General features: G+C 40.8%; 1 protein-coding gene across 3 annotated transcripts; it reads left to right on the plus strand.

Annotated features, from left to right (window-relative positions):
• Positions 1–21,624: 21,624 nt before the first annotated feature.
• ghrhr (growth hormone releasing hormone receptor) lies at positions 21,625–41,654 on the plus strand. Of its 3 annotated transcripts, none has more exons than XM_003221877.4 (13): positions 21,625–21,992; positions 26,023–26,125; positions 27,566–27,673; positions 28,569–28,666; positions 29,126–29,223; positions 30,962–31,094; positions 32,487–32,640; positions 33,598–33,658; positions 34,496–34,565; positions 36,324–36,415; positions 36,779–36,908; positions 39,609–39,650; positions 41,045–41,654. In XM_003221877.4, exons 1-13 carry the CDS (start codon positions 21,888–21,890, stop codon positions 41,168–41,170), a joined length of 1,320 nt encoding a protein of 439 aa, XP_003221925.3. In that variant the 5' UTR covers positions 21,625–21,887; the 3' UTR covers positions 41,171–41,654. The 3 variants fall into 3 exon arrangements, with proteins under 3 accessions (XP_003221925.3, XP_016849710.1, XP_008110424.1); XM_016994221.2 differs by lacking the exon at positions 21,625–21,992 and adding an exon at positions 24,816–24,962; XM_008112217.2 differs by lacking the exon at positions 21,625–21,992 and adding an exon at positions 24,816–24,959.
• The last annotated feature ends 30,435 nt before the right edge of the window (positions 41,655–72,089 follow it).

Raw genomic sequence — 72,089 nt, forward strand, 5'->3', positions numbered from 1 at the left:
TTGAAATGAATTTCGTCAATAATAATAATTTGGGACTTCCAAATCCAGACTGACAAAGTTCTGGAACACAACACACCAGACATCACTTGTGATTTTGTGAAACGAAATCCAGCATATCTATCTTGTTTGGTGTCATATGACTGGAAAAGAAAACACACTGTTAAGGGAGAGGAAGAAGAGAGAAAAATATATCATATATTGTAAGCAATGGCCTCCAGACTCCGCTGCCCATCCTTGACCCCATTATAAGCTGAGGGAGACTTTTTCAGATTATCTTTGAGTATATACGGTAGGTAGGTAGATGGTTCAGGTAGGTAGGTAGGTGGATAGATAGATATAGATATAGATAGATCAACAGGTAGGTAGGTACAAGTAGGTGGGTGGGTGGATAGGTGAATAGTTGGATGGATGGGTAGATAGATTTCAGCTTTCAAAAAATGGTTGCAACATACAATCATTATTTCCATTCAAAGCAAAGAACATTGGGGAAAGGGACGAAGTTAACTTGCTGGACTTGGAAAAATGGTGGCAAATGTCAGCAGAGCCCAAAATTTGTTGCTATCATAGTTTTTGTTTTCCCATTTTGAGACTCAAGACAGTTGGCAGGATTCAAACAAATCAAACAATTCAAACAAACAAAGGGCCCGGGCTGTGGCGCAGGCGGGAGAGCAAGCCAGTGCAATTAACTGCAATGAATCACTCTGACCAGGAGGTCATGAGTTCGAGGCCCGCTGAGAGCCTATGTTTATTTGTCTTTGTTCTATGTTAAAAGGCATTGAATGTTTGCCTATATGTGTAATGTGAGCCGCCCTGAGTCCCCTTCGGGGTGAGAAGGGCGGAATATAAATGCTGTAAATAAATAATAAATGTCTTTCCCCTCTCTTCAAAATGACCTTTGACTTATATGTATGTCATCTCAAAATCCATAATTTTGGACCCCAAATGCCTGTACTTTCTGGGAATTTCCTGGAAATTGTCATCCAGAAGAGGAACTTTCCAGCACTCATTGAGAAGACTTTCTTTGTAGCTGGGATAATGGGATAATGGCATGAAAAGAGATGGAGATACTATTGTTGCTCTTGGCCCTGTAACCTCTCATCTGTCTTTGTCCTACAGAATGCAAAGAAGCAAGTGAGAAGAAATCCATTACTTGCCTGCAAACTGCATTTCAGATTCTTCCTGGAAGCATGAATCATCTTTGTTCTCTGCTTTTGTAACAATGAAAGCAGGAGCATTTATTTATTTCTTTATTTGTGAATGAAACTACATCCAACTATATGACAAGTGCCATCAAGTTGCTGAAAAATCAACCAATGGTATATATGAGAGGAAAACCTAGCTCCTGTTGAAAAAATAAATCCAAAATAGTCAAGCTAAGGAGAGTGGCAATGCTATACAGCTCCCCTCACCACTTATTTGACAAGTTAGGGATCTACTAAAATTTACAAATGTTGTACAAGTGCTTTCTTTGAAAGTGGGAGAAAAGGATGAAAAATAAAAAAGATATAATAAATTAATCCCAGTCACTTTCAGAGACTCCCAACTTAACCTTTGGAGGAGCTGTCTAGGGTCCTGAAAGCCACGGTCAAAATTGGTTCAGTACTTTGGATGTGTCCCTAAATAAATCCAGAACAGATTCACTACATAGGAACCTCCAACTCTTGAAAGTATCACATGCCTTGCAGAAAGGTCAGAATTCCATCAAAAGGTTCAGATGTGTCCTTCCCTACAAGTTTAGTAACTGGTAGACAATGTTATTTCACCATCTCACCCATCTGCACTGGCCAAATTTAATAGACACATTTTATTTCAGCACAAAAAGGACATGCTGCACCTCCTTGCCATATAGGTGTCAAAATGTAGAACTCTGATCAAAAAGATAGTGTAGTGCCTGCAAATTGCATTTCAGACTCTTCCTGGAAGCATGAATCATCTAGAGTTGTGTGTTTTCCAGGCTGTATGGCCATGTTCCAGAAGTATTCTCTCCTGATGTTTCACCCACATCTATGGTAGGCATCCTCAGAGGTACAACACATGAATCATCTAGTGCAATTGCTGACTATCTGTGTGAGCATAGGTGTCGCACCCCAGGGCTCCATGAACACCTTGAAAACCACAAGCTGTTTATTGAAGAATATATGCAAACACAAGCAAGAAAGTTCAAAGTTAATAGAGGAGATGAAAATATAGTTCAAAGTCAATAGAGTGGACGGACCACCCAGCAATATACTTATTTGTCCTTAAACAGAAGTCCAAGAAAGTCTATCATGAATATAATCCAAACGGGAACTGTGCTAAATCCCACAAGGCAGCAAATATAGTCCACACAAAGTTCACTCCCCAGCAAGAAACAGCAGGAAGCCACAAGGTACAAGAACAAGATTCAAGGTAATCCCAGAACTGTAATCCACACAGCATGGAGACAGCAAGGACCAACTGGAAATGAGGTACCACAAGGCAAGAAACACTTGAAATCCACAAGGCAAAATCTTGGCTGGAATATCATGGAAACAAGAGCACGGAGACAGAGATCTTTCTCACTTGAAAAACAAAGTTGACACCTCTGCAATACACAGGGAGCCAGGAATATTTAAGGAGAATCCAAGGCTATTTTCAAATGGAATCTGGGGAGTGCAGTTCTATTTCATGTGAAAGTTGCTCATTAGTGAGTCTGTGAATCAAACGCTGGCTTCTTCTCAGAGCCTCCCTTTCAGTTCGGCTTTGTGTAAACATTCTTCATCTATCAAAATCATCAATCTTTCTCTCTGGCCTCTCTGGCTAAACTATCATTGACTGGCCATCAAATTGTTCCTCCCCGGTTTCAGCGTCCTCTGCAGAAACCAGTTCAGGTGCCTGCAACTGCATTGCCGGCCTATAGTCAAAGTCTTGGATAGGGCCAATGTCTGATTCTGACTCCAAATCAGGCTGAGCTGCAATAATAGGCTTCCTCTAGAAAAGCATGATATGGGTTCTTGGTTTATATGTTGCAAAGGTTACCACCTGTTTTTCTACCCTTTGTCATGACAAATATTTGATAAGAATCAGGTGTTAACTCTGGGTGGTGTTTCTGCTTGGGTCAAATTCTTATCGTGATCTCTCTGGTTACTATCAACTTACATTTCCCTCTCATTGTGACAATCTTTGGCTTCAACCTGAACTGGCAGCCTGCCTCCGCATGTCAGGTTCAGCGAGTAGGAAGTATCTTTCGGCACTGTTTATAAAACACCAGCTCAGTCCTTGCATGAAACACTTTAATCCTACTGCGGTCAATCTCTGGCGATGAAACTACAATGGAGAAGACAATGGAGCTTGAGTTGCAGATGATGGGGAATGTGAAGATGAAGAAGAAAAGGAAGAAGAAGAGGGAGGAAGAGGAGGAGAGCAGCAAAAACAGCATGAAGAGAAGAAGAGGAAGGAGGAGAAGGAAGATGAGGAAGAAAATGAAGAAAAGGAGGAGGAAGAGAAAGAGGAGGATTCTGATCTTGGATTGATTTCGAGGCGGGGAGGCCAGTCTGTCTATAGTACATAGAGTTAGCTTGGTGTTGTGGTCTAAGTGTTGAACTGTGGACTTCATCACATTGCGCTGGAGAAAACGAGGGAAAACGGGGAAAAGGGTGGACTTTCATGAGGTTCTGTCTTTAAAGAAGACTAAGGTTTTATTCATTCCCATCACACAAGATTGCCTCCTCCAGCTTCTAATTCAACCATCCATTTAATTCCAATCACATGGCCAGGCAATGGCTCTTCTCATTTCAAGGATACCAGCACACATCCTTTAAGCCCTGCCTTCAAACTCCTTCAATTAAAGCAAAAGCACCATTCTTAAGGTGGCATGAGAATCGTTTGCACTCAAGTCCCTTCCACTGAAACAGAAGCACTTTTCTTAAAGTAGCACTTTCCCTGGGGTTGTTTGCATTGAGATTTCCTTCCATTGTCCTTCCAGGATGTCTATTATTTATCTTTTCTATTTATCTTTTAAATTAACCCTTTCCCCAAGCCTCTGCAATGGCGATCTGGGGAAATGGGTATTTCAGCTCCTGCCACACACAGCACCATCGTTTTATTTACAAGCGAGCAACAAAAGTGGGCAACAGGGATTAACATCACATGGGGAAATTGCCCCCTTTGCCCATCCTATGCAGGGAATTTAAAAATAAGTGCATTGCAACCAGCTTAAGAATAGTTGGAAAAACCAACACATTTGAAATGGCAAAATACCTAACCTCTACAGTTAAACCTTGCATTGTATGAAGGCCATAGATGGGAGTGAATTATTGGAGCCCCCGGTGGCACAACGGGTTAAACCCTTGTTCTGGCAGGACTGATGTCTTGAAGGTTGGGTTGCTGACTTGAAGGTTGCCAGTTCGAATCCAACTTGGGGAGAACATGGATGAGCTCCCTCTGTCAGACTCAGCTCCATGCAAGGGCATGAGAGAAGCCTCCCACAAGGATGGCAAAATATCAAAACATCTGGACGTCCCCTGGGCAACGTCCTTGCAGATGGCCAATTCTCTCTCACCAGAAGCAACTTGCAGTTTCTCAAGTTGCTCCTGACATGTTTATTGTTTCTTGCATGTGTGGAAACGCTGATTTTACTGTCCGTGATGAAGTCATATGACTCTGGAGACCAGGATTTGAATCCCCACTTGACCCTGGAAACCAACTGGATGACCTTGGAAAGTTGCACTCTCTTGACCTCAGAGGAAGGTAAAGGCAAATGCCCTCTGAACAAATCTTCTCAAGAAAAATCAATGATTGGTTCACCGTAGGAACTCCGTAAGTCAGAAACAACTTGGAGGCATGTAACTACAGCAACAAATAATTCATGAAATGGCATACACAGGAGGCAGCAATCCATAAGCTGTCCGTGTCGATAACAGAAGACTGAGCAACCGAGTTTACAAGGCAGCAGGGACAAATTAGATTAGACATGTGTGTTTGGGTGGGGGAATGGATGAGAAGGACATCATCATTTCCCTCAAACTCAAGGCATTAAACAATGGATGCAGGCTAGCAGGGAAGAAAACAAATCACTAGTCCCAGAGCAAAAATTGTGCAACTAGACAGACATCTGTTAAAGATTCATCTAATCGGCTCCGGCTGCAGGAAAAGGAGAGGCGAGATAATCCAGTTGGTGTTTTATCTCTGCCAAACAAGGCTGCTGGAGACTGGGAGGGACACTTTGTCAGAACGATGCCTGTAGAAATGATGCCCATGGTACTCCATAATGTACCGTGCAGTATATTTCGTTAGAGGGAACGGAGGTTTGTTGGAGAAAACCATCCCACTAAATTGCAATTGTGTTTGTTATGAATTAGCACAGTGGAGGGAGGCCTGCTGTCTGTGTATGTGCTTAGCATCACAAAGGGAGGAAAACACATTCCATTTTCAATCCTACAACATGAGGAGATCTCTGAAAAAGTATGCTGTGGTGGCATCTTTCATTATTCTTGCCCACTGCCCTGTACCTATGGGCAGCAAACATCTAAAATTAAGATATTATTTCAAGAGAAGAAGCTACAGGAAAGCCAATTTGATCCAGATTATGAGTCCCACCCAGAAGACAAAGAGATGCACAGATCCAAGGCCTCGGCCAATCCATAAAGTCCAGATACCCAAAACTAAAATGGAATGAGATATGGAGCCATTTAATGTAGTCAATTCAGAAATCAAGAACTCCATGAAACACAGGAATACTAAGAGCCTATTGAAGAAGGTGAACGTTTTTGAACCACAATGACCCGCTGCATCTGCTATGAAATTTATAGATGGCTGCCCTCAGACACCAGGTGTATGGTGAATTAGCATTTATTTTACCAATGGTTCCTATGAAGTTTTCTTTCTCTCTTTGCTGGAGTTCAAAGTAATCCTTCAATGTCCTTCCAAGGAGGGAAACCCCAAGTTGCTCCAGGCAGCAACTTTTTAGATTTGAGGAGCTGACTCTAATCAGAAAGTGCTCACAATCCAACACCCAACCCAAAGTCTGATTTCTTCAGCTTCCACTGGGAACATTTTGTTTCCCACACCCAGCTGCATTGGCTGCAGATAGCTCTGGTTTTGGGAGGCGGCAGAAGTGTTCTGATCAGAAATTCAAAGTATCTGAAAATGGGATCTTCTTCTAAGCAAACATGGTTGCAGATGAGACTGGAAGCCAAACTTTCCCAGCCCACTGTATCTCTAGGACCATGGCTCCCATGACCCAAGATAACGTTAAAAGTTTCCCCTGATATTAAGTCTAGTTGCGTCGGACGCTGCAGGTTGGTTCTCATCTCCATTTCTAAGCCAAAGAGCCGGCGTTGTCCATAGACACCTCCTAGGTCATGTGGCCAGCATGACTGCATGGAGCACCGTTAGTACCTATTGATCTACTCACACTTGCATGTTTTTGAACTGCTAGGTTGGCAGAAGCTGGGGCTAACAGCGGGAGCTCACTCTGCTCCCCAGATTCGAACTGCTGACCTTTTGGTCAGCAAGTTCAGCAGCTCAGCAGTTTAACCCACTGCAACATCGGACCCAGACAAAATGCTAATTGGGGATGTTGGGAGTTGTAATTCAGCCTAGTTGGGGCTGGTACCAGACTGAAGAAAGGCATACAAATACCCAGATTCATTGATATTACTTAGTTTTGAAAAATCTATTCACCTCTCTTCTTAACATCGTTCCCAAATATTGACAGGAATAATGGAACAATTTAAGACCTAACGGAACTTACTAGAGGCATGAGTCAGTTTTTGCTTTCTTTCTAAAAAAATCATGGACTCAAAAATGAACTGGAAAATATTACTGTGCTACTTTAAGCTTGAGGAATTATTTTATAATGAAATATATGATGCAACCACAATCCCCTAATTTCTTGAAAGAGTCATATTAATCTTACCCTGTCCAGGAACAAAGGTGCCTAAGAGCAAATTATGTTTTTCTATCCTGCGATAAATGAAATGGTATTCAATTCCAGGAATGTCTGGGTTTGTCACAAAATTCAACTTGGGCTTTCAAAAGCAGGCTTGTCATAAATACATCAATCTGTAATACAGTGGCTTGCATTTTATGAATCTAGACTGGGATCCTGTTCAGTATTTATGATGCCCTATATCAGACACACAATATGTGTGAATACTGCGATTCACACATACAGTTGTGGCACCATTGCGGTAATTGGAAACATCTCCCCATACAACCTTCATGAGTCAAAAGAGTTTCAGGCTGTTGGAAAGTGGGTCTCTGAATGATAATACATCCAGCCCCTTTCTACCGACAATGGCAATATGAAAGACAGTTATGAACTGGGAGAAATAGCTACAATGATAGAGCTATATGGCTGCATCTGTGTCTGCCCATACATGATCTTGGCCCAAGACTTGGGAATGTGCATTGTGATTGTGCTATATTGCCTTCTCAATCTTGGCATTAACAAACCATTATGCATGCAATAGAAATTGCAAAGTAGTTGTGACATAACCTTGAGGGTCCTTCTAGGGTTGGTTTTAGGGAGTCAGATTGGGAGATGCAGCTACAATGACAGAGCTACATAGCTGTTATTGTGCCTGCCGATGCTTGATCTTGGCCAAAGACTCATGCATTTACATCATGACTAGCTGTGCCCGGCCACGCATTGCTGTGGCGAAGTATGGTGGTATGGGAAATAAAGTATTAAGGAATTGGTGGTAGTTAAGGTAAAAGTAAAGGTTTTTCCTTGACATTAAGTCCAGTCGTGTCTGACTCTAGGGGTTGGTGCTCATCTTGAGTCTACACTGCCATATAATCCAGTTGAAATCAGATAATCTGTATTTTATAGGCAGTGTAGAAGAGGCCTGATTGAAGTGGCCCTGGGCTGAGTGGTTTGCTAGGAGACCAAGTAGGTGGAGCTTAGCCCTCTAACAGACAGCAGACCAAGTGGATGGAGCTTAGCCTTCTAACTGGCAGCAATTGGATAAAAGCAATTATTCCTCTCCCTCTAATTAGGACTTCGTTTTTCTTTTCTTTTTGTTGTGTGAACGTAGATGCATGGATGAGGGGTTGTGCTGCCAAGTTTAGTGTTTCTGGGATGTGTAGTTTTGTTGTTTTGTCCTAGGCCAAAATTTCATTACCCTTTTATATATATCATGATTGTGCTATATCATCTTCTGAGTCTTGACATTATGAAATCATTGTGCAGACAATAGAAATTACAAAGTAGTTGTACCATGACCTTTTGGGTTCTGGGGTGGGGAGTCGAATTGGGAGATGTAACAGAGCTACACTGTTGTAGTTTCGCCTGCTGATGCATGATCTTGGCCCAAGACTTGAGAACATGCATCATGACTGATTATGTCATATTGCTTTCTGAATGTTGACATGAAACCATAACAAAACCACTATGCATGGAATTACGAGGGTTGAATGACAAATAATGCCTCCACCTTCGTTACTTGGGTTTGGATGGAAATATTTTAATAAATGAAACGCAGAAATAATCCTTAGGATGTGCTCTTTAACTACCACTATTCACTTTTCCACAAAATCATCGGACAATTGGATACATTTCTGCCTATGATGAACAAGTTTTCTGAAGCCGTCACAGAAGAAGTTGACACTCTGTTTCCACAACCGGTGTCTCACAGTACCTGTCGTGCACAGATCTTCCGACAACCAAGCAAAGCAATAATGTGACCCACACGTTCTTGTGAAAAGCTAAATATGTTTAAAATTTCTCTCTGAGTGATACGACGATTGTCCTGAATTAATCTGTCAACCTTTTGCTTGTGAAACTCGGTTCTATGAATTAGTCTCCAGTGTTAATATTGTATGTTTTATGTTGATTTTAACTATTGTTTTTACTGTAATTGATGTTTTTATTGGATAACTGTTTTATTGCTGTGTTTTGATTGTTTTATCGGGCAAGGCCCCATGTAAGCCGCCCCGAGTCCCTTCGGGGAGATGGGGCGGGGTATAAAAATAAAGTTGTTATTATTATTATTATTATTATTATTATTATTATTATTATTATTATTGCTGTCACAGGACGTCCAACTCTTTGTTTGTCACACAAGTCAGACGTTCCCACCTCAACATCTTTAAACTTACTTGCCCAACAACGCACAGTACTCATATCAACACAATCCCCACAAACAGCTTGCATTCTCTGATGAATCTCCTTTGGGGTGACACCTTCTGCTGTCAAGAATTCAGTGACTGCACGTTGCTTAAGTCGCATTGACTGACCGTCCATGCAGGGTTCCATACTTCGCACTTTAACAACACAACCGTTCAATGCTAAGGCTTCCCCGTCTGCGTAGGGTTCCATACTTCACACTTTAACAACACAACCATTCAATGCTAAGGCTTCCCGCTAAATGGAACTGTAGAGGAGAGTCTACGGAAGAAGCCAGGACCTGCCGCAGACCAGGACTGCCATCTGTTGAGGAGTTACGAAGGTGGAGGCATTATTTTCATTCAAGCCTCGTACAACGTAAGGCAGGATTCAATGTCTCACAGATATGGTAGCCACCAACCATTATTGGAACCAGTCTTGGTCATGGAAGTTGAACTTCAAATGTAAACTTTCAACAGGGAAGTGGGCTGTGATTGTGCCAGATCTTGTCTTAGACAAACTATTAATTGGATGAATTTGTACCCGACAAACTCACGCACCATTCATCCACAGAATTGATCTTTTGATTACCGCTCCACGTATCTGACAAACTAAGTTGTGGGCTACAAAAGCTGGTGCTCTAAAAATAATGTGTTGGTTTGTCTAGAAGGCAGCACTGGGAGAGCTGCCGGGATCATTTTCGTTTTTCTCGGAACTATGAAGAATGAAGCTCCTGACTTGCAGAGACAGGGAAATTAGTGGGAAATTGGCACTACATTAGATTGACTTGGAAAAAAAAAGCTTTTTAGAAGTATGTTGATTACATTTGTAGAGAATCAAAGATGTTTATTGCACTCACATTAATTCTAACTTGGCATTTACATTGACATTATGTGACTGCACTAAAACCTTTTCAGAATGAACGTGAAGTAACATTATATTCCGGAGTTTACAGAAATACTGCAGAAAATGTAAGTAACATGTCAAACTCTTATTAATACAATGGAAGGTTGAAATACAGGATGTCTGGCCAACTAGATTCAGGAAGACTACTCCTTAGTTGAGATAAAAACTACAGTTGGCCTCCCATTTTGCAGAATATATGGGACCAAGACCTCATCAGTACAGAAAAAATCATGACTATTGTAAGCCCCACATCCTCAAACATGAACCAGCAGCCTTAGCTATCACTCCCTTGGATACATTTTAAACCACTTTCCCAATGAACCACCTCTTTCCCTTCCATCATTCTAGGTGACACATCAAAGGGGATGACACTAAAATAGACTCTGTATAAAAAAGAATAATCATCACCAAAATTCAATACCCCCTTTTCTTCTCATTGGGGCAAAATATCATTGAAATACATGGAAGTATAAACCAGTGGTTCCCAATCTTTTTTCGACCAGGGACCACTTTGACCAGGGACTGCTTGACCAGGGACCACTCTCCAACGTTAGTACCAAAAGGGTTACGAATCCATTTTTGGTCAATTTTAGATTCAGTTTGGTTATTTGGGGTGCTGATTCAGAAAATTGCATTGGATAGACCACATCAGCTCTAATTTCTGATACGGACCATATGCCATCCAATAGTCACCATCTGCTTGCCCACAGAAAACCATATTTAATGATCTAGAGCTGATGTGGTCTATCTAATGCAATTTTCTGAATCCTCACCTCAAATAGCTCCAAAAACAGGTCTAAAAACAAAGACACCAAGGCACCCATCTTCCAGGCACCACATGGAAAGGCTAAGCTCAGCAGGAGGGAAGAGGAGGAGAAGCAGCAGTCAGGAGGCTTGTTGTTGCACCTTTTGTAGGTAGTCAGCCTCTCTCCTCCCGACATCCCTGTTGCCTCAGCACTATAAGAGGGTTTTGCGAGATCAGTTACTTTTGTTGCAATGGTGTAGTAATGGTGAAGCCGTGGACCATATTTTTAGTTCTTGAGTCCACTGGTGGTCCATGGACCCCAGATTGGGAACCACTGATATAAATCATTAAAACACATGTATTAAAAGACATAGACAAAGACATACGATTAAAGCACAATGAGATCATTCCTATCAGTAAAATGCCAGTTTAAATTCCCTATTTAAAACTGAGTGGATAGTCCTGCATAGGTCTTTCATTCAGGTTCTAGTTCTGACAGTTCATTTAGCAGCCAAATAAAAATTGGACAAAAACATTTTCATAATCCTAGCTTATAAACACCATAGCATTATACCCGAAAGGATAAAATATATGCTAATTTACTTTTTTGAACCTTCTGATGCACATGCGATCTGCTCAGAGCTGTCGTTCTTACCCAATTACAAGGATGCTTCAAATCACATGGTTTTGTCTGGATGAGCTACAAGCACACACCATTGCTGTAGTTGTTGCTGTTTTTATAGTCATCACATTAATTGATATGAGGGAAATTACAAAATATGAGTAAAAATATTATGAAAGACTATAGTGTTGTGGAATTTTGTTTGGACGCTGGTGAAGAAAGCAGAATGACAGCAGAAGTTGTCTTCAAGATAGTTTACTTTTGGCCAAGAGCAGGTGACAATGTTAGCTAATGCCCAGAAAACGCAATGCCACACCTTGCCTGTAGTGGCTTTCCAATTTATACAATTTTACAGAAGCATGCGCAGAAGCTAACTGACAATGGAATTTACTGACTATTACAATCCTTTTGGACATGCGTAGTTGCCTTGAAACTTATATAACTCATTACTCATCACATCAGGTGAAGTGTCCATAGTTTGCTCCACGTATGCACTATCCTCAGGTGACATGTTCATAGTTCATCCCATGTATGCATCATCCAGCAGCCAAATCATTACTGTAGTTTGCATGACCTTATATTGTGAGCAAAGAGCAAATGTCAGGCAGAACATGTCCTGTCGACACTCTCATGGAAAAACAAGATCTTTGAGCAAGGGTCATCTAGGTAACGGACCTTTAGGATCTTTAAATAAAATATTCAAGAGCTGCTCCATTATGGTATGGGAAGAGGTCCATGGGATGCCACCATGAGTTACCTCACTAGGTGACACCAACCCTAATGATGCCGCTGGGATGTTGGATTGTTGGCTCAGTATTTCTGCCAAATTCTTGAAATATCAAGAACAGTATCAGTGGCCACAATAACAATGACACATGTCCAGCGAAGTTGAGAAAGAGGTTTTCCTTTCCTATATCTCTCTGCCCCATAATGCATGTCCTACATAGAACACAGAAACTGGCTGTGCCGATTGTCAACAGCAACCACATCTCATGGACCTTATCAATATGGAAATGGGTATCACTGACACTAAACTGGCCTATTTATAACATCTGTTCAGGAGGAACATTTTTGCATAGAAAAAAGCAAGCAGGAGGAGACGCCCTTGCCTTGCAGTCGCTTCAGAAACAAACATAATCAATGCACCACAACACACCTGGCCAGATGTATAGATTAAACAGCTCCAAAGCGAAGCTGTTGAAAATAAGCAAATAACCACTAACCAGGTAATTGGAACTCTTTTCATGGTTGGCAGGACAAATCTGTCCCGGTTCTGTGGCTGCATACAAAGCAGTTCCTTAAGATGATTTCTTGCAACTAGGAGATTTCAATCAAGGACTTAGACGCCCGTCTGAAAATGAAGATTGATGTTGCTCATTGGCAATGCAATTTGGTTAAATCTCTTGGACTCAGAGAAAAGAATTGTATGGTTCAGTTCATGGCAGATAATGATGGTCAATTAATCTAAGCGTCTTAGATACATTGGGAATTGGGAGCTTCTGTATCAATTGGGCTATGAATCAGTTCTAGGTTTAGTCTAAAGTAGCTAACCAAGGTCCTAAACCCAGATTACATTATTGTTTCAGCACCCTGGATAACTCTTTTAATGTGTTGTCAAAGGCTTTCATGGCTGGAATCACAGGGTTGTTCTGTGTTTTTTGGGCTGTATGGCCATGTTCCAGAAGTATTCTCTTCCACATCTATGGCAGGCATCTTCAGAGGTTGTGAGTTATGTGCCTCATGTACCTCACAACCTCTGAGGATGTTTGCCATAGATGTGGTTGAAACATCAGGAGTGAATACTTCTGGAATATGGCCATATAGCCCAGAAAACACACAACCCAACTATTTTAATATTTAATAGCTTGGATTCACTCCCCCAATGATATGGAAACCAATTGTTGCTCCTACTAAAACATTTATGTCTAGCTGGAATCGTTCCCCGTCCAACAAGGGATGTGATTCATTTTTATTTTTCTTCCCCAAGGAAACCACAAATAATTCTAGCAATGTTCTTACTAGGTAATAATCTTTGGAAACCGTTCAGTTTGAGGGATGCTTACAATACAAACACTCTTGTGGGGCACCTGTGTGTGTGTATGTGCATTCATGTTGCCCGTCAACTTAAGGGGACCCCCAGGGATTTTTTAAAGCAGGGAATGGTCAAATGTGGTTTTGCTAATATCTGAAATATAGCTAACATCGCACCACCTTGTTTTCCTTGGTGAATTCCCATCCAAATACTAACCAGTGCCAATACTGCTTAGCTTTCAAAATCAGTCAGGACCTGGTGCCTTTAGAGCACATGAACAAACATACAAATATGCATAATGTCCCATTCTGAAGCCTGTTTCTCCAAGAGGGAGGTTTGGCAGCAAATATATGTCCAGGTTCATTCTTCTCTAGACTGTGGAAAAGACATTCAGTTGGAAACCTCCAGTTACTTCCCAAATCCTACTGTTTAGTCTGTTAGACCCATTGGATCAATGAGATTTACCTTTATGTTGGTTGGCAGTTCGGCAATTGATTCAATGGTTCTGCTTAAGTTGGGGTGAACAAATAGAATTCAGGTTGGATTGTGGATTTCCCAATTTTGGATTATGAATAAATGTTATCAAGAACGACAATAATTTCAAGTTTGTAAAATGGGAGTAAAGGATCTGTAGAAACAAAATTGTTTTTGTGTTTACCTGCAAAAATTATTTGTAAACAGCTAAATTAGTTTTTGCCTTCCACAAATAGCACAAACTGGCCGTGCTCTCTGTGACACACACATCCCTATTCAAGCTGCCTTCAAGTCAAATGTAATTTATAGCTTTCTATTCAACATTTCTTCGAATCAGCTCCCTCTCGGGCTCTTCGAAATCCATTTGCCCATTTTGTACCTAATGAAAATAAAATCAGAGCCATCAGCTGCCCTTTTGGTGTACTGGGAATGGGGGACGAGGCCATAGCAAGTTGTACCTTCCTTCCCTGCGTGCCCAATAGATATGTCAAACTACAATTCCCATCTCACTGGATAGTCTGAATGAGGATAATGGGAGTTGTAGTCTGGTGCACATTGAGGACAAAATTGTGGAGGAGAAGAACCTTTCCTCTCCACATCGTAGTTTGCCAGTGATTTGCAATATTAGATCTACATTTAGAGAGAACTGTTGGATGGAATCCATGACTGGAGTTACAAATGCATAACCTGGGCTGTATCCATACTGCAGAAATACTTATTTTACTTACTTAAGCGATCCCTCGTTGTCCGAGTGTAGTGTCTTGGCAGTGGGTACGTAGGTGACTCTGGAGTCCTAGTCTTGACCAGCATGTTCTTCCACAGTGAGGACATCTGTTTCCATGTAGAAGGTGGTCCCAGGCAGGGTTGACTTGATGTGCCTTCCTCTTAGCACATTTCTCCCTTTCGCCCTCCATTCGTGCCTCTTCAAATTCCAAAGCACTGCTGGTCACAGCTGACCTCCAGTACTCAAGGGTAAGGCTTCACATTTCTCTATGTCACAGTTTTTGTGGTTAGCTTTAAACCCATTTTTAAATCTCTTTTCCTGTCCACCAATATTGCAGAAATATAGTGGTTTTCATGTCACATTAATTGCTATGGATTTCTTGTCCCCCTCGATGGATTGTCACCTTGCCGTGGTGAGGGGGCTTGCGTGTTCCGATGAACCTGTGGGCACTGGAGTGATGCACTCCCAGGAGTGGCCGCAGGGGAGGTTCCAGACCAAGCACAATCCGAAGACCCAAAGACCTCAACGGCGGAGCAGGCGGAGGATAACATGGTACATGTTACAACGGCTGTGAAGGCGGAAGAAGGCTGCAACAGACTGAGAAGCCACTGTCGTTGTGTTAACCACACCACTGCTGGAACCTCACTCTGTGAAGACTGTGTGTTGACCGGCCGTGCACCGACCTCCACACATTAAAAAAAATCACGCACAGGCGTCTTCCAACAAAAATAAAAACAAACCTACAAAAGTCCCATGGCGATCAGCGAGTGGCGACGGGGGCAGGACTGTGAAATCTGGAAGCCCCTAGTCACAGACTGGCACATGGGCGGTGGATATGGACTCAGTCGTTCTACCTCAAGGACCGAGGCAGTTGAGTAGTCCGGCAGCTGTATCCATGACTGAGCAGCCCTTTTTAGGATCCGCTCTGCTCACCCCACACGGGGAAGGGGCTAGAAAAGGTGCCCTAAACATAGTCTGCCTCTCCTACCCTGACTGGACTGCCGCGTCCAGAGGGGTCACCACTCTGCGGCCAAAAAAGAAAAATGAACTTTGGAACATGGAACGTACGGACATTGTTAGATAACACTGACAGCGAGCGCCCCGAACGCAGGACTGCTCTCATTGCAAGAGAGCTGGGACGCTTCAAGATCGACATAGCAGCCCTTCAGGAGACCCGGAGAGCAGGAGAGGGGCAGCTGAAGGAAGAAAAGGGAGGCTACACCTTCTTCTGGAAGGGACTACCTGAAGAAGAGCGAAGAAGAATACACGGAGTTGGCTTTGCTATCAGAAACGACCTGGTGAAGCACCTGACTGAAGCACCCACTGGCATCAACGAACGACTTTCAACCCTCCGAATTAACCTTGCCAAAAACCAACAGGCAACCATCATATGCGCCTATGCACCAACTCTAGATGCTGACGAAGACATCAAGGAAAAATTTTACTGTCAGCTGGATACCATCCTATCGGAGATACCTAAGGAGGACAAAATCATCCTCCTGGGGGACTTTAACGCAAGAGTCGGAAGGGACTCTGACCTGTGGCCAGGGATCATAGGAAAAGACGGGGTCGGAAACAGCAACTCGAATGGCATCTTGCTTCTCACCAAATGTGGAGAGCACAACCTTGTCATCACCAACACGCTCTTCCGCCAGAAAAACAAGCTCAAGACATCATGGAAGCACCCTCGGTCAAAGCATTGGCACCTCCTGGACTATGTTATCACACGTGCCAGAGACCGCCGCGATGTGCTTCTCACAAGAGCCATGACAGGTACTGATGACTGCTGGACAGACCACAGGCTAATCCGATCCACGATGGCTATCAAGATCGTCCCCAAACGCAGACTCCAAGGAAGGAAAACAAGGCGAAAAATGAACACCCAAGCCCTTCAGGTGCCCTCCAAACGAGCCCTTCTCCAAACAACACTCAAAGATCATCTACCCACAGAACACCCCGAAAATGTTGAGGAACATTGGAACAAACTGAAGACCTCCATCATCACAGCCTGCGAAGAAAGCATTGGATACCTAACTAAGAAACATCAAGACTGGTTTGATGATAACGACAAAGAGATCCAACAGCTGATTGATAACAAAAGGAAAGCCTTCCAAACATGGCAGAGAGACACCAACTGTGCTGCCAAGAAAAAGATCTATGCCAGTGCAAAAGCCGAGGTCCAAAGAAGGACCAGAGAACTCAAGAACATCTGGTGGACAAAGAAGGCTGAAGAAATCCAACACCTTGCAGATACCCATGACGCTCAGGGATTTTTCAAAGCCACAAAGATCATTTATGGACCAAGAAACCATGGCATACAGCCCCTACGCTCATCAGATGGAACCAAAATTCTGAAGGACAAAACATCAATTGCACTACGTTGGAAAGAGCACTACCAGAACCTGCTGAATCGCAGCTCCAATGTGGCCGAAGAGACCCTCTCACAAATCCCGCAACAACAAACCAGGGATGAGCTTGCAGCACTGCCTAGTTTGGAAGAAGTCAGCAATGCCATCAGCCAACAAAAAAACAACAAAGCTAGCGGACCTGATGGGATTCCCGCTGAAATCTTCAAAGAGGGTGGACCTGAGCTGATGCAACAACTCCACCAGCTTATTGAAAAGGTGTGGATGACCGAGAAAATCCCAGCAGACTTCAAGGATGCCACCATCATCACCCTTTTCAAGAAAGGGGACAGAACAGACTGCGGGAACTATCGTGGTATCTCCCTTCTAACCTCCGCCGGGAAAATCCTCGCAAGAATCCTTGCAAACCGCCTTCTCCCTGTCTCAGAAGACACCCTCCCAGAATCCCAGAATGGCTTCCGCCCCTCCAGAGGAACAGTGGACATGATCTTCACTGCTCGACAGCTCCAAGAAAAATGCAGGGAACAAAACCAACCTCTGTACATGGCATTCATTGACCTTGCAAAGGCATTCGACACAGTGAATCGCAGCGCTCTCTGGACCATCCTCCAAAAAATCGGGTGCCCTGACAAATTTGTGAACATCCTGCGGCTCCTCCATGATGACATGATGGCAACAGTCTTGGACAGCAACGGCTCCCAAAGTGACCCATTTAAGGTTGAATCAGGTGTCAAGCAGGGATGTGTTATTGCCCCCACCTTATTTTCCATCTTCATCGCTATGATACTTCACCTTGTTGATGGGAAGCTTCCCACCGGAGTGGAAATCATCTATCGGACAGATGGCAAGCTATTTAACCTCAGCAGACTGAGAGCCAAAACCAAGGTCACCACAACATCTGTTATAGAACTCCAATATGCTGATGACAACGTAGTCTGTGCGCGTTCAGAAGAAGACCTACAAGCCACTCTAAACACCTTCGCAGAAGCATACGAGAAGCTCGGCCTCTCACTGAACATCGAGAAAACCAAAGTGCTCTTCCAACAGGCACCAGCTAATCCCTCTGCAAAGCCAGGAATACAGCTTAACGGTGCAACATTAGAAAATGTTGACCATTTCCGCTACCTTGGTAGCCACCTCTCCACAAAAGTCAACATCGACACTGAAATACAACACCGCCTGAGCTCTGCGAGTGCAGCATTTTTCCGTATGAAGCAGAGAGTGTTCGATGACCGGGACATCCGTAGAGAGACCAAGGTGCTTGTTTATAAAGCCATTGTCCTCCCAACCCTGCTCTATGCCTGCGAAACGTGGACTGTGTACAGACGTCACACCAAACTCCTGGAGCGTTTCCATCAGCGTTGTCTCAGGAAAATCCTGCAAATCTCTTGGGAAGACAGGCGGACAAATGTCAGCGTGCTTGAGGAAGCAAAGACCACCAGCATTGAAGCGATGCTCTTACGCCATCAACTCCGTTGGACTGGCCACGTTGTCCGAATGCCCGATCACCGTCTCCCAAAGCAGCTCCTCTACTCTGAACTCAAGAATGGGAAACGGAATGTTGGAGGGCAGGAAAAGAGATTTAAAGATGGGCTCAAAGCCAACCTTAAAAACTGTGGCATAGACACTGAGAACTGGGAAGCCCTGGCCCTTGAGCGCTCTAATTGGAGGTCAGCTGTGACCAGCAGTGCTGCGGAGTTTGAAGAGGCACGAACGGAGGGCTTAAGGGAGAAACGTGCCAAGAGGAAGGAGCGTCAAGCTAACCCCGACCGGGACCGCCTTCCACCTGGAAACCGATGTCCTCACTGCGGGAGAATATGCGGGTCAAGAATCGGTCTCTTCAGTCACCTAAGAACACACGCCCAAGATACCAAGGTTGGAAGACCATCGTCCTCGAACGTCGAGGGATCGCCTAAGTAAGTAAGTAAGTAAGTAAGTAAGTATGGATTTCTTGTATTGTGAGATATTTGTTTCAGGTTATTTTTGAAGGTGTCTATCAACACCTACAAGTCACATTTTTTCTCAAAGAAAGATATAAATGCTTCCTATGTTCCCACCTAGAGGTCTAAATCTTGTTGGTTCCATAGGATGAATTCCAAAATAAAAGTTCCAAAGGATCCAGATTATGCCAATGGTGAACGATGGCCAGATTCAAGATGCAAGATTTCCCTACTTGAGCTTCTTTCTCTTTCAGTCAAACTTGGCCTGGGCAGCCCTTCAAACTGAGGACATCTTTAGAGAGACAATTGCTCCTTGGAAACCCATAAAAAGGCGAAACTGGGCTGGCCATGTGCCGGAGGGGCTTCTTCCTTGGCCAGCCAGCCACCCACTAAAGTACACAGAAATCTATAATACGTGTAGAGATACAGTTGTCCTATTACTAACTAATATGCAGAATAGAACAATGGTAACAGACAAATTATAATCTTTACAGGCGCATGAGTAATGCACAAATGAAAACTGTTTACAACACTACATCAAACATTATATTCATGCTTGTATGTTTTTTTTAGTAACAGACAAGTATGTTCAGTGACTGAGTACAACACTTTGAATTTCAGTATTGTCCCACGTAGAATAAAGTCTTAGAAATGCATGGTCAAAGGAATAAACAACTGATAATATCTTCTGTAAATTGTGGTTCACACTGTAGATAAATTCATCATTGTCCCATGCAAGTTAATGTCCCGGAGATGCGCAAAAGGAATGTAAAACATAAGGAATGTAGAACAACAAGGATTCCTGGGTATTTTATAATCCTTGTTTCTGGATCAAAATCCCTTCTTCAGGTAGCTTCTGAGGGTGCTTTCATGCGTTTGTAGTAGACTCTCCTGAAGCTTTTGTAAACTATATTTTAAAAAGACAACATAATAGATTTGCTGTTGTGTTGTACTCAGTCAATGAACATACTTATCTGTTACTGAAAAAACATACAAGCATGAATATAATGTTTGATGTAATGTTGTAAACAACTCAACCAGGCATTCCTCCCTCCTGTTTTCCCTTCTGCTCCGGGGTCCCTTGACACCCACTTTGGGGAAAGAGCGGGGCTTCTCCCTTGACTCCGGGCATCCTCCTTGGGGTCCTTTGGGGTAACAAACCCAGCCCTTTTGGGGGAGAAGCGGTGCCCACAATGGAAACCTGGAGCCACCTACGAAACTTCATAACTCTTCTGAAAAGTCATAGGTCAGTGTTTTTAAATCATAAGGTTTTTTTTTTACGAATCTTACGAAGTAGATACAACAAACAAGGCACAAACAAAGTTTTGCACAGCCCTAATTTCTACTTTTGTTCTTTTAATAACACTCTGCATTATATGGAACTGGCAACGAAGGTCCACATAGTGAAAGCAATGGTATTCCCCATAGTAACCTATGGATGCCAGAGCTGGACCATAAGGAAGGCTGAGAGAAGGAAGGGAGACGCTTTTGAACTTTGGTGCTGGAGGAAAATCCTGAGAGTGCCTTGAACTGCAAGAAGATCCAAGCAGTCCATCCTCCAGGAAATAATGCCCAGTGGCTGCTCACTGGAGGGAAGGATATTAGAGACAAAGTTGAAGTATTTTGGCCACATCATGAGGAGACAGGAAAGCTTGGAAAAGATCACGATGCCAGGCGAAAATGGAAGGAAAAAGGAAGAGAGGCTGACCAAGGGTGAGATGGATGGACGGTATCCTTGAAGTGACTGGCTTGACCTTGAAGGAATTGGGGGCGGTGACGGCCGACAGGGAGCTCTGGCGTGGAATGGTCCATGAGGTCACGAAGAGTCGAAAACGACTGAACGAGTAAAGAAGAAGAAGAAGATTATATGGCAATGTAGATGGGGACTGACCTATAGGATTTCAACCATGGAGTTGCACATAATGAGACTATTTGTCAGATCCTTCAGAGTTTTCCCTTTGAGTTTCAAAAATGTAGCCACGATAGCTTCCCCATTGTTTAATAGGACAGTAAACACACCCATTGACAGACCCAACATTGTTTTCCCAAAACTGATATTTAGCATAGCTGTAACACCAGGGTTGTGTAACATAGAGACTATAGCTAGATATACCGTGTTCCCCCAAAAATAAGACAGTGTCTTATATTATTTTTTACTCACAAAGATGCACTAGGTCTTGTTTTCAGGGGATGTCTTATTTTTCCATGAAGAAGAATTCACTTTTATTGTTGAACAAAAAAATGAACATTTATTCTATACTGTACAGTAGTTGTCATCACAAACCAACATAACTAAACCAGACAAACTGTGACTCCTGTCAAGAATTTCTTGTTACTACCATTATTTCCATGTACAACTGGTATGTACATTTACCAATCCTGCATGCTCTGGTGTTTTGTTTGGCGGGCGCCGGGCATGCTTCCAAACAATAACTTTGCTAGGTCTTACTTTTGGGGGAGGCCTTATATTTATCAATTCAGCAGAACCTCTACTAGGTCTTATTTTTTGGGGATGTCTTATTTTTGGGGAAACAGGGTATATATTTTCTAGTAGTATACTCTATGTAGTATACTCTATACTCAGCCCCAATTTCTTTGCAAGTGTTTTCCTTTTAAATACCCAAAGATGGATTGGGAATGAATCCCAAATATCTGAAGTTCAGCTCACTGTTTCACGCTGGCTCCCAGGTAGCCAGAACAAACAGCTGTCCCTCTTGACATATTCCCTGCGCATGCCCCTTGCAGGTTGCTTAGATTGAAATGAATGAGGTTAACTCAACCAGGTCCGCTCATCCCTCGTTTTTGCATTATTCCCTTTACCTTTCGGAGGCACTAACCGGCTCTCTTTTTTCTCAGCGACGGGCAAATTTCTCAGAACAACCAGCTCCGGCAGACAGGTGGAAGCCAAGTCAATAACTGCCTAGAGACCTGTTAATAGGATCCAGTCTCTTTCATCCTGATTCTGTACCATTTGTGAGCCCAACATCGAATGCTTTAGATCAGCAGCAATGAGGAAAGCAAACTGCAATTTCTCAAGGGGGATGCTTTTCAACTTCGGCAGCACGAACTTGTTGGAGTTCCAAGTCTTTTTTTTCTTGGTTTTGCCATCTCTGGTAAGTAAAGAGCTGGAAAAAATTAGTTGCCTTGATTGCTTTTGCAGGTTCACATTTTCTGAGAAATCAATGTGCCAATTTGTCAGAAAGTGCTCAGGTGGGATGCTGCAGGATTTCGTTTGACTGCCCAGTTGTGAATAGTTTTCATGAATGAGGTGTGCAATAAAGAATAAATGCCTGTTTCTGTTTCCAGAATTACTAGATATAAGGAAAAGTGGAAAAAAGTCTTATTTAAGACTCAGGTTTGGGAAATGTAGCGTATGGAGCACAAACTCAGTACGATTTGGTGACTAACTGCCTTGTGTCTTCTTTATGTAATCTTGCCTAGAAGAGAAAGCCCAGGGTGCAGGTACACTGGAGGATGAGTGTAGTTTGATACCACTTTAATTGCCGTGACTCAATGCTATGGAGTTGTAGTTTTACAAGGTCTTTAGCCTTTTCTGCCATAAAGGGCTGGGCTTTCAGCAAACACACTGTCAACATTGGTGGTCAAAGCTCAACATCAGCATGCAAGTTCAAATGTTTTCAACTAGTTAATATGTCATTTTGTCCAAACACTGCTATTCCTGTACGTTTTTGTGCAGAAGTCAAGTTTTAGGTTTGGTTTTACAATTGAAGTTATTAGAGAGAGAGATCTCAATATGTATCTATATTGCATATTTCGCTTTCTCATTGCAAACTTTTCCAAACTTCTCTGCCTGTTTGGTGAGTTTGCAGGGCTTTCCCCACATTTTTGGAGAATTCCATGTTCAGACTTTTTTTTTTTGCATAAATAACATAGGTGTAAAGACCCTGTATTTTACAGTTTTTGAGGTGTTTGTGTAAAACGAATCAAGAATTAAAAACTGACAATAGCAATGGTCCTTTTGCTCTAAATCTATGTATATGTATGTATATGTATATATATATATAGAGAGAGAGCTTCTAGTGGCACAACGGGTTACACAGCTGAGTTGCTGAACTTGCTGACTAAAAGGTTGGTGGTTTGAATCTGGGGAGTGGAGTAAGCTCCCGCTGTTAGCCCCAGCTTCTGGCAACCTAGCAATTTGAAAACATGCAAACGTGAGTAGATCAATAGGTACCACTCGGGTGGGAAGGTAACAGCACTCCATGCAGTCATGCTGGCTACATGACCTTGGAGGTGTCTACGGATAACGCTGGCTCTTCGGCTTAGAAATGGAGATGAGCACCAACCCTCAGAGTCAGACACAATTAGATTTAAAAGCCAGGGGAAAACATTTACCTTTACCATATATATATATTCTAATAATAGTTGGCATTTGTCTCCCAAGAAAGCATATTGATATGTAGAAACATCCTTCCTTACTCAGGATGAGAGACTTTGGATGGATCTTCATTGTAGAATTAATGCAGTTTGATACCACTTGAACTGCCATGGCTCAGTGCTATAGGATCTTGGGGCTTATAGTTTTACAAGGCCTTTAGCATTCTCTGCCAAAGAGTTCTGGTGTGTCACTAAACTACAAATTCCAGAATTTCATTGCCTCAAGCCAAGGCAGTTAAAGTAGGATCAAACTGCATTAAGTCTACAGTGGAGATGCACCCATAGAAATGAATGGATGAGATAAGCCAGGTGTTGCTGCAGTATATTGACTTGTAATAGCAAGCCAAATCCTTGGCTATCAACTCAGTGCCAGGAAGATGTTAATATGAATGAGGGAAATCACATTTGCAGAACCATTGCCTTCTGCACTCTGCATGACTCCAAAAAGATACAATGGAAAGATGTTGAAACCTCACTGAATATTTATCCTTGTGGTGTGGAAATGAACGACCTGGAATCAAGCGAGCCACCTGTTCAATAGGTCAATTTCAGCATGTTTTGATCATTCTGGATGCAGTGTGAATTACGGGAGGGGAAAACATTGCCGGTTCATGGCATTCTGCCATAAATAGGGAGGAGGGGACAAAGAAGAGCCTCTAAAAGGAGAACCTGTCTTGTGTTTTTCAGAGTGGTTTCTGCTTTTGTTTTTAACCTGCAGTAAAATGATTTTCTTTTCATTGATGCATCCTTGGAACAAAATGAATTTACCAAACCCCATATGATGTTAATTGGCCTGTAAAGAGGCAGTGTAAGAAAAAAGGTTAAATGCAGGGATATAACAAAAAAGTCACCTGCAGTAATTTTTAGTATGTGATTAGCCTTCCTATGGTGCATTTATACTGCACCATAGGTTTGATATCACTCTAACTGCCATGGCTCAATGCTATGGGCACCTGGGAGTTGTAATTTTACAAGGTTTTTGTCCTTTGCTAACTGAGTGCTGGTGGCTCATCAAACTACAAATCAAAGGATTCTATAGCATTGAATAGCTTTTGACACCATGATAGTTAAAGTGGTGTCAAACTGCATTATTTTAGTAGTGTAGATGCACCTTTGGACTCTAACTTCCACAATCCCTGCCCAGCGTGGGCATTGGCTAGGAGTCTCTGGAAAGCTTTAGTCCAACCAAGTCATGACCAGCTTCCAAAATACTCAGTTTTATGTCTTCTTTTTGATACGTACTCAACCATCAAATAGTGTTCATGCTAATCTTGTTCTCTTGAGAATGTATGTTTGGGTTACATAAGAGTCTATAACCAAACAAATTTGCTATTTGCACATTTGCTATCTTTATTGTATAACTCGTTTATATTGGAAATAGCAACCTTCTTCAAGGTTCCATTAGTAATTTGTTTTGTGTATGATTCTGTGCACTTACTGTATATGTATGTTTTGATATGCAGCATTCCCTTTACTCTATGTTCCTTGAGATTGTGGGAGGGGCTGAAGACCACATGATCAGACCTGGGACTGCTCAGATCTCAGACTCTATTAGATTTTGGACTGTTAAGAGCAAACTCATGTTGCTATTGATTATAAGAAAGATGAGACTAGAGAAACTACTTCAAATCTGTCTGTAACTGGATTGACAAGTTATGTGCCAGTATGCTGAATACATGAAGGTTGTGAGTAAACCAGATATGTTACTTTTAATGAATTCTACTTTATTTTGTCTCTTGAGAGCATGATATAGAAACCCAGTGTTTTATGGGAGAGTAGATGTTTTTGGGCACTGAAAAGAGACACTTCTGAAAATCTGCTATATATTGTGTGCATTGGCATAATCTCTGTTCCCAACAAGTCAGAGACAACAAGGTTATCAGTCTAACAAATTAAAGTCAAATTGGCTTGCATAAGTACATGTGGATATATAATAATAATAATAATAATAATAATAATAATAATAATAATAATAATATAATAATAATAATAATAATAATAATAATAATAATAATAATAATCTTTATTTATACCCCGCCACCATCTCCCCAACGGGGACTCGGGGCGGTTTACATGGGGCCATGCCCAGAACAATACAATATCACAGAATATAAATAAAACAACAAATCATAACACATTAAACAATACAATAAAAGATAATATACACTACATTAAGCAAAATCAAAAGAACAATAAATATATACCAGAATATTTTACTCAAACAAGTATTGGCTCTTCTCTGGAAGATCATACTTTTACAAATGGTTGTGAATGCCATTTTTCTCCAAAAAGTTATGGGGATTCTGGTTTTCCAAAAGTTTATGATCTCTAAGAGCTCATGTTTTTTAAAAAGTTTAAGTACTTGGTTAATATGGTAAAGGTTTTCCCCTGACATTAAGTCTACTTGTGTTCCTACCAGCTGTTAAGAATTGTGAGTTGAAACCCAAAACACCTGGAGGGATGAAGTGTTCCCATGCCTGCTCTAGATCCTCCAGCCCAAACCTATGGTCAACCTCTGCTGGAGGAGAGATATCTAGAGAGGTGTTCTCTTAGATTTTTAAAAAGGGTATCTTTATAGTTTTTTTTCACTTTCACGGAGGTCCTGTGCCTCTAACCAAAGTAAATGTGGAGGACCAACAGTAGATAAGTGTTTCGATTTCCATTTTGTCGGTTCATTATATGAAGAAGGGGCAAAGGTGGATTTGGAGCAGAGGAGCCTGAATCTTAATTTATTTCAATTTCTAGATTCTTGGACAATCTCACCCAGAATGTGATTCCATAATGGAGTGGAAGAAAAATGAGAGTGATTGCCTAAGGGAGATTCACCAGGAGAAGAATGAAACAGCAGGTATTTGGTAGTAGAGGAATCTGGAAAACATTGACATCTACCTACCTATCTTTACTCTGTTGTTGTTAAGTACAGTACCTTCAAGTAGGTGCCAACCTATGAATGCCCACTTCTAAGATTTTATTGTCAGTTTCTTTAGAATAGCTTTTACATTACCTTTCTAGGAGGCTGAGGATGTGTAATGTTCCTTAGGTTAAACCACATATCTATCTATCTATCTATCTATCTATCTATCTATCTATCTATCTATCTATCTATCTATCTATATCTATCTATATCTATCTATATCTATCTATATCTATCTATATCTATCTATATCTATCTATATCTATCTATATCTATCTATATCTATCTATATCTATATCTATCTATATCTATCTATATCTATCTATATCTATCTATATCTATCTATATCTATCTATATCTATCTATATCTATCTATATCTATCTATATCTATCTATCTATCTATCTCTATCTATCTCTATCTATCTCTATCTATCTCTATCTATCTCTATCTATCTCTATCTATCTATCTATCTATCTATCTATCTATCTATATCTATCTATCTATATCTATCTATCTATCTATATCTATCTATCTATATCTATCTATCTATATCTATCTATCTATATCTATCTATCTATATCTATCTATCTATATCTATCTATCTATATCTATCTATATCTATCTATATCTATCTATCTATATCTATCTATCTATATCTATCTATCTATATCTATCTATCTATATCTATCTATCTATCTATCTATCTATATCTATCTATCTATCTATCTATATCTATCTATCTATCTATCTCTATCTATCTATCTATCTCTATCTATCTATCTATCTATCTATCTCTATCTATCTATCTATCTATCTATCTATCTATCTATCTATCTATATCTATCTATATCTATCCATCTGTCCATCCGTCCATCCGTCCGTCCGTCCGTCCGTCCGTCCGTCCGTCTCTGTGCATTTTATTTTTTAAGCAAAAATTATGTTCCCTGCACATAAAATGCTTTTTTCAATGAAAAACAATCAAATGGGACTTTGGGGTGTGTTTTCCAGGCTATATGGCTATGTTCCAGAAGCATTCTCTCCTGACGTTTTGCCCACATCTATGGTAGGCATCCTCAGAGGTTGTGAGGTATGGGACTTTTGTGCAAAAAAGTCCCAAATTGTGAAAAATCTCATCAGTTCAGAATTCTATGTGTCAGAGCTTCTCAACACTCAGAAAACATGTTTTCTATCCATTTTTCAAATACTTTTGAATATCATTTCCCTCTCTAATCTTGGACAACTCTTTTAAAGTTCAGGATGGAAACCCTCCCTGGATTTATCACTCTACCAAGACTTAGTGTGATCCAGTTTTTCTATGTGCATTTCCAGCACAAATGGGTGAGATTTTAACATGTTTTTCTTCTTCTTTGAGGTTGTAAAACAATGTGGGACCACCTTCTGTGCTGGCCAAATGCAAGTCCTGGACAAACTCTCACCTTTACCTGTCCAGGTATCCTCCTCCACTTCACCAAGCAGCCAGGTAAGAAGGCTTATACTTGGAAGGGACCAGCTGGATTTTCTTGCTATGTATAGCTAAGGCTGGGTCTACACTGCTATTTAATCCAGTTTCTGGACCCAGATTATCTGCTTTGAAATGCATTAGAAGAGACTACACTATCATATGGTCCTGCTTAAAGCAGATATTCTGTATTCAGAAACTGGATTATATGGCAATGTAGATGAGGCCTAAGATTCCATATCACAATCTACATCATATAACTTTACAAATCTTTCTTGCCAAGAAACTATTGAGCCATGGCAGTGAAACTATAAACTCTGTCTGTATGTAGATGCACCTTGTGGGCCATGTGCTATCTCTTAAGGTTTCCACACTATGTGAAATGAATGGATGGAATATCTCCTGTTATCTCTGAAATGGGTCATGAGTATTCCTTATGATGCTGGTTTATATAGCTTCCCTTCCTATATTTGCAATGAAAGAACTTGGAAAGTTACCTAATGAAGAACTTAGGAAACCATCTACTCAGCTAAAAGTGGGGAAAAATTCTAGCAAATGTTCTTGCCTTTGCTGACTATCTTGACCTATTGGACAGCTCCCACCTTAAAAAAATTAATCATTATTTTTTCCTCCTCGTTTTAATACTTGTTTTTGAAACTTTTACAAAGTTAGACTTGTTTTATAAAAGGCTATAAAATAGATCTTGTGCTGAAAAGTGAAAAATGAACCAAATATGTCCAAAATGCTCAAATGGGTATCTCATATTGATTTTTTAAAATATATTTTCCTTTCATACATGCCATAGTGAAATAAGAGAAATGTATGTTTTTGAACTGAACTATGGAAGGATGATGGTTTTGGATATCTCTCTGACATGGATGAAGTCATCTCAGTGGTTGACTCTTATGTTTCACAGGCTCCGTCAAAAGAAGCTGCACAGCACAAGGTTGGTCTGAAATTTCCCCGCCGTATTCTGTTGCATGTCCAGTGGAAGATGAAGTTATTCTTGACGAAGTAAGTAGAATGATGGACCTAGCAGACACAGTAGAACTTAAGATCTGAAGGAAGCAGAGGAAAGAAGAGGGCAAGAAAGGATGCCTTTGAGATGCCTCCATGGCAAGGGACTCTGAGGGACAGACACCTTTGAGAAAGAGGCTTCTCCCTAAGATTTGGCTGCTGGGGTTATTTATTTATCACATCTTTCCTCAAAGGAAATTATAGTGGCATGCATAGCTTACTTCATGTTCTCAGCAACCCTTTGAATTAAGCACAGGAACAGAGAAAGAACGAATTAATTAATTCCTTCTCTTAAGAGAGGGTACATCTACACTGACCCATGATCTTCTGAAGTGTGGCCTCCTCTCTTCCTATTGGTTTTGTAATTTCCAGACATCATCCTTTTTTAAACCTCTGACAAATGGTTTCTTTTTTTCCAAATCTCCACCTGAGTGTTCATACTTCTCTCCATTCCAGATGTCCTACTTTTCAGCAGTCAAAACCATCTACACTGTGGGTTACAGTATCTCTATCATCTCTCTTGTATTGGCTGTTACAGTCCTGGTTGCATTCAGGTATGATCACAAGATTCTGATGAAAGGAATTGGTGGGGGACTAGTTCAGATATGTAGACAAGCCTGCTTATTAAAACAGCAGGGCAATAAAACGTGACACATGCATTCAACATCCTGGTTATTACATGGGCAAAGTCTTGCACTATATGGGACTCTTGTAAATCTACCTTGGAGCACTTCAGATGGGAACATATTGCACCTTAACTTAGAGCAGTGGTTCTGAACCTGTGAGTCACTAGATATTTTGGCCTACAACTCAGCCAGTTTACCAGCTGTTATGATTTCTGGGAGTTGAAGGCCAAAACATCTGGTTAATCACAGGTTGAGTACCACTGCTTTAGAGACTAGGCAGTCATATTTGGCCACAGTCAAGTTCTTAAGATAATTTGCTTCTTGGAGAGGCCCAACACAGTGTATACTCAGGGCACTTGGAGAACAAGAAACATATGAGTGAGAATGCAGCTCACAGAAAGCAATGTGTCACAGTCTTTGTTTAATAAATTTAAGTGTCATATCAAAATCTAGATGAAGATAGGCCAATAGAAGAGGCTTTTTAAGAGTTAAGTTTGGACCAGTTGCTAGTGTAATCATCCTGGGCTAGAAGGTGAATCAGACCTGAGTCCAGTCTGAAAACACTGCCTTTAAAGCAATATTTAAGGGCCCACCACCAAGCTCTTGTTGACCGGAGGATTTCCCTGGATTCTAACAGCAAGACAAAGGATGGCACACATCTGGGGAAGTGGAAGAGGGCCCTCAAGAACTGTGTTTGTTTAGTTGGTCTTATCAGTTTGTTGGTCTGCTTGCAAGTTGTGCACCTTTTGTCACTGAGCAGGTTAGGTCTTTGGACTATAATAAAGTTTTGATTGATTGATTGATTGACTAGTTCAGGTGGGGCATATAATGCATTTATTTATCCATGTAATTATAGCAGTTATGGTTTCATCCTATCGGTAAATTACATGGACCTTTTGAGTCAGCTATTGAATCTTGAGTCAAGACATTGACAATTCAATTGATTAAATGCCTCTCTAGTTAAGATTAACCAGAGTTAGGTTACCATAACTAGTTAGGGTTAACTAGAGAATTGAAGACCCTCTGATCACTGATTGATTAAATAGTAAATCTACATGAATTCTGGGAGGAACAATAATAGCAATATAGGGTATATGTAAAGGTAAAGGTTTCCCCTGACGTTAAGTCCAGTCATGTCTGACTCTGGGGGTTGGTGCTCATCTCCATTTCTAAGCCGAAGAGCCGGCGTTGTCCATAGACATCTCCAAGGTCATGTGGCCGGCATGACTGCATGGAGCGCCGTTACCTTCCCGCCGGAGTGGTACCTATTAATCTACTCACATTGGCATGTTTTCAAACTGCTAGGTTGGCAGGAGCTGGAGCTAACAGCAGCTGCTCATGCCGCTCCCAGGGTTTGAACCTGGGACCTTTCGGTCTCCAGCTCAGTGCTTTAACACACTTCACTCAAATATAGGGTATAGAGGCTGGAAAACAGAGGTTCAAATCTTTATTTTTGCTTTTGCATACCAGACTGAACAATTTCAAAATGTGAACCAACTCTTGACATTGCATGCATGCTAGCATTAAACAAATGAAGATTAATACTCATATATCACATACATATAACATTCTTTTCTTACCTGTAAGGTACATCATAATATTATCGATAGCAATTTCAAATGAGAATTTTTCCAGCCTTTAAATACTTCTGTTCCTTTCTCTTCAGGAGACTCCGTTGCCCTAGAAATTATATCCACATCCACCTCTTTCTCACCTTCATCCTGAAAGCTGTTGCTATCTTCATCAAGGATGCAGTTCTTTTCCAAACAGAAAACATTGACTACTGTAGCTTTTCCACGGTATGCTGAGTTTAAAAAGGAATCTTATCCTAGGATGCAAAGGGCAGCAGATTATGGCTAAATTCCTATGGGCATTGCCCTAGTCCCATTCTGGTGTACAAAATCTGTACCTATATGTTTAGATTATGTGATGAAAATATCATGCCAAAACAGAATTAGATTTGGAAGACACAGGCATGAAAACTGGAGGAAGGAACATCAACAATTTAAGATAGGCAGATGGCATTATACTGCTAGCAGAAAATAGCAAAACTTTGGAGAAAGTCAAGGCAGAAAGTGCGAACGCAGGTTTACAGTTGAACATTACGAAAACAAAAATAATGACCACAGATATTTAACACAACTTTGAAGCAAACCATGAAGACACTGAAATCGTTTACGTTTTTCTATATCTTGGCTGCTCAATCATTAATCAGATTGGAAACCACAGTCAAGAAACTGAAAGAAGACTTGGACTTGGAAAGGATGCTATGAAGGATTAGACAAGATATTGAAGTATAAAGATATATCACAGAATACTTAAGCCAATGCCACTATCTCCCCCATTTCTATGTATGGTTGTGGAAACTGGGCAGTGAAGAAAGAGGATAAGAAAATGCAGTCATTTGAAACGTGTTGGAGAAGATTTCTGCAGATGCCATCAACTGCCAAAAGGACCAATAAATGGGTCCTAGAAGAAATCAAGTATGAAACCTCCTTAGAAGCCAAGTTGACTACACTGAGATTGTCATACTGTGACCATATCATGAGAAGACAGAACGTAATAGAAAAGACAATAATGCTTGGTAAAGTAGAGGAAGACCATGTTCTATGGTGAGATTCCACCAGAGATGTCATGGTTGCCCTTAGTCTGCAAGACTTCAGTAGAGAATAGGAGGACTTGGAAGTCTGCCATTTACATGGTCACCATAAGTCAAAGTTGACTTAAAGTCATGTAATCAACAAGCAATAACATATCAATACTTGGCTTGTAAGCACCTGCAGTGCCCTGTTACTAGCAGTTCCTAGTCAGTGCATGAACACAGTACTTCCCCTTGATATGAACTAGTAAAATAACTGGAAGGACCACTGAATTATCACCTCCATTGTTCTGGGTTCTTTGTGAAAGTTGTACCAGGTTCCATCACATTGTTGGTGCTCCACAATCTCCTCATGTGCAGAATGGCTGTTTTCCCTGCTTTGCTCCCTTCCCATACTTGAAATCCAGGGGAACATCAACTGGATTAATTGGAAAAATAAAAATTGTGTCAGTCCAACCCAGATGATTTTGGGTCTGTTGATGGTAGGATCCCAACTGTGGTATCAAGAAATACTGTGAGGGATATCTTTGTACGAAGCCATACTGGGCAAATGAACTGACTAATTCACATTTTCACTTTTCCTCACCTGTAGACTGAATGCAAGATCTCCGTGGTTTTCAGCCATTATTTCACAATGGCCAATTTCATGTGGCTACTGGTCGAAGCCCTTCATCTCAATTGCCTGCTCCTTACATATATTCCCTATGGACGAAAATATTTCTGGTGGCTAGTTCTCTTTGGTTGGGGTAAGCTTGTTTTTGTTCAAAGTTTACTATATTCCAAATTTTTAAAGAATGTTCTCTCTCTCTTTCTCTTTCTCAACAAATTAAAATTTCACAAAAATCTCAGATCAGATAGCAATATGTGTTGACCAGATGTTCTAGTGTGTTACCACTGCTCAGGTATTGTTTGTCACAGTTACAAAATGTGGGAATATTCTTTGGCTGTGTTCCAACCATTCCAGGTTGACAGATCTATATATATAAAAGGGTAATGAAATTTCGGCCTAGGACAAAACAACAAAAGTACACATCCCAGAAACACTAAACTTGGCAGCACAACCCCTCATCCATGCCTCTACGTTCATACAACAAAAAGAAAAGAAAAATAAAGTCCTAATTAGAGGGAGAGGAATAATTGTTTTTATCCAATTGCTGCCAGTTAGAAGGCTAAGCTCCGCCCACTTGGCCTCCTAGCAACCCACTCAGCCCAGGGGACAGGCAGAGTTAGGCTTCACTTAGGCCTCTTCCCCACTGCCTATAAAATACAGATTATCTGATTTTAACTTGATTATATGGCAGTGTAGACTCAAGGCCCTTCCATACAGCTATATAACCCATTTATAATCTTATATTATCTGCTTTGAACTGGATTATCTTGATCCCAAACTGCCATATAATCCACTTCAGTGTGCATTTTATAGAGCTGTGTAGAAGGGGCCTCATATAATCCAGTTCTAAGCAGATAATATAAGATTATCAATATAATATGTAATAATTACTGTGATATAATAATACAGAACAATATAATCTCTAAAATCAGGACAGTAAATAAAGAACAACACTCTGAAAGCATAAGCCACAGCAACGCGTGGCCGGGCAAAGCTAGTGTTATATATAATCTTGAAGGAAGTATACAATTTTGAAGAAGGCATGGATGGGTGCATTGATAAACATAGTTGTATTCTCTTTTCATTTCTACAGGTGTGCCAACATTTTTTACCATCCTGTGGGTATTGGTTAAGGTGCACTTTGAAGACACTCTGTGAGTAATAATTTCTTCTCAGAGTCCTAAAAGGATGTGGGTGGCACATGCTGGAAAGAGACTGGAAAGCATTTGAGTGTGCATCTACACTGACCACTTAATTTGGAGTGAAATAGCTTAGAACGAAGCAGGTTCATCATGCAGATGATTACATTGAAAGTTCTGGAACTAGTTTGAGAGCCAGATTATGGCCTCAAACTGGTTCCAGGGTCCACAGTATCCGTCTATTAACAGATATGGAGAATGCAAGTTTTTTCCAATTACCACCACTTTAATGTACATGTGGGGATCAGTGGAAAGCTTCTGGTGTCTGCACACTGTGCACAGCATCATTTTGCAGAGTTGCTTTCACCATACAATGTGATTCATACTAGAGTGTGTTGATGTGCATTAAGGGCTTTATTTCAGAGTATACACCAACCTTACTTATCCCAATTTAAAGGGCTTAAAATGTGCTTCAGCATGTGTTTATGGTGCATTAAATGGTCAGTGTAGACATGCCTCATGTTGCCTGTGACTCTCTGCAATGTAGATCTTTTAACCTTCATTGCAAAAGGGGATATTTGGTCCTCCTTGTGCAATGCGCCCCAATCCAATCCAAAGGCAAGTTTGCAATCTTTCAGACTTTAACTGGCTGGGACGAATGCCGAATATCCAGATAGTGTCCAGCTGCAACAAGGAGAGAGAAAAAGCAATTATTGCTAATATGTGCAGAAGTACAACCAAATGTTTCCTGAGTAGGCAGCACCTTTTTCCAACCTGTATATCACCACACCACACTGGTATATGTTTATCTGCAAATGTGTATTTGTTTGAACTACTGCATTCTGTTTTCAGATGCTGGGATGTCTACCAAGGTTCTCCTTACTGGTGGCTTATTAAAGGACCCATCATCGTTTCTGTTGGGGTATGTGTAATGTTAAAAACTTTTGTACAAATCTATGTTAAAGATTTGTGACTTTAATAACAAGGGCAGCATCTGTATATACGCTTGAGATGAAATGTAGACCAAAGAATGGAGCGTGTTCATAGTAGAGGTGGAAATAATATTTGAAATTATCCACAAATGGTTGAAAAGCCTGTTGGAAAACACTGGTAAGAAGGATTCATGGTTGAGAGTGACATATTCTTCATTTTGTGTGTCTCCTGAAAATAGCACATTGTGCTGAAAACTGGGTTGCTCTGAGTTTTCTGGGCTGTATAGGCATGTTCCAGAAGCATTCTCTCCTGATGTTTCACCCACATCTATGACAGGCATCCTCAGAGGTTGTGAAGTCTGTTGGAAACTAGACAAGTGGGGTTTGTATATCTGTGGAATAATGTCCAGAGTGGGAGAAATAACTCTTGTCTGTTAGAGGCAAGTGTGAATGTTGCAATTAATCACCTTGATTAGCATTGAAAAGCCTTGCATCTTCAAGCCCTGGCTGATTCCTGCCTGGGGAATCCTTTGTTCGGAGGTGTTAGCTGGCCCTGATTGTTTTATATCTGAAACCATCAAACCACCAAACACAGCGCCCAAACACGAATAAAGGAACATGAAAGACACTGCAGACTAACTTAACCAGAGATGTCAGCCATAGCAGAGCACTTAATGAATCAACCTGGACAACAGAATATTATTTGAGAACACAGAAATGGAAATGAACCACTCTCACAATCACGTCAAACTACACAGAGAAGCTATTGAAATCCACAAGCAAAGTGGAAAATTTCAAAAGAAAGGAGGAAACCATGAAAATGAACAAAATCTGGCTACCAGTACAGTAGAGTCTCACTTATCCAAGCCTCGCTTATCCAAGCTTCTGGACAATCCAAGCCATTTTTGTAGTCAATGTTTTCAATATATCGTGATATTTTGGTGCTAAATTCGTAAATACAGTAATTACAACATAACATTACTGCATATTGAACTACTTTTTGTGTCAAATTTGTTGTATAACATGATGTTTTGGTGCTTAATTTGTAAAATCATAACCTAATTTGATGTTTAATAGGCTTTTCCTTAATCCCTCATTATCCAAGATATTCGCTTATCCAAGCTTCTGCCGGCCCGTTTAGCTTGGATGAGTGAGACTCTACTGTATTTAAAAAATTCTAAAACCAGGACAGTAAATAAAGAACAATATTCAGAAAAAGGGGGGAATTCTAGACAGGTACAATCAGGGCCAGCTAACACCTCCCAACAAAGGATTCTCCCAGGCAGGAAGCAGCCAGACATTGAAGCTGCAAGGCTTTTGAATGCTAATCAAGGTGATTAATTGCAACATTCAAACTTGCCTCCAACAGACAAGAGTTCCTTCTCCCACCCTGGACCTTCCACAGATATATAAACCCCACTTGCCTAGATATACCTCCCAACATCTGAGGATGCCTGCCATAGATGTGGGTGAAACGTCAGGAGAGAATGCTTCAGGAACATGGCCATACAGACTGGAAAACTCACAGCAACCCATGGTACTATGTGTTTATCTGACCTTGAGTGTAGATCTTGGTTTTAAACAAGCGATTTAAATTAAGATCTAAAATGAAATGTCAAACCAATTAGTTTCCAAATTTAGTTGAAATTTAGATGTATCTTCTCTTTCATTTTCTCCCTCTCTTTTTCTGTCTCCCTTTCTCTCTCTTTCTCCACCATGACCACCACCTTTGTAAACCCATGGGACAGGTGAACTTCATTCTTTTCATCAACATCATCCGAATCCTGCTGAAAAAATTGGACCCAAGACAAATCAATTTCAACAACTCATCTCAATACAGGTAATTGAGTCCAATTGGCCAACACAAAGGAGTGACAGGAGAACCATGTGACAGCATTGTTGGACAAGAGGCCTTGGGAAAGAGTTCAAAATCGATCAAGACATGAATAGATAGATAGATTGAATGGTCGATATCTTTTTTGCATGCAAAAAGTTTGTGTCACCCAATGTTTATCAATGGATTTGTGGAAGACCAATGTAAATGTTTGTATAATGTGTGCAAATCAGAAGCAGACATTATACAAAAATGTGTAGTCATTGAATCTCATGTTATGGTCGCCATCTCGTGGCTGTTATGACTAAAGGCACAATAGGCATAATTTTAATTTCCTTTTCCCATTCTGAATTTATTTCCTCATTTTAGGCGTCTTTCCAAGTCAACTCTGCTCCTCATCCCATTGTTTGGGACTCACTACATCATCTTCAACTTTCTACCTGAATACACCAACGTGGAGCTCCGTCTTTACTTGGAGCTCTGTATTGGATCGTTCCAGGTAAAGTGTGATATTTTTCTTACCTGAATTTCAATTTTAATTGGATTCTTAAAACGCATAAATGAATATATTTAATATTATATATAATACTAGCTGTGCCCGGCCACGCGTTGCTGTGGCGTTGTCTGGTGGTGTTGGTGAGAACTTGTTGAGGTAGTGGTGGTATTGAATGTCTGTTGTATGGTTGTCTTTATCTTTAGTATGCATTTGATTGTGTACTGTGAAAGTGGTGAGGGTAGAGGGGGTCTATGTCCCTGTGTAATATTGTATAGTATTTATACGTTGTCCATGTCTTGTGAATGCTTGGATTGTGTCCTGCTGTATAGTAGAAAGAGTTGGGCTGGATGGCCCTTAGGGGTCTCTCCAAACTCTTGGATTCTATGCTTCTATTATTATTATTATTATTATTATTATTATTATTATCATTATCATCATCATCATCTTCTTCTTCATCATTATTATGTAGAGGCTGGATGGCCATCTGTCAGGAGTGCTTGGATTGTGTCCTCCTGCATGGTAGAAGGAAGTTGATCTGGATGATCCTTAGGGATCACTCCAAACCTTAGGATTGTATGATGTTGTTGTTATTATTATTATTATTATTATTATTAGTATTAGTATTGAGAGGCTAGGTGGCCATCTGTTGGGAGTGCTTGGATTGTGTCCTGCATGGCAGAATTGGGTTGGACTGGATAAGTGAGACTCTACTGTATATTTATAATCTTATATTATCTGTTTAGAACTGGATTATCTGAGGCCCCTTCTACACAGCTGTAGTGAATTATCTGGCAGTGTGGAGTCAAGATAATCCAGTTCAAAGCAGATAATATAAGATTCTAAATGGGTAATATAGCTGTGTGGAAGGGCCTTGAGTCTACACTGCCATATAATCCAGTTAAAATCTGATAATCTGTGGAAGAAGCCTAAGTGAGGCCTAACTGTGCCTGTCCCCTGGGCTGAGTAGGTTGCTAGTGGGTGGAGCTTAGCCTTCAAACTGGCAGCAATTGGATAAAAACAATTATTCCTCTCCCTCTAATTAGGACTTTATTTTTCTTTTCTTTTTGTTGTATCAACCTAGAGCTGTGGATGATGGGTTGTGTTGTCAAATTTCGAGGTTGGGGGGCCTGTAGTTTTGTTGTTTTGTCCGCTGCCCTGATGCCATCACTCTTTTATATATATAGATACGTATGTGTCCATGTAATTTTATAATTCTATATATAATATACTGTATATACTCGAGTATAAGCCTAGTTTTTCAGCCCAGTTTTAGGACTGAAAATCCCCCCCCCCCCCCCCCTCAGCTTATACTCAGGTGAGGGTCTTGGTTAGCTTATATTTGTGTTGGCTTATACTCGAGTATTTTTGGTACATTTATTATTATTGGTATTATTACATTTATTATTTTACTCTATTTTATTACTATTAATACATTTATTATTTCACTCTGATATTATTATTATTGTTACTACATTTATTATTTTACTCTATTATTGCATTTATTATTTTACTGTATTTGTTAGTCTTATTACATTTATTATTTTACTCTATTATTATTAAAAGGATACATAAGCACATTTACATTGAAGAAGATGAGAATGATGATTTAATCAAAGTTGGAAAGCCTTATCTTAAATTACAATTTTATGTAAATATTCAAAAACATTTCACCTTCTGATGCCTCAATTAGTGTAATTTTATTGGTATCTATTTTTATTTCTGAAATTTACCATTCTCGGCTTATACTGGAGTCAATGTTTTCCCAGTTTTTTGGTGGTAAAATTAGGTGCCTCGGCTTATATTCGGGTCGGCTTATACTCGAGTATATACGGTACATTCTCTAACTCTATATGTAATATCAATGTACAGTTGGTCTTCTGCATTTGTGATTTACATTTTTTGGATTTGATTATATGCAAATTTGATAAATATGGTCTTTCTAGAAATCTCTTGGTCTTCTAGTGTAATTCTAAGGATATACACATGAATATGTACTAAATGGGGTAGCGTTATCGCACAAAATCCACATTCATGAATTGGCAAAGCAGTAAGATCTGGCCACTGAGTGACAAGATGATGACTACTTGATCTTTGCTAGAATATTTATTCTTCAAGTTCAAACACAGATTGCAAAGAATGCTCAGCATGGTTGGATCCCATGTTTGACCTTCACGTATTAGTATAATTGATATTCAACATGATGTATCCAATGTTTGATACTCCATGTTGAGCATACTTCAAGGTCAAAGATGGGATCCCACCATATTGTGCATCAGTTAAATTTGAGGTTGTAGGAACTTACTTTAGAAGGACATGTGCATCTATAAATATTAAAAAAAATCTTCTAATGCAAAATTCACATCATATAGTATCTTTAATGAAAAAAGAAGGTAATCATTAGAATCCCTTTATCTCAGCAGTTGGAGTCCAAGGTATCGCCCACCTTAATCTTGTTTTACCAAGATTTAGTGACTGAGATTAACTTATAAGAGATACAAGGAGGTCAAATTTGGCTATCACCATTTTCAGAATGTCCATACCCCATTTTTTTGTGTCAGGAGCCACTTGAGAAACTCCAAGTCGCTTCTGGTGTAAGAGAATTGGCTGTCTGCAAGGAACTGGAATCCAAGTAAACAATGCCAGAATGCCTGTTTGTTAAGTCATATTATTTAATCATTGACCATTTTCATTTATTCTTCTTAGGGCTTGATTGTCGCTGTCCTATACTGTTTCCTAAATCAAGAGGTAAGGACACTGCGTTATATTGCCTTCATTATGATTTTCATCCGAATGAACAACTTTGTCTCAACAGAGGAAAGCTATTCCATGGTATCTCCATGACCTCCAGAGAAAGAAAGCTAGCATGATTCAGGATTAAAATGTTAAGACAAATTTGGGAAAGCCAGTAATTCCTTGGTGTGGTTCTGCAAATTTTCATTATGTGAGACTGCCATCTAGTGGTTGCGGAAAGTATTGCTTCTTCTCCTCCCTCTTGAATTTTAACAGGTTACTCTGGAAAAGAATGAGTAGAGCCCACCATATATGTGTCAGAATGTGTGGGGTTGAAGGATCTTTGGTCCTTCCCCTAAAATCTCTGATTCTTCTGAGTTTTATAAATTGAGGAGGCTGATATAGTTTAGTCTTAAGCCATTGTTCAGTACCTGTATTACACCCTAAAACAGATCTAATGTCTAAATACAGTTGAACCTTCACATTTGCAAATACGACTGCTGCAGATTTGATCATTCATTGATTTGATTGCAATGTTTTATCTAGGAATCCGTAGGTCTTTCAGTGTGGCTATGGAAATTGACCATAGAGCCACGTGGAAGGATCTAGATATTCTTAGGGGGGGAAGCCTCTCAACAACAACAACACCTGTTTTGGTGTTATCTCAGATTAAAAAATAGGATATTTTTATTTGTAACTTTTCACGTTTGCAGTGGTATAGTGCCCCTAATTGCAGCAGATGTATGTGTTTGTATATATATATATATATATATATATATATATATATATATAGAGAGAGAGAGAGAGAGAGAGAGAGAGAGAGAGAGTATATATATATTAAAGGTAAAGGTTTTCCCTGACGTTAAGTCCAGTCATGTCCGACTCTGGGGGTTGGTGCTCATCTCCATTTCTAAGCCGAAGAGCCGGTGTTGTCCATAGACAACGGTTAGCATGACTGCATGGAGCGCTGTTACCTTCCCGCCGGAGCGGTACCTATTGATCTACTCACATTTGCATGTTTTCGAACTGCTAGGTTGGCAGGAGCTGGGGCTAACAACGGACGCTCATTCCACTCCCGGGATTTGAACCTGGGACCTTTTGGTCCGCAAGTTCAGCAGCTCAGCGCTTTAACGCACTGTGCCACCAGGGGCCCCATATATATATATATATATATATATATATATATATATATATATGTGTGTGTGTGTGTGTGTGTGTGTGTGTGTGTGTGTGTGTAGTTATATATATAACCACAACTGTTATAAAATGGAACCAAAGTGTTACAAGTATGTCATATGGAAAGGCCTAGTGTATGTTACTAAGACAATGCTGCCTCACCTTTGTCCTGTATTAAAAGAACCTTGAACAATAACTTTCGAGTAAAAACATGTGTTATTTTCACTTTCCAGGTTCAAGCCGAAATTTGTCGGAAATGGCATGGCAACCGTCGTGGGCTTAAGACTGTTTGGAGGAAGAGGACAAGATGGACGATCCCATCAAGCTCTGGGATCAAAATGACAGCATCTGTTTGCTAATCCCTAAGAATGAAGAAAGGGTGAATGCCAACTTAGAGTGCCAGAAAAAAGGCATACATTTCACCCATTTTTTACCATTGATTTTAGGACTGATTGAAGCAACCATCTTCAACTTTTAAAGGTGCAACACACAAAGGACAGACGTTTCCCAAATGTCCTTCATGTAATTTCAGCCATTGTTTTCCCACTTAGAATTAGCTAATTTTCTTGCTGTTATTTTTTAAGAATGTTTTTTCATTAGTCTTGTTAAAAAACCCAAAAAACAAAATACAGATTGAGCATCCCCTACCTGGAATTCCAAAATCCAAAATCCCGAAATGATCCACATGAGTGACTCAGATAGTGATTCCTTTCCTTCGGAGGGCTCAGTGTGTACAAATTTTGTTTCACGCACAAAGTTATTAAAAATATAGTATGAAATTACATTGCAGCTCTGTGCATCAGGTTCACATGAAAAGTCAATAAATTTTATGTTTAGACTTGGGTCCCATCTCCAAAATATCTCATTATAGGTGTTTCCAAAATCTGATCGAAATCTAAACTTCAAAACTCTTCTGGTCCAAAGCATTGAATATGGATACTCATTTCTTTCAGTTGCTTCATGCATTTTTCGTTATGGGGAAAGAAATGTAGCACATTTGCATGAATGTGGCTACAGTATTATGTTCAGATTTAGGAGAAGCAAGTGATGGCTGATGGGAAATAAATCCTTGCTGAGTGCGCAATAGACCAGAGGTGAATCTACAGATTTAGATGAAAGCAGTTTGATACAACTTTAACTGCCATGGCTCAATGCTAGAAAATCCTGGGAGATGTAGTTTGGTGAGGCACCAACACACTTTGGCAGAGAAAACTATCAAGTTCAAATTCCCATGATTCTATGTCTTGGAGTCATGGTATTCAAAGTGGTTCCAAACTGCATTAACCCTACAGTGTAGATAATGATACACATCAGGCTAGCAGTAGCCAAGAAGAGGTGACACAAGTTGGCTATTACTGGTATATGTTGCTTCTGGAAATTTCTGTCCCTGTTGTCTTAATGTCTTTGTTGAAATTTAATACTAGGTTGCAGTGTGGTCACTGAGAAAAAAGAACATATTTTCTTGAGAACATGGCTGTGCTTTGAGTTCTCCTGCCATAGCAAAAGAAGGCCCCATTCTGTGTGGTTACTCTTCGTATGGCAACCATTTCCTTCTGTCTCCAGCAGAAACCAAGGTTCAACTAGAGTTTGGGGAACTTTCTTTTTCAATGTCATCTCCGGCATCCTGACCATCTGTGAGATGCAGTCCAGCAAAGGCACATCCCCAAGCTCAAATGTATTTTATGAAATGTTTGCACTTGAGATCTTTGGGGAGTTGTAGACTGTTACTGGGCTAGAACGAACCATGGTCCCAGTCAAGGCAGAATACAATATAGGAAAAACACACTGCTGCCACCCTATACCAGTATCGTCTGTCTTGGGGCCCATTTACACTGGCATTATGATCCATATTTATCTAGAATTTGATTTTTGCTATTTCCACTAGGGCTGTGTGCAATTCAGGAAAAACTGGTCCCATTTTTGATTCTGTTTTTGGCTAGGAAGTTCCTGAAATCAAGAGGGGGAAAGTGCCATTTCTCAAATTCGGCAGCCAGAAGCTCTTTTTTTGTTTCAGGAAGCTCTGACTCATTGGTGTCAATGGGGAAAATTGTGAGGCTTCTCTTTCCATCACCAAAATTTATGGCTATAGGGATGAAAATGGCTACACTTGGAGGACACATTTACCACTGAAACCCCCCTAAGTTTCAGAACGTTTGGGTCATCCATTGATTTTAAGGATTTTTCTAATGCATTTTTAAAAGCCATCTATATTGGCTATCCTATATTTATTATGTGTAAGAGTGTGTGTATGTGCACTGCAGTACTTTTGCAAGCGATCCATTCCCTAAGCACTAAGCAGTGGCACTGAGAGACACAGAGCTAGCTAGCATGACCTCTTTCACTCAAATGCCAGCTTTGCAAAAAGACATGATCTGCTTTGTTTTTCTGATTGTCTCTGGCAAGGCTCAAGAGGGGGGGAGGAAAAACCTGTGCAGAATGCAGCCGATACAACCGAAAACTGGCCTTTGCCCACTCCGTTATTGCCGTTCTCTGCCTGCCACTGCCTGCTTGCCCCGTTTCCAGGGATTTAACTTCCAAATCAGTCATTGTGCACATCCCTAGTTTCCACCACCCTTTACTTCCAGTAAGTCTTGTGTGGAGGACCTTGAGATTCCTAGTGAGGCCTTGTCTAGAAACCTCTTGGTCCTCCAGTGTGACACTTCTGGTGAAAGACTCCTTCCTTTTCTATAGAAGGAGAGGCAATCTTTAATGATAGTTAGGAGAGCATTAGAGGTTGATAAGCACTGGATTTTTATCTGGTATCACCAAAGCAAACTGAGTGCATATTTAATGGGCAGAAAGCCTTATATTCATCACATGCATGCAAATGTATCCATAAGAAGGAGTTCTTCTGCATTATTTGGGGCCTTCTATAACGTTGTCAAATGAAGAGCACAAATTAATTCAGAGGCCTTGTCAGATTAAAACCTCAAGGCAATTAATGGTGTTCTTAAACCTGGCAAAAGAATGATCCCACTTCGGTTTGATCCCTTTCCCTCTGGACTGAAAGCCTGAAAGCATCAGAGCCATCAAGGAAACAATCTGAATTTGGAAACGTGTCTCCGAAGGGCTTTGGCGAATGTCAGCTTTAAAACACAATGCAATTTGATTTGTATGTTGGAATGAGCATGGTTTCGCACCTCGGATCTCGATGGTTTAGCTTTTACTTGACTAAAAGAAATAGAAATGCACTGACTTTGCAATGCAAAGGGGGTGAATAGGGTTGGCTGAATTTCACTTTAGCTGGGACCTGATCGATGGCCTTCATACACTAGCCATGCAACCCAATGGTGTTATGAGGATTACTTACAAGTAAAAGTTCATCTACACTGTAGAATGAATGCAGTTTGACACCACTTTAACTGTATGAAATACTATGGAATCCTGGGAGTTGTAGTTAGTGAGGCACCAACACTCTTTGGCAAAAAAAGCTAGAGATCTTGCAAAACCCAGAACATTCCAAGAAAAAAATATGGCAGATTCCTACAAAACTAACTTCTGAAAACATTGTATATGTATAAGAAACCTACATATTAGGCAAAAAATCAGATCGAATCTGACCCAATCTAGAATTTCATGAAGCCATGGGACACTCTGTGGCTTCCAAAGTGGGGAAACAAACAAAGAAACCAAACAAAGAAACCAACACTGAAAATTAAGATATTCACTGGAAATAGCTGATGATAGTCTTTCGTTTTGAGTGAATCCATTTTTCTTTGCCAGTATAGACAAACCCCCAGTTTCCATCCTCAGATTGTGATGAAACAAATAATGGAATGCACTTTGGTTGGATCTTATATGGTCAGTGTGAAATCATATAATGCAGTTTAGTTGCATTGAATTCCATTATATGGGGCTACCCTGCAGTTCAAAATTGCATCATATGGCAGTGTAGATGCAGCCAAAGTGCATTCCATGATTTGCATTATATGGCAATGTTTGGATGTGGAGAAAAATCTATCTCCCTGTCTTCCGAGCAAAATATTTGTAATTATCCCAAGGCTTTTAAATTAGATGACAATTTCCATCTAATAACTCATCCTTTCTCTCTGACCATGACCCAGGATCAAGCTTTCAAGGACGGCTGATTTGGAGTTAATAATAACTCTAGATTAAAAGCATTAAACTCTTGGAGTAATTGCCTGGTGAGAGCACTCTGAAGTGCCTCATAATAACAACCTAGGACACATGAGGATGGACCTGGGTCAGGTTCTTCATTCAGAAAAATAATGGCAGTTCTTAGATCAAGAGGAAACGTGGGCTCCAGATCTCATCCAGTTTCCAGTGCTCGCAAGCATCTCTGGTCAATGACATGAAGTGCAATTCCTTTAGCCTGATCTTCCCTGGATGCATCTACACTGCAGAATGAATGCGGTTTGACACCACTTTAACTGCTATGGCTCCATGCAATGGAATCCTTGGAGTTGCAGTTTGGTGACCTTGCAAAATTACAACTCCCATGATTCCACAGCATTGAACCATGGCAGTTAAAATGGTATCAAACTCAATTGTTTCTACAGTGCAGATGCACCTCAATAAAGTGAGAGGTGAAAGGTTTTGAGTCCTTTTCAAATGCATATCATCACTACATAGACCCTTACATATTTCATGAATTGTATCAGTTGGACATTATGAAATTACCCAGATATGTACATTCTGTTTACTAAAGCTTGATTCCACTATGGAAGTTGTAACATGTTCTTCTTACCACAGAAGCAAGCCCTTGAACATTTTGTTTTAAAGAGGAGCGGTTATTACAAGGCTTGGTCACGAGGTGGCAGGCAGAAGCTGGAAGTACAGGAAATACTGAGATATATATATATATATATATATATATATATAGAGAGAGAGAGAGAGAGAGAGAGAGAGAGAGAGAGAGAGAGAGAGAGAGAGAGAGAGAGAGGCAGGCTATGAAGCTGTCACTTGTTTGTGGCTTGTTTGTTAACACTTTGATGCAGCTTGAACTTGCAAAAACAAACCGGATGAGTTGACTTCACTGATTGTCCTGCAAAATGGATGGTGGTCAAATGTGAATCAGATCCCAGTGATCATGTGAACCACCAATGAGGAGTACAGTCTATGTTGCAGAATTTATGCAGCTCGATGTCACTTTAGCTGCCATGACTCAATGTATTGAGGTCCTGTGAGTTTCAGTTTCACAAGGTCTTTAGTGTTTTCTGCCAAAGAGAGCTGGTGCCTCACCAAAGTACAATTCCCAAGATTCCATTGCATTGAACCATGGCAGTTACAACTGGTGTCAAAGTGCATTAATTCCAGTGTAGACACACCCCAAGCACATCTAAGACTAGATCTTTAAAGCCCATTCATTTTGGGGATGATGATCAAGGTGTGCATTTTTAAAACTAGAGATGAAAATTTTGGCTGGTGCTTGGAAAAAGAGAGTCATAACACCATATCATAACAAATCCCAATGGAAAGATCATGTCTCTTAAACAAGACATCAGCTTCCAGGCACTGAACCCATAAGTAAGTAGAAACCATCAGGGCATCATGGGGTGAGCAGATTGGAATCCAACTGGGGAAAATGCAACTGGTTCAAACACACCTTCATTTCTCCGTCCATCAAATAACAATGACCAAGAAGCACCTTGTGCCGTTGTCATGGGAAACGCAGTAAGGGTTCTGAAACACTTTATGCCTTGAAAGTGTTACATGAGTGGTGAGTTTTTTTCCTACTTAGAGCTCAGTCTGCCCTTCTTTTCAGATACAAATTTGCAAAGAGCCACCACAGATTTTGTGTTTGAGATTGTGCCATCCCACTTGAGGTGGCATTGGAGAAGAAAGCTGTCGTCGGCAGCCTTTCTTCACAGAAGATGGGTTCACACTGACTGATCCAGAGTGGTCTACACCAGATTGGCCCTGGGATGGGTTACAACACACAGTCTCCTGATGGCCACCTTTACTGCCCCCTCTCCTTCTCTATACTGTGGCAGTCTCTGGGCACATCATGGACCTTACCATTTAGCCATTGGCTGGGGACACATGGCAATCACTCTTCCTCTTTCTCATTAATGCATTGGCATTAACCAAGGTGAATAAAGCCTCTGCTCCTTTGCTTTAATTGGTCTGTGTCTCATTCGATCTGTGGAACTTGACACATTGAACCCTGAGCCCATGGTTCTTGTGGTAGCTGAAATCACTCCACAGTAGGACCATGTTGCCACGAGAGACCATTGCGAAATGGAGAACAGGAGGGGTCAGTAAGTACCATCCCATGTCCCCAGGCCACCCGAGCCTGGGAAATAAGGGGATGCAATGTAAACACTTGGGCTGTCTCCATCTAGAAAACATGCCAACTGTCTACATGGGCCCAAAGTTGGAGGATACTCCGGAGTTTGGTTAATGCAGGTCAAGGCTGCATTAAGGTGGCCTTGCCCTATTATTCTCCAGATCAGCACACTGTGATTTTAGTTCAGATCAGTCTTTTCACAATTACAGGAAAAGAGATTCCTCCTGAACATTAGGAAGAACTTCCAAATGGAAAGAACTGCTGACTTGGACTCTTGCAGAGTCTCCTTCTCTGACTTTTTTTTAAAGCAGACCTACTACAATGCGGACTGAGCCCTGCCACATGCACAATGGAGGACCTTCTTACAGCAACACCAGAGGCACTTCATGTGGCCAGCTACAAACGACATTTAGTATAATGCCAAGTTTTATTAACTTTGTTTGTGTTTTTAAATACATTACAACTTGTACCCTTGGTCCATGAGGTCACGAAGAGTCGGAAGCAACTGAACAAAAAATAACAACAAACCCTTGGTTTGCTTCTGACACAATAAATAAATAGTGCACACCTGATCAATATACAGCCTTCAAAGAGATAGTTCAAATCCAGTGGCGTGATTAACATGATGACTGATGACCTCTCATCTGTTGCAGCCTTCTTCCACCTTCAAAGGCATTGTAATATGTACCTTGTTATCATCTGCCTGCTTTGCTATTTGGGACTTCAGATTGTGCTTGGTCTGGTTCCTCCCGTGACCTTGCCACCCTAGGAGACCCATTGGGAGAACATGACTCTGGCAGCTTCACCCACAGGTTCATTGGAATACACAAGACTCCTCATCTCTACAAGGTGATGGTCCACCGAGGGAGATGAACCTGGTTGTCCCCTCTCATTGTTGTTTTTAAGGGAATGGTTAATGAGGGAATTGCTTCCTATGACACAGCTTCTTCTAATCCCTTTTGGAAGCTGTCTGAGGAGGGAACCATGTCCATGCATGATGCTAGGAATGCCATACCTTGACTATAAGTTTGTGAAAAGATCCTTTATTTGGTCTCAGACTTTTGCCATACACATTCATTGCATGCAGATTTATACTGCACTTCTCCCCATTTAAGAAAGCTATTGGTCCATCTTAGGATCTTCATGCATCTTGGAAGCATTCAAGCAAAGCTATTGCAAGAATCAGGAGCATAGTGGGTTAAAGCTTTGTGACTTGAAGGTTGGGTTGCTGACCTGAAGGCTGCCAGGTTCGAATCCAACCCGGGGAGAGCACGGATGAGCTCCCTCTATCAGCTCTAGCTCCTTGCGGGGACATGAGAGAAGCTTCCCACAAGGATGGTGAAAACATCAAAACATATGGGCCTCCCCTGGGCAATGTCCTTGCAGACGGCCCATTCTCTCACACCAGAAGCAACTTGCAGTTTCTCAAGTCACTCCTGACATGAAAAAAATGTAAGAATCGGAACTTGAGAGAAGTTGATTGTTAGGCTGTAATTCCCATCTACTCCCAATGGCCGTACAAGCTGTAGTCCAGAAAAAAAGTAACTTTTCCAAGCTTTAATCAGGACCATAGCATCATGTCTCAAAGGTCTTGTTATCCAAAAGTTAAATGAATGCCATTTTTTTTAGTCTGTTGTAATCAGCTCTTGCAAAAAGGTTGTTGGCTTCTTTTTGGATGATTTGTGGAAGGAAATGGGGAAGAAGACAAGCTTGCCGCATATGAGTTGAGAATTAATCAAATTAAATCATGCTTTCTGCATGCATTGACGAGACGGGGAGAAAGGGGAAGTCATTACAGTTCCAATAGTCTGTCCTTTATTAAAAGCCGCTCTTCAGTCTTTTTCTCTTGCACTCTCTTTCTGCTCTTCCCAAAGCTTTTAAAGCTCGGAGAGGGAAATTAAAACCCAGGCTGCAGTTAAAAGCTACTTACTGTTTGGAAGTGCATGGCAGAAAAAGTGCACTTAGGAAATTAGGCCCATTAAGGATCGACAAAAAGCAACAGGTGGGCAAGAGATGAAAAAGGAGCATCGCCACCTCTTTCATCCCAAAAGAGATAAACATGTGCAGATCTGTAATGTCAAGTTGGAAGGGGCCCTCACAAGAAGCCTAGCGCTGATGTGATTATTCACAGTCTGGTTGCTTCATCCTCTCGTTCCATCTTGACTTTTTATGGAAGATGTTCACAATATCATGGGACATGCTTCAGTTCCATTCCTGGTGTTAGCCATAACCAATAAAAGAGAGCCGAAACAAAGGAAGAGGGGGGATGCATCATGGCATCACAAAACATTTCATGGTAATGGGTTATGGGGAAGAGGATGGGGAACTTGAGACTGTTGGGCTTATTTATACATAACTTGTTAAAGTCATATACCAATACTATTAGATATTGGTGCAGAATTGTGAAACAAAAGACTGGGGGTTTATTTGAGCAGAGGTTAAAAACAAGTAATCCTTTCAAAGAGTCATGCGCATAAAATAAGCATCAGAAATGCCAAAATTAAAATAGTAAAAGTAATTTACTCACATGAGGTTGCTCATACAGGTAAAACATCTTAGTTTGAAATATAGTTCAGAATACAGCAAAGCATATCATAGGCTGGGATCATGAAGACCTATCTCCATCAGCAAACTACATCTTTCCAAACATTGTGGAAGGTAGAAAAGTGCGTGGAAGTCTTATGTGTTGCCCCACGTGTGAATGACTTCCTTGTGTGTGAGAGAACAAAGAAATTTCCCTTTATATACCCAAATCATAATGTCTACGTGACTCTGAGCATGTTCCCAAAGGATGCTCTCCTTGCCCAAATGATAGATAGGTGCCATAAACTTTGGAATGCAGCCTTTGGTTTCAGATTACTAAGGAACAAACAGCAAACATAAACCATCCCAACTTTAAATGCATGCATCGCACCTCAGGTTGGCTTCACCTTGCTGTATACACCAAACTGCACACAGGTTGAAGTCTTTTTAAGTTTACTAGAAAATAAAAGATAAAAAGTTCTTTAGAAACAAAAATAAAAGTTCCAAAAGATTGTTACAAAATAAAGCCTTAGATAATAATTCAAGAAATCACAAGGAATAAACAAAGACCCATTAGAGCCTGACAAAGTCCCAAGAACATGAACACAAAAACTGCAAGATAATCCAGGAAAATGAGAGCTTGCTTCTTGGTTGAACGAAAGTTGCTTTGACAAAGGTCTGTCTCCAAACACATTGCTTTAATACCCTTTGCAAAGCATGAAAGCATTTCTCTGGCCTCTAACCTCCCTCCTGTTTGCAATTCTCACACTCCTCCGAACCCTGAATTCCAAACAATCAGCTTGATCTAAGGAACCTGTCTCATCAAGGTCAGCCTGCTTGTTAGTTTTCTGAGCCTCATTATCAGACTGAGAACTGTCCTCCTTTTCCAAGTCAATTTTCACCTGGCAAGTTTCAGTATCATCAACATCATTCCTTGCTGTGGGAAAATGAACTTGCACTCATATTCTACAACAGGGACATTTTGAACCTGACTATGAACCTGAATCCCATCATCTTCATCAGAGTCAATCTGAGGTTCCCGCTGAGTCACAACAGCATGCATGATTGCTAGAAACCCAACAGAGACAAAGCTGCTGCTTCTAGTAGGAGTCTCATTACTGAAAAAAGTGCTTTTCCATCTCCACTGAACTCCAGATCACTTAGGACTCTCAGGCACGTTTGGGGTAACACAAGTAAAAAGTTCCTCATAGCTTCACAGGAGGAATTTCCTTTCCTGGTGTTTGGATCAAGTGCTCCACATCTTAGACTCCAGAGCAGGAAAAAGCATCCTCGCTCCATCTTCAATATGATGTTCTTTCAGATATTAAACTTCTCTTGAACTTTTCTAGACATCTCCAGCTCCCTAAGCCATTCCCCATAGAGCTTGGCTTGCAAACCGTTGACCATTTTAGTTGTCCCTCTCTAGATACCTTCTACTTTGTCCATCTCCTTGAATTGCTTTGCCCAGAATATTCCAGGTGAGATCTGATCAAAGCAGAATAGAGTGGAAATGGATTTCTCCTCTTGGTTCAGCCTAGAATAACATTAGCTTTTTAGCTGCCACATTACACTGTTGACTTGTGTTCAGTTTGGGGTCCACTAAGATTCCTAAATCCCTTCCATACATACTGCTGTTAAATCAGGTGTCTCCCATCCTATATCTGTGCATTTCCATTTCTTTTATCCAAGTGTAATGCTTTCCATTTCTCCCTGTAGAAAGCCATTTTGTTATCTTTGGCACAGCTCTCCCTTCTCTTAAGATCATTTTGAATTCTGATCATGTTCTTCGGGGTATTAGCTAACCCTCCCAATTTGGCCTCATCTTTCTCTCTGTGTATGCTGAATCAGAAAAAAAAGAGAGATGAAATTACCTCTCCTTGAGTGATAACTCAAAGCCATATGAACAATGCTTCAAATGAGGTCCCCTTGATTTGCATGAATGAGCCAACTCATTATCTAGACAGCTCAAAACAGGAAATCTCTAATTTTCCAGTGCTCATTAAGACAGACGTTCTGAGATGGTTTCAAAATCCTGGTAAAGTCTGAAGGCTGCTACAGTTTTTATTAAATTACCAGCAACATGGCTGTTACTATGGGGAGCAGAGGCAAAAAAAGAGAGAGTAAGCTTTGTATGTGTTGTTTTGCAGCATTTGCTGTTCCACTATTCAAACATACAGCATTTCACAAGATACCAAATGTGAAACAATAAATATGATGGTGATGATAGGAAGAAGTGTAAGAACCACAACATGACCTGAGCACATCTGTTGTTAGTTGCTATTAACTGTTCTCAAGTTGACTTTGACTTCTGATGTTGCTATGAATGCTAAGCCTATGAATTAATAAATAATAATAACAATAATACTTTATTTTTATACTCCGCCTTCATCTTCCCGAAGGGTCTCGGGGTGGCTTACATAGGGCCAAGCCCAGGTAAAACAACAAACCCAAATAAAATGACATCAGAAAATACAGACACAAAAATTAAATTAACACTCTAAACATGATAAAGAGACATTCAAGTCACCCTATCCATCAACAGCACTGTCCAGATCTTGCAGACTTGCAGCCACGGTTTCCTACACTGAGTCTGTCCATTTGCAATGCAGTCTTCTTCTTGTCCTATGGCCTTCTGCCTTGTCAAACATCTTTTCTAACGAGTCATGCCTTCTCATGCAATGTCCAAAGGCTGATATTCTCATTTTAGTAATCCAAAGCTTCTAGGCTTGGTTTGCAGAAGGCCTTATTTATTCATCTTTTGAGCAATCGATGGTATCAAGTACAGTTCCTTCTTCCAACATCACATTTCAGGTGAATTGATTCACTTTCAATCAAGGGCCCTTCTACACAGCCATACAACCCAGAAAATCAAGGCAGAAAATCTCACAATATCTCCTTTGAACGGGATTATCTGAGTCCACACTGCTATATATTCCAGTTCAGAACAGATAATGTGGGATTTCATTCAGTGGTGTGGAAAGAGCCCAAGTTTATTCACTTTACTTTGTCCAGCTTTCACAAACACACATAAAAACGGCAAAGGTGAAGGCATGGGCAATTCTGCAATATCATGGGATGTTGCGATTATTATTTCGATGGGCAATACCCCCTCCCTCTCCCCACACACCTTCCAGCTACAAACCTGAGGAATGGGTGTAGTTGATTCCTCTCTCAGCATTACCTCATGTGTTTCCCGGTCTCTCTTGCACTCGAGGCTTCCATAGGTTGCTTAGTGTTGCTGTTGTGTGCTTTCAAAGTGTTTTTGACACATGACTCAAAGGTGAATTTATCATGGGGTTTTATTGGATAGCTTTGTAAAGTAGGGTTTGCTTTTGCCTCCCCTCGAAGCTGAGAGAGTATGGTTTGCCTTAGTCACCCAGTTAGTTTCCACAACTGAGCAAAGATTTAAACCCTGGTCTCCATAGTTCAATGTTCAAACCCTTCTAGGGCCATTCCACAGAGCCATATAACCCTGAATATTAAGGCAGAAAATCCCACAATATCTGCTTTGAACTGAGTTATCTGAGTCCAAACTGCCATATATTCCAGTTCAAAGCAGATAATGTGGGATTTTATTCAGTTGGGTGGAAGGGGGCCTTATAGTTCATGGTTAGAGGATAATACTGGGAGAAACTTGAAGGTGCTCAATAGAGTTGAATTAGAGAGCAATCATATTATTTCTCTAGATGCAAAGAATGAAAGACAAAGACTGATCCTGAGCAGAGTATTCAGAGAAGGAAAATTACTTTAAATGTGATTACATTAACAATTGCATATCTTGTCCTTATTACAATTACAGTTTCACAACTGTTTAACCTTAGATAAAGTGTGAGGATGCACTATAAGAGTGTCATGGTTTACAAATATACTATATGTGTGTAAACTGGAAAATCAAATGCATGAAGCCAATTGGCTGAGTTTGCAAGGACCTGGGAATCGGTTTGCAACTGTTGCTGTCCTGCTGCTGGAGACCCGGTTTGAACAGGTTTCTCTCTGTGTGTGAGTCTACTGAGTACTGGCTGGAAAGAAGATGGCTCTGTACTCAGAGAGGCATGACTATTTCTGAGGCCTTGTTTGCTGCTGATCCTCACTGAAGCAGATTTATGGACTAAGAAAGGACTGCTGATTTCTGTAAACAATCATAGGGACTATTGTAAATACCATTGTTCTTTTGATTTCTTGGACTTAGTAAAAGTTCCTGTGCTATTTGTTCTGCAAAGCTGAGTGTTGCATCATTCTGCAGGGCGACTCTGGGTTCATGAGCACACATAAGAGTTTCTATCCATCATCCACAATCCCCAACAAAGAGCACTATAACTTAGCCATATTTGGTTCCATGCCCTAATTAACAAGATAAAATTAATGACAAATAGCTTGTAACTTCTTACTACTCCTTCTCCTATTTATTTTGTCTCCTCGATTGAAGTTGACTTTAGAGTCACAAATGGACATTGCTTTGAAACCCTTCTCAGATAATGGGCTGAGACAATAGCAGAGCATAGGAAAGCTAAATTTCCAGGCCGACACAAAACCCAGGCTCCATCTCACCTGCTTAACTGCAGCCATTATCTTAAAATGATATTGATATCTCCTTTTCAGTAGAAATCATCTTCTTTTGACACCGGGCTGCATAACAGTCACAAATGTTTTCTTCCAGCACAAAACCATAGAGGCCAGTTTTTCACGAATCGGAAGGAGATCTCAATAAGTGGAGAAAGATAAGAGAATGCATGGTAGGGTTGGAAAGATTTTTTAAAAAAATATCAGAAATATGTTTCTTGAGTTTTCTGACAAAAAAGAATCCTAGGCTGATGAGAATCTTTGCATTTCAGGACATATTCAGTGCAAAGATTGTGCATTTCATGTGTGTGAGGAAAGCAGTAAACAAAGGAATTGATCAGCAACTGAACATACTAGAGAGGTTTGGGGAAAATTCACCAAGATTTATAGGAGTTGAAAGTATTGGGATGTATAGTTTACCTGCAGTCTAAGAGCACTCTGAACTTCACCAATGATGGACCTGAAACTAACATCGCACACAGAACGCCCATGACCAACAAAAAATACTGGAGGTCTTTGGAGGGATTTATAGGAGTTGTAGTTCACCTCCATCCAGAGTGCAATATGAGCCCAAACAATGATGTACCTGGACCAAGCTTGGTATGCATACCCAATATGACCAGATTTGAAAACTGGTGGGTTTTGAGGGGAATTAGCCTGGACATTTTGGAGTTATAGATACTGGGATTTATAGTTCACCTGCAACCAATGACCACTTTGAACTCCACCAAGGATGGAATTGGACAAAACTTGGCACACAGAGCCCCCATGACCAGCAAAAAATACTGGAGGTCTTTGGGGAAAATTCACCTTGATTTGGGGGAGATGTAGTTCACTTACATCTAGAGAGCATCGTGAACCCAAACACCGACGGATATGGAAAAAAACTTGTCATACATACCTGATATGCCAAAATTTGATTACTGGAGGCGTTGGGAGGAACTGACCTTCCTTTCTGGGAGTTGTAGTTCACCCACAACCAGGAAAACTATGACCTCCACCAATGATGGACCTAGACCAAACTTGGCACACAGAACCGCCATGACTCAACCTACTGGAAGGTTTGAGGCAGGGGTCCCCAAACTAAGGCCCGGGGGCCGGATGCGGCCCTCCAAGTTCATTTACCCGGCCCCTGTCCTAAACTTTAGACTTAGGGTTGACCTAAGTCTACCTGGTCTTTGGAGGTCTCTTTGTTTACTTATGACCTTATGAGATCATCTAGATGGTCTTTGAAGGTCTCATTGCTTAGTTACGGCCTTATGAGACCATCTAGATGGCTTTTGGAGCTCACTTTTGTTACCTATGGGCCTATGAGACCGTCTAGATGGCCTTTGAGGGTCCCTTTCCTCACCTATGGTTTTATGAAATTGTCTAGATGGCTTTTGGGGACCCTTTCCTTACCTATGATCTTATTAGATTGTCTAGATGGCCTTTGGGGGTCCCTGTCCTTATCTATGGTTTTCTGATGGCCTTATGAGATCATCTAGATGGCCTTTGAGGGTCCCTTTTCTTACCTATGGTATTATGAGACCATCTAGAAGGTCTTTGGAGGTCTCTTTGCTTACCTATGGTCTTATGAGATTGTCTAGATCAGGGGTCCCCAATCTAAGGCCCTACAAGGTCATTCACCTGGCCTCTGTCCTAAACTTTAGACTTAGGGTTGACGTAAGTGTGAAAAGACTTGAAGGCACACAACAACAATCCTAATTTTGGACTATTTCATCATAGTCCGGCCCCCCAACTGTCTGAGGGACTGTGAACTGCCCTCCACTTAAAAAGTTTGAGGACCCCTGGTTTGAGGGGACTGACTTACCAAAGTGGGAGTTGTAGTTCACCCTACAGCCAGAGAGCACACTGAACCCCACTGATGATGCATCTAGAGCAAACTTGCCCAACATAACAACCTTTAAGTACTGATGGAGTTTCTCATGGCATGATGTGAGTTGTAGTTCATCCACAACCTTATGCATTTTGTACAACTAAAATTTGACTTTTTCAGATAACCCGGGCAATGCTGGTTACTCAAGGTAATATATACATAAAACACGCTAAAAATATCCATCCAGCCTTTGTTTAAAGATTTCCATGGAGAACAGACCAACCTTTGAATGCAGTCAGTTCCACAGGTGATCAGCTTTTTTGTCAGGCTGTTCTTCCTAATGTTTGGATAGAATATTTCTTCTTGCAATTTAAATCCACTGACTCATGCCCTAGTCTCTGATAAGAATAAAAGAAGCTTGCTCCAGATATTTAAAGATGACTCTCCTCTCCCGGCTCCAAGGAGGAGAGAACCTTCTCAAAGGATTCTTCCGTGCTTTGAAACTGTGGGGGTTGAGAGAGTGCCTTCCTTTTTTATTGGACTTCTTCCAGAAACCGAACGGTTTCTATTCTAGTCTTTCAGTTAATGAAAATGTTTCTATTTCAACAGGCTTTTAGGAAGTGGCTGTGATGACTTTTAATAGCTTTTTGATGACTTTTGTCTTTTGTGAACGGATTGGTTTTAATTGGTTTTAATTCTACAGATAGTTTAACTGAATTCTAATAATAATATTTTACATGTTCTTACTCGTGCCTTTGAAATGTGCTCTTAGCTGCTTTTCCTTTGATTTTGTCAGTCACCTTGAGATCCAGTTTTGGGAAGAATCCTTCTCCTCATCATCGTCCTTCATCCTTTGGAGGAGGAAGAAGATTTTTGTTCATTTCTTGGATGTTCAAGGATATGTACTTGGATGCACCGCTGTAGCCATGCCTTGTCTGATATGGGAACATCGGGCTATCTTGTATCTAAGGAGGTCCTGAATATTTCCTTTTGTAACATCTTAAAAAGGACCTTAGATATTTAACTTGGGCTTAGGCTAGAGTAAGCTGTCAGTAGGACTGTGTTTGTCCTACTGATAGCTTACTCTATTTGGGAATGTTTTCCACAATAAGGAGCAGTTAAAGAAAATGTCTTGTTTGGGTGCCTACCAAGTTAACCTCGCTACTGAAATGCAAAATGATTGACAGATTCATAGAGGAGGAGGCAGTCTTCCTGGTATTCATGCCCCAAACCTGCTAAGATAGGGTGGTCATAAATTGACCTGAAGACTTAGAATAGCACAATATTGGCCCATAAGCAAACTGGAAGGTAGCATTGTTATCATCTGCCTGGATAGATAAGATCCACAAATGAAGCCCAAGGCCCAGTCGGAGCATGTACCACCAGCAATCAGGATAGGAATGAAGAATACAGGAGAGTTAAAACAATACCAAGGAAAGCAAACAAAGTTCTGTTGGGAAGTAACATGAGACACTGGATGAGTCAAAGCCAAACAACAGGTCAGTGTTGAACTTCTCATGCTCCAACCAACTAGGAGATTTCAGGAGGTCAAGTCAAACACAGCCAAAAATCAGACACCAGCATGTTCCAGATTTACAAGCTTGGTAGACCAGAGGAATGCTGTGACAGTAGTATATCTTGATTTGAGTAAGGTCTTTCACAAGTTCCCCTATTATGTTCTTGCTGCTGAGCTAAGTAGATTTGTAATTGGTTGACATATTAACCCCTGAGAGCGCTCACCAATAGTTGCTGTTCATCCTGGAGAGAAATACATAGAAAGTCCTCCCAGGTTCTGTCTTGGGCCTGATGCCATTTAACATATTAATAAATGGCTTAATAGATAGAATAGAAGGTGTGCTTATCAAATTTGCAAATGAATAAGCAAAAGAGAACCTTGTCAGGTTGGAGAGCTGATCCAAAACTAACAGTTAAAACAAAGATAAAGATAAGGGACATCTAGACAGGAAAAAGGAAATGTCCAAATGTAGGATGAGTGATACCTGGTTTTAAAGCAGTATGTGTAATCTAGGGGTTGTCGATTACAGCAAGATAAACATGGGTTAACAGTAGGCTTGTGGAATCCAGGTAAACTATGATCTGTTTTGGTGTCACCGGATTTAGATTTTGGTGTCCTGACCCGTTTTTCAGGAGCCTTCCAAATTTGAGAAGACAGAAATCCATTTTTGATCTGGGAAGATGAAAGATTAGTTTTCTATCCAGCCCATTGACAGCAATGGGGGGGACTTCCCAGGCTCCCCTTCCCATCATTTTAGGAGTTTGTCCTTATATCCTTCATGAAGACCTGTATTAAAAGCTTCAGAGTTAAGATACCACTCTTTCTGTAATTATTTCCCTTCAGTCTGTAGAGTAGACCTGCATTTAAAGAAAGGGCTTAAGAAACCTTTCTTCCTATTATCCTAGCTGCTGCCTCCCTCCCGGCAGGGCCCATGCTGTTACAGGCTTCCAAACCCACCAAACCAACTGAAAAAGCCGAAGGCAAATGTCCATAATGAATCCGTGCACAAGCCTAGTTAACAGTGTGATGCAGCAGCCAAAAAGTCAGTTCTATTCTGGGCAGTATCAACAGGAGTATAAGACTGAAGGAAGTAATAGTGCCAGTCTATCTTGGTTTGGTCACCTTCTGTTTCAAGTATTATTGAAATGAAAGGTCAAATTTACAAAGGGCATTTTCTCCAGCTGCTTCTTGGTTCTTGCAACCAAAGGAATCCAAGAGTTCAGGACAGGAAACCTGGTTTTCAGCCATGTTCAGTCCCTTCCCCTCCTCATCACATCATGCACAGTCCTGAATATCCAGCAACCCTTCTGTTGGCAAAACCAACCTTACAGAAGGCAGACAAGCAGTTCTCTCTCTTTAATGAGGTCTCCTGAGCTCACAACAGCCTTTTGAATACTGTTGCAGTGATTCACTGGGGGCCTTTCTGTATGTGATGGAGATGCAAAATTGGAATGAGAAGACGTTTGTGACCAGAAGGGACCTATTCATCGAGTTCAACATCATTGCAAAGAAGCATAATCACCAGCCTGATGGAGGAATCAAATCATAATAACATTGCAAGCACTTAGCAAAGTTTGCACAGTTTTGACTCTTCAGGATAATCTGGAAGTGTTATTACTTTGTTTTGCCATAGGTTCTTCAACAGAACACATGTGAATGCACAGCTTTGTCTGAATGTTGTTATCAAGCAGAGCAGAAAAAACTTGTGACTTATATGTTGTTGAACTGAAGTTCCCATCAGCCCCACAAGCAGGGCAAGTAGTAAGGGAAGTTGATGCTGGTGGCTTTTAAGTCCATTCCAGGTTTGATCTATCCAAGGTATTAAACTCTATGTGCCAAAATAAGATCAGACCTTCAGGATTTGCACTTAAATCTAGAGGAGATTCATTGTTCCATTGACATGGAAGTCAATCCAGTTTAAACCATTGGACTGAGGGCTAAAAGGAATTATATCTCAACAACATTTGGAGGTCCAAAGGTTTTAAGTAAAGAAAATATTCCTCTTCAGGCAAGGTAATAGAAGACTTAATATAACTTAGACTTAACAAGATTTCTGAGAATTATTGAGCTTTGTTACAAATGTAAAGGTTGTGGTTATTCCATTTAAGGAGTGGATAAGAGAAACTCATGCTGGGGATTCTGGGAGCTGTAGCACAAGACACAAACTTTCTCCTAGTTTCAATTCTTCCCTAGTTCTGGTATAAATAGTTTTTCCTTACTCTTGTTTAAGCAAAGTATTCTCTAAGGTAGAGGTAAAGGTTTTCCCCTGAATAGGAAACAATAAAACGTAAAGGTTTTTCCCATTAAGTCTAGCCATGTCCGACTCTGAGGGTTGTTGCTCATTTCCATTTCTAAGCCAAAGAGCCGGCGTTGTCCATAGACACCTCCAGTCAAGTGGCTGGTATGACTGCTTGGAGCACCGTTACTTTCCTGCCGGAGTGGTACCTATTGATCTACTAACATTTGCATGTTTTCGAACGGCTAAGTTGGCAGAAGCTGGGGCTAACAGCGGGAGCTCACTCTGCTGCCCGGATTTGAACTGCCTACCTTTTAAGTCAGCAAGTTTAGCAGCTCAGTGGTTTAATCCACTCCACCACTGTGGGGTCCTAAGTATTCCCTAGTTCTGTCTAAAACGAATGCTTTCCTAGTTCTGCCTTAAGATGAGTCTTTCCTAGCTCTAGTTTAAACTAAATATTCCCTAAATCATGGTTGAAACTAATTCTACTTTATTTCTGTCTTAAGATTGTTTTTTCCTAATTTTGTGTTAAGGCAAGTTCTCCCTAACTTTGTTTTAAGGTAAATCTTCTCTTGGTTAAACTAAGTCTACCCTAGTTCTATCTCAAGCTAAATCTTTCCTCATTGCACCTTAAACTAAATCTTCTTTACTTCTTTTTTAAGACTAAGCCTTCCTTATTTCTAGTATAAATGAATTCTTCCCTAATTATGGTTTATTCTAAAGCCCTAGCTCAAGCTTCAGGTAATTATTTATACCTGCGCATGTTAGTAGGTTTACAGAAATGTTCATTAATTATAACTTCTAGCGTAAGCCAATTACTTATACTTGGGTATGTCTGTAAGTAGGTAATGGTGCCTAATGATGACAACAATTATTTATTTTTAATAAATAAATAAATTCTAATGGAGCTCAATTAGAAGACAAAACCAACCCCCTTTCCAGTTTACATTCCATCTCCTATCTCTCTAATGCTTGGGTAAACATGGGGAAAAAACACATCCCAGTTGCCTAGATTTTGTGCCACTGAAAAAGGTGAGCTGCATGGTGACAGAGCTAAAAGGCAGTATTTAATTACATAAAATAACACAGGAGAGCTGGAGCCTGGCTGATGTATTTGTGTGTGTTTTTCACGGAAAATGCTCCGCAGAGCTTAGCAGCCCTACAGTCACTTTGAGAATTTCCTTTTAACCCCTGAATAGCAACACCAACAACATAACCTGGGAAACAAAGTCTGTGTTTGTGTTAGAGAAGGTCAAATTAGTTTTCTCATTAAAATCTGAGAAGCCAAGCCAATTTCTGACATTGAATAAAGAGAACATTGTTATGGGTTTTTTATTCTTTTGATCACCACGATATTAGTAATCTATTGCCGATTTCTTACATTGTAGTATTTAGTTATGAATGCATAGTCAAGTAACTTCTACTGGTTGGACTGGGAATGACCTTCAAGTCTGTCCTAGAAGAATCTTCGGATACATCTATACCAGATATGGGAAACCTTGGCCTTCCAGGTGTTTTGGACTTCAACTCCTACAATTCCTAACAGCTGGTTGTTAGGGGATTGTAGGAGTTGAAGTCCAAAACACCTGTAGGGTTGAACTTTGTCCATGCCTGATCTACACTGTAGGATTAATGCAGCTAGACATTATTTTAACTGCCATGGCTCCATGTTATAGAATCCTGAGAGTTTGCTGATACACCACCACTCTTTGGTAGAGAAGGCTAAAAGGCTTGTAAAACTACAACTTCCATGATTCCATATTATTGAGCCATGGCAATTAAACCGGTGTCACACTACATTAATTGTGTAGTGCAGATGGACCCATAGAATCCCAATAACATTGGAAGGGACTGGAAGGCCCATCTAGTCTAACTCTTTTGTCAGAGTAATTTGCAGCGTAGCAGCAGTTGTATGTTGTCAATGGAGCGCAGAAACGAAGAGATGTCAGAAACGATGTTAAAAAGTATATACAAAACTTTACTTTACAAGACAAAACAGACTTGCAGACGAACACAGGCTTGGCTTTCACTCTAGGCAGACACAAACTAGAACAGAGCAAGATCTCAACTGACGCAATCAGTAATGTACAAACACACTTGAGTCTGGACACTCCCAAGGTTCCAGCCACTCATCAAGGTCAACACAGCTTCTCAGTCATTAACTCTTTACAGACTATAGCATACTCTGGATGATGCAACCTGCATGCAATACATGCTAGACACAAATTTCATTTAAACACTACTAATACACAAATCCCACATTAACATCTTTGTCATGCAGGAATATAAAACTAAAACATGTTAGAAAGATGACCATCCAACCTCTATATTAAGATGTCAGAAGGAGGATCGCCCAACATCATATGAACTAGTCTACTACATCCTTTTTTCAAATAAGCTCTTCCTAACATTTTTGTGGAGACTCTTTTCTTCCCTGGAGGTTTTTCAATAGATCCTGGATAACCATCTGTCAAGATGCTTGGATGATATCTTCCTACTGGCAGAATGAGGTTGGACTGGATTGCCTTTGGAGTCTCTTTCTGCTCTAAGATTCAATGATTAGATGATTTCTCCTCCCTGAGCTACATCTATCTTGCATGATGTACACCATGATACAATCACAGCTTGGAGATGCCATGAGATGTCATTGTAAAGTCCTGGGATGTTCTGTTGTACCTCTGAAGGCTTCAAGAAGAATGTGATCATCCATGTTTAGGAAAAAAAACGTTTCTTGCAACGGGGAAAGAATTGGGATCCAAGAAACAACCCTCCGAGTCTATACATTAAGCCCCACTCCTCAAATTACCTAACGAAGAGTCCCGCTGAGTTTTTATTTCCACATTTAGAATAAACTCTGCTGCCTTTCCAAAATGCTCCTAGGGAATCTAATTAGTCTTCCTGATTATGCCTATTCCTCCCAAATGACACACATTGGCAAACCTCCTCCGAGTGTTTCGAATGCATACATGAGATCTTAATTCCATTCAGTCACATTACGCATCGACAGAACAATCAAACTGTATTTCCAGAGAGAAAGTATCGAGGGAGAAGATCTTGAGTAATGTTTATAAAAAGAGAAATGCTTTGTGCCATGTATTAATAGCAAGCCGTTCCCTCCCCTCACCCCTTCGTGTCAGGTTGACATATGAAAACTGATGGGATCAGAATAGTGGTTTTTACAGTGATCATCCAGTCTATCAAAGTCTTGTTCGTGACAGGATAATTTCTGATGATGAAATATTCTATAATAGGCAGATGTCTTAAAGACTTGATGCACTAGATGGCATAGTCAGTGTACTTGAGTTGTGTGGAGTTGGCTGTCCCACAAAGTGCATGGGTCACATCAGGAGTAAGGAGAGGAGTAAGTACTAGTAGCTCATGACTTCTAGCAATGGTTTGAAGGGATGTCCCTATGTTCTTAACCAGCAGCTGAAGTCAACAAACATTCATTACTCCATTATCATTGGAGCAACTAATGCACTTTAATGGACCTGTCCAAGGTGCTGAATGCATTTTGAAGTTAAGGATCAGCACTCAAGATTGGACAAGAAAGGATGTTATTCTATCTTCTTGTGTGCCTTCAAGTTGTTTCTGACACAAAGGGTTTTTTTAACAAGATTTGTTTAGAGGGGCTTTGCCTTTCCTTTCCTTTGAGACTGAGACAGTGTGACTCATTCAAGACCTTCCAATGGGTTTCCATGGCCAAGCAGAGATCCAAAACCTGGTCTCCAGAGCTGTAGTCGAATGTTCAAATGCCTTTATGCTGTTGGCAAGAAATACCAAATATCTAAGCTGGATTCAAGAAAGGAAGAAGCAGAATGGATAATACTTTTATTTATTTATTTATTTATTTTTCAAACTTATATGCCACCACTCCCCTAGGGCTCGGGGCGGCTTACAAGAACCGGCTAAAATCAACAATTTAAAAACATCTTAAAAACATCTTTAACTTTGACATGCATTGGATAGTGAAGAATTCCAGAACATCAGTATGTGCTTTATCAATTGTAGTAAAGACTATAAACCATGAGAAGAGGCCAGTGAAATTTTGAAAGCTTGCACAGTTTTCAATGACTTTTTCACATCAAGGAGAACAATTGTGAAATTATTCATTGCTGCTGCAAGAACAGAACTAAAGAGTTATGTCACTAATGTGTTTTGTATATCATGCATATTCTAATTTTTATCTGACCAGTGCGGTTGTGTTTCCAAATCTTCTTTAATCTCCATATGGATTCCAGCTTCCCACTATCCAAACTCAGATCCAAACTTGTTCCCGACTTTGATCTCAACTGCCATTACCGCTGGATATAATTTTAGCTTTGGCTCGAATGTCTATTTGCTATCTTAGAAAAGAGAGGAAGGGAAGGGAGGGATGGGAGAAATCCAGGGAGAGAAGTACCACCCACGTTGACAATGGGAGCCCCGCATGTTAGAGCACAATGTAACAAAAGAACAAAGTGGCTCAAATTATGTAAAATTGTATTTGATTTTTCTGCCAGAGACAGATCCTCAAGGCTGGCCAATTTCCCTTTATGTTGCTTGCATTGATTGCTATAGTAACAACAGAGGACTGTCTAATTTGCTTGATTGCAGACCGAGATTCAGAGCAACAACAGATGCGTGAACTTTTCAGAAAAAAAGTGAATATTTCTATTATTATTCTTTCTTTCCAGTGTCCACAAGGAACAGTCAACCACCTTGCTGCCACAATAGCTGAAGATCTTTATTTTCTTTCCTGTTTTGCAATGTTGTTGTTGTGTCTTTTCTTCTACCTACTTTGTGCCTTTTCCCATCTGCTCTATGTGCCCACATCTTTTTCTGTGGACAGCCAAGCAACAGCTTCCTTGTACAATTCAGATCAATTCACTGTAAACTAGATCTCACATTACACTTGGTGCAAACACCTCTTAACCCACTGCCATCATTGGACCAAAATATAAGAGCTAAGTTTCTGCATCAATTTTGCATAATGTGAATCTATTCAACATCTTTATCAAAGACTTGGATGATGGAAGAGAGAGTAAGTTTATCAAATTTGCAGGTGGCACCTAATTGGGACAGAGAGCTAATTCCCCAGAGGACAGAATCATTTATTTATTTACATCATTTTTACCCCGCCTTTCTCCCCGGGAGGACCCAAGGCGGCCAAATCATGATCTAAAATGGGCCAAAACTAACAAAAGGAATTTCAACAGGGAGTATATATATAAAGTACTACTTGTAGGCAACAAAAATGAAATGCCCAGTTATGGGATGGGTGGCATCATGAAAACTGTTATACATGTGAAATGGATCTAGGAGTCTTTGAAGACCACAAGCTGAAGATAAGTCAACGGTGTGATGGGCAGCTAAAAAGGCCAATATAATTGTAGGCTGCATCAATAAGATTATAGTGTCAAGATTGAGGGAAGTCATAATCCTATGTGTGCTTTTCACCTTAAGAACAGACAAGCATCTCGAGCTTTGAGGATTACCTGAGAAGGAAACCCACTAGAGCATTGCAGCACAGCCAAATACTTGGGAGGTGCTCTGACCTACAAGAAGCACTGCTTGACTATCAAGCAAAAAGTGGGCGCTAGAAATCATATCATACGAAAGCTGGTTTGCACAACCTGGGGATCACAACCAGACACAGTGAAGACATCTGCCCTTGTGCTTTGCTACTCTGCTGCTGAATACGCATGCCCAGTGTGGAATACATTCCACTATGTTAAAGCAGTGGATGTGGCTCTTAATGAGACATGCCACATTATAATAATAATAATAATAATAATAATAATAATAATAATAATAATAATAATAATTTATTTATACCCCGCCACCATTTCCCCGTGGAGACTTGGGGCGGCTCACAATGTTACAAAAGTAACAGTGCAAATACATAAACAATACACACAGTTTAAAACACAAGAAGATGATAAAACAGAAGTTAAAACAAAGGTTTATACAACAGTAATAATATCAATAGTAATAATATCAAACAACCACCAATGCAATTCAGTCAACTTCAAAGGTGGGGGGGGGGGAACTATAGCAGCAATATAAGATAAAATCATTAGATTAAAATACCCCAGTGAAAGGAACCTAATAACATTCAGAATAGAATTATAATGAGGCTGTCTCATTATACATCTATGCCCTACACCGCTGGAAAATTATACTGCTTAGCCAGCATTGCACCACCTGACATCTTCCGGGAAGTAGCATCCAACAATGAAAAGACCAAGGCGGTGATATCTCCGGCCCACCCCCTATTTGGGTATCAGCCAGCACGGCAATGCCTTAAATCAAGACATAGTTTTCTAAGATCTACAGAGATACTCACAGGAACACCCCAGCAAGCAAGAGTCCAAAAGTAGCAGATTAAAACCCAAAACCAATTCAGTGGCTGATGTTGGATGAGAGACTTCCTCCTGGGCACACAGAAGACTGGGCAACTTGGAAGGTGCTGAACAGACTACGCTCTGGCACCATGAGATGCAGAGCCAATCTTAGGAAATGGGGCCACAAAGTGGAGTCCACAACATGCGAGTGTGGAGAAAAGTAAACCATAGACCACTTACTGCAATGCAGCCTGAACCCTGCCACATACACAATGGAGGACCTTCTTATAGCAACACCAGAGGCACTCCAAGTGGCTATCTACTGGTCAAAGGACATTTAGTATCATGCCAATTTTTTAAAACTTTGTGTTTTCAAATACATTACAACTTTTGCCCTTGGTTCGCTTCTGACATGATAAATAAAATAAATAAATAATCCCACTCTCTTCTGCTTTAGTCAGACCTCAGCTGGAATAACCCTGTGCCAGTTTTGGGCAACACAATCCAAGAAGGATCTTGACCAGATGGAAGGAGTGCAGAGAAGGGCCACCAAAATGGTCCAAGGTCTGGAAGCCAAGCCCTTTGAGGAACAGCTGAGGGAGCTGGGGATGTTTAACTCGAAGAAGAGAAGGTTGAGAGGGGACTTGATGGCGATGTTCAAATACTTCTGAACAGGTGTCACATTGAGGAGGGGGCATGAATTGATTAAAATTTCAAGAAGAAAGAAGAAAGAACTTCCTGATAGTAAGAACTGTTCAACAGTAGAATATGCTGTGTCCTGGGAATCTGGAGGAGACTCCTTCTCTGGAAGGTTTTAAGCAGAGGTGGATGGCCATCTTTCAGGAGGGCTTTGATTGTGTGTTCCTGCATGGCAGAATGGGCTTGAACTGGATGGCCCTTGGGGGTCTCTTCCAACTTTATTATTCTATAAAAAGCCTTTGGTTGCTGGAAGCAGGAGAAGAACTCCACAGCCTGGGACATGACACCAAGAAGGCTCTTTAACATATAGGTAGACTTGACGTTAAGTCAAGTCATGACTGACTGTGGGGGTTGGTGCTCATCTCCATTTATAAGCCGAAGAGCCGGCGTTGTCCGTAGACACCTCCAAGGTCATGTGGCCACTGGCATGACTGCATGGAGTGCCGTTACCTTCCCGCCAGAGCGGTACCTATTGATCTACTCACATTGACATGTTTTCGAACTGCTAGGTTGGCAGGAGCTGGGGCTAACAGCGGGCGCTCATTCCGCTCCCGGGATTTGAACCTGGGACCTTTTGGTCCGCAAGTTCAGCAGCTCAGCGTTTTAACACTGTACCACCAGGCTGGTGGGACTGAAAGAAAGGCTTCCCATCAGGATCTCAAAACTCTGGTATGTACTTATAAGGAGACACAATCTTTCAGATAACCAAGATTAAAATTGTATAAGAGCTTTACAGATCATAACCAGCATGGAAGTGAGGCCTGGATCCCATCCTTTGCTTCAGGCAACAAAATACCTTGGGTAGTCTCTAGAAAGCAAATATCCCTGGGGGCCAAATGTTTGGCAAACATTTAAAGCAGCTAATTAAAAATAATGAAGTGATCAATTAAATCTGAGTATCAAAACGAGGGGTAACTTAATTAAATGTATGCTCAAACTTAATCGATTGGCTGAAGTTGGGCTTCAATGATAACTTAATTTCACAACCAAGTTGTTAATGAAGTTATGACTTGATTTAGACAACACTAACATAATTTAATTAGATTTGTTAGCATTTTAATGATTAACTAAACCCAAGAATCCTTTCCTACTCGTATCCTCACCCCTAAATCGTCAGAAGAGTATCCAATACTATAATTTTGAGAGGACCCTTTCTGAGATAATTTGGGGGGCTGGAAATTCACTCCGGGAAGATTGATGGCTGGGAAAAAAAAAGCAATTTCCCGATTTAGTGCAGTCTGTTATTGGTGTATAAACGAATGTGTGAAAGCCATGGCAGATTGTGGTTGCATTCTGCTTGAGATAGCCCCCATAGACTCGCTTTTGCTTTGTAATTTTATTTCCCCACATCTCCCATTATAGATTTTATGGGTATCCAAATACCACTTACGTTTTTACAAGGCACAATGAAGCTTGTGGGAAATCTAATTGGTTTCTTTATCTAATTGGCCTTCCTCGCCGCCGTTTGCTTCCTGCAAACATTCAAAACACATTTATATACAAAATGCCTTTTGGGGAGTTACAGGCGCTCCGGGGAACTGAAAGGCAGGTTTTGCATTACATCCAAGCCTGAAATCCTATTAATGATGGCCTTTCGAGCCAAAGAGATCCTACCTGGGATCGAAGCAGGGGGTTCATTCATTGAGAAGAGAAAAAATCACCAGAGAGGTCTTGCATGTGCTTCTTAAAACTGCCATGCCGAGCACATTGCTTCCTCATGTTCTCTTAGAATCGCTTTCTCCCTCTAGGTTTAATTACATGGGAGACTAGTTTTGTGTATTTCATGGTGTCTAGTCTACACAAACAGAGTGAAAATAACCACGAAGCTAGTAGTTACGCCTAGGGCTCTGGGTGTGTTTAAGAAGCTTAAGATTTTAACTGTGTTCTCCTTTTGTGCTGTGGAGAAATAAAGGAAAGGTTCTTGTTGCTGCCGTGTACTAATGGTGCATCTACATTGCAGAATTAATGCAATTTGACAACACTTTAATTGCCACAGCTCAATGCTATGGAATCCTGGAATTTTCATTTTGTTATGACACCAGCTCTCTTTGGCAGGGAAAACCAAAGACTTTGCAAAGCTACAGCTCCCATAATTCCACAACTCTGAACCACAGCAGTTAAAGTAGTGTCAAACTGCATTAACTGTAGATGCATCCTCATATGAGGAGTTGAATTGGTTGAAATAACAGATCTGGAGCCCTGATTATACTTTGGCCTGGGCAGGACTGATTTTGATATCTTACCATATACTTTTACACTTGTGAATCTTCTAGACTTCCTTTGAAGGCACATCTACACTGTAGAGTGAATTCAGTTTGACACCACTTGAACTGCCGTGGCTCCATGCTATGGAATCCTGGCAGTTGTAGTTTTACTAGGTCTTTAGTCTTGCCTGCCAAATAGTGCTGGTGCCTCGCCAAACTACAACTTGTAGGATTCCACAGCATTGAGTTATGGCAATTAGTGGTACTAAAATGCATTGTGTTGTCGAAGGCTTTCATGCCTGGGATCACAGGGTTGTTGTGTGTTTTCTGGGCAGTATGGCCATGGATTTCAATGGCCACTCCAACAACTATGATGTCAGACTACACAGAGAAGCCATTGAAATCCAAAAGCATGTGAACAACTTCAACAGAAAGGAGGAAACTATGAAAATGAACAAGATCTGGCTACCAGTATTAAAAAAACTCCAAAATCAGAACAGTAAATAAGAAGCAACACTCTAAAAATGGAAGAATTCTAGACATGAATCAATCAGGGGCAGCTAACGACTCTGAACAAAGGATTTCCCCAGGCCAGGAAGTGAAGCTATGAAGTCCATTTAATGCTAATTGAGGTGATTAATTACAACATTCACACTGGCCTCCAACAGACAAGAGGTTTTTTCCCCACCCAGGACCTGTCACAGGTATATAAACCTTACTTGCTTAGTTTCTCCATATACCTCACAACTCTGAGGATGCCTGCCATAGATGTGGGCAAAACATCAGGAGAGAATACTTCTGGAACATGGCCATATTACCTGGAAAACACACAACAACCCAAACTACATTATTTCTACAATGTCGATGCAACCGCTGCCACACATTGGCCACATGTATCCTTTTAAAACTTCCCTTAAGACAGCAATGTGGAAACTGGGGACTGTGCTTTGCCTCAGTCTTCACCCCATAATCTTTGTACATAACTTTGCACACAAGAGGTCACGGTGGTGCAACGGGTTAAACCGTTGAATTGTTGAATCTGCTGGCCTAAAGCTTGGCAGTTCAAAGCCGCAGGTCGGGGTGAGCTCCCTCAGATAGCCCTAGCTCCTGCCAACCTAGCAGTTCGAAAACATGCAAATGTGAGTAGATCAATAGGTACCGCTTCGGTGGGAAGATAATAAAGGTGCCCATGTAGCCATGTCGGCAACGCAACCAGGAGGTGTCTACAGAAAACAAGCTCCTTGGCTTTGAAATGGAACAAGTCCTCAACTCTCCCAATGGCCAGAGTTAAGGACCACTTCCAGAAAGCTGGAGATGAAAGGGGAAAACTTTACCATTGTTCTGTGTATGGGTATGTCATTGTTATTCCACTGTATTAAAGGCATTGAATGTTTGTCTATCTGTGTATGTTGTAATCTGCTCTGAGTCCCCTCAGGGAGATAGAATGGAATATAAATAAAGTGTATTATTATGATTATTATTATGATTATGATTATTATTGTATGACACAGCAAAGAGAATATATATGCTGGATTTCGTATCACAAAATCACAAGTCGAACACTTCCCAAGTGTTTAGGACTATGTGATGTATTTTCGGATGATGCGCGCAGATCCCAGTAGGGTGGCCTTTTGCAGTTGGCAGATCGTGATTTTGTCAATGTCTATTGTTTCCAAGTGCCGGCTGAGATCTTTTGGCACGGCACCCAATGAGCCGATCACCACCAGGACCACCTGCACTGGTTTCTGCCAGAGTCTTTGAAGTTCAATTTGAGGTCCTGATAGCGGCTGAGTTTTTCCTGTTGTTTTTCGTCAATGCGACTGTCACTTGGGATGGCGACATCAATCATCCAAACCTTTTTCTTCTCCACAACTGTGATGTCTGGTGTGTTGTGTTCCAGAACTTTGTCAGTCTGGATTCAAAAGTCTCACAGTATCTTTGTGTGCTTATTATTATTATTATTATTATTATTATTATTATTATTATTATTATTATTATTATTATTTTATTATGACACAGCAAACAAGATAGATATGCTGGATTTCATATCACAAAATCACAAGTCGAACACTTCCCAAGTGTCTAGGACTGTGTGATGTATTTTCGAATGATGCGCGCAGATCCCAGCAGGGTGGCCTTTTGCAGCTGGCAGATCATAATTTTGTCAATGTCTATTGTTTCCAAATGCCGGCTGAGATCTTTTGGCATGGCACCCAGTGTGCCCATCACCACCGGGACCACCTGCACTGGTTTCTGACAGAGTCTTTGAAGTTCAATCTTGAGGTCCTGATAGCGGCTGAGTTTTTCCTGTTGTTTTTCGTCAATGCGACTGTCACCTGGGATGGCAACATCAATGATCCAAACCTTTTTCTTTTCCACAACTGTGATGTCTGGTGTGTTGTGTTCCAGAACTTTGTCAGTCTGGATTCGGAAGTCCCACAGTATCTTTGCATGCTCATTTTCCAATACTTTTGCAGGTTTGTGATCCCAACAGTTTTTTACTACTGGGAGGTGGTACTTGAGGCATAAGTTCCAATGGATCATTTGGGCCACATAGTTGTGCCTCTGTTTGTAGTCTGTCTGTGCAATTTTCTTACAGCAGCTGAGGATATGATCAATGGTTTTGTCGGTTTCCTTGCACAGTCTGCATTTTGGGTCATCAGCTGATTTTTCGATCTTGGCCTTGATTGCATTTGTTCTGATGGCTTGCTCCTGGGCTGCAAGGATCAGGCCTTCTGTCTCCTTCTTCAGGGTCCCATTTGTGAGCCAGAGCCAGGTCTTCTCCTTGTCAGCTTTTCCTTCAATTTTGTCAAGGAACTTTCCATGCAATGTTTTGTTGTGCCAGCTGTTAGCTCTAGTTTGTAGTGCGGTTTTCTTGTACTGGTTTTTCGTCTGCTGTGCTTTGAGGAGTTTCTGATTTTTGACTTCAATCAGAGCATGTTCTTCACTTTGCTTTACATATTCTGCCAGGGCATGTTCTTCTTATTATTATTATTATTAAATACATTTTTCTTCTTGTGATCATTTTCTCGCAACAAAGCCATAGATCTGCTTGTTCCTCCTCCCAGATGAGTCTTTTTAGCCATTTCTCATCCCATGTGAGATTAACTCATTGGCTGATTTTATTTCTCATCCCATGTGAATA

Source organism: Anolis carolinensis, chromosome 6, assembly GCF_035594765.1.
Source record: "Anolis carolinensis isolate JA03-04 chromosome 6, rAnoCar3.1.pri, whole genome shotgun sequence".
NCBI lineage: Eukaryota > Metazoa > Chordata > Lepidosauria > Squamata > Dactyloidae > Anolis > Anolis carolinensis.

Bases quoted from the DNA above. Each gene is read 5' to 3' on its own strand.
- ghrhr (XM_003221877.4), top strand. From the start codon at position 21,888: ATGAGGAAAGCAAACTGCAATTTCTCAAGGGGGATGCTTTTCAACTTC. The intron at 29,224-30,961 runs GTATGATCACAA...CTTTCTCTTCAG, and splicing joins ACAGTCCTGGTTGCATTCAG to GAGACTCCGTTGCCCTAGAA. The intron at 39,651-41,044 runs GTAAGGACACTG...TTCACTTTCCAG, and splicing joins ACTGTTTCCTAAATCAAGAG to GTTCAAGCCGAAATTTGTCG.